Genomic DNA, 71,729 nt, shown 5'->3' with positions numbered 1-71,729 from the left:
GACTATTGGGTACACCTTCTATCACAGATCTGAGGGCAAGATTTTTGTTGCTAAATTCGGATCCTTTCTAGAGAAGGAGTTTCTCTCGAAAGAAGTGAGTGGGAGGAAAGTAGAACTTGATGAGGTAACTGTACCTGCTCCCTTATTGGAAAGTAGTTCATCACAAGAACCGGTTCTTGTGACAACTACACCAATCAGTGAGGAAGCTAATGATATTGATCATGAAACTTCAGATCAAGTTACTACCGAACCTCGTAGGTCTACCAGAGTAAGATCCGCACCAGAGTGGTACGGTAATCCTATTCTGGAAGTCATGTTACTTGACCATGGCGAACCTACGAACTATGAGGAAGCGATGATGAGCCCAGATTCCGCAAAATGGCTTGAGGCCATGAAATCTGAGATGGGATCCATGTATGAGAACAAAGTATGGACTTTGGTTGACTTGCCCGATGATCGGCAAGCCATCGAGAATAAATGGATCTTCAAAAAGAAGACTGACGTTGATGGTAATGTAATTGTCTATAAAGCTCGACTTGTTGCAAAAGGTTTTCGACAAGTTCAAGGGGTTGACTACGATGAGACTTTCTCACTCGTAGCGATGCTTAAGTCTGTCCGAATCATGTTAGCAATTGCAGCATTTTGTGATTATGAAATATGGCAAATGGATGTCAAAACTGCATTCCTGAATGGATTTCTGGAAGAAGAGTTGTATATGATGCAACCGGAAGGTTTTGTCGATCCAAAAGGTGCTAACAAAGTGTGCAAGCTCCAGCGATCTATTTATGGACTGGTGCAAGCCTCTCGGAGTTGGAATAAACGCTTTGATAGTGTGATCAAAGCATATGGTTTTATACATACTTTTGGAGAAGCCTGTATTTACAAGAAAGTGATGGGAGCTCTATAGCATTTCTGATATTATATGTAGATGACATATTGTTAATTGGAAATGATATAGAATTTCTGGATAGCATAAAGGCATACTTGAATAAAAAAATTCAATGAAAGACCTCGGTGAATCTGCTTACATATTGGGCATCAAGATCTATAGAGATAGATCAAGACGCTTGATTGGACTTTCACAAAGCACATACCTTGATAAAGTTTTGAAAAGGTTCAAAATGGATCAGGCAAAGAAAGGATTCTTGCCTATATTACAAGGTGTGAAGTTGAGTCAGACTCAATGCCCGACCACAACAGAAGATAGAGAGAAAATGAAAGATGTTCCCTATGCTTCAGCCATAGGCTCTATCATGTATGCAATGCTGTGTACCAGACCTGACATATGCTTAGCAATAAGTTTGGCAGGGAGGTACCAAAGTAATCCAGGAGTGGATCACTAGACAGCGGTCAAGAACATCCTGAAATACCTGAAAAGGACTAAGGATATGTTTCTCATTTATGGAGGTGACAAAGAGCAAGTCGTAAATGGTTATGTCGATGCAAGCTTTGACACTGATCTGGATGATTCTAAATCGCAAACCGGATACGTGTTTATATTGAACGGTGGAGCTGTCAGTTGGTGCAGTTCTAAACAAAGCGTCGAGGCGGGATCTACATGTGAAGCGGAGTACATAGCTGCTTCGGAAGCAGCAAATGAAGGAGTCCGGATGAAAGAGTTCATTTCCGATCTAGGTGTCATACCTAGTGCATCGGGACCAATGAAGATCTTTTGTGACAATACTGGTGCAATTACCTTGGCAAAGGAATCCGGATTTCACAAGAGGACCAAGCACATCAAGAGACGCTTCAATTCCATTCGGGACCAAGTCCAGGTGGGAGACATAGAGATTTGCAAGATACATACGGATCTGAATGTTACATACGGATCTGAATGTTGTAGCCCAAGTAAAGTTGCAGTGTGTGTTTGAAATCTGACCGTTGGAACACGTGTCAGTTCCTTAGTGACCCAGGGTCATTTCGGACATATCAGGTCAGGTTGCCGTGTGGCTATAAATAGCCCACCCCCTACACCATAAATTGGTGGCTGCTCAGAGTTAGTTTACGGCTTTTGTCGTCTGAGAGCAACCCACCTCGAAGCCTTTGAGAGAGAGAAATCCTTGCGAGGACAAAGCCCAAACACCCAGAGCCAAAGAGTGTTAGGCATCACTGAAGTCTTTCTGTCTGAGTGACCTAAAGACTTATTACACTTGAGGACTGTGTATCCTCCAGCAGGTTAGGCGTCGCGTTCTGAGCATCCAAGAGTCATTATGAATCGCCGGTGAACGAAGTCTGTGAAGGTTCGGAAGTCTACCTTGAAGACTTACTAGAGTGATTGGGCGAGGACTGTGTGTCCTTAGCTCAAGGGGAATAAGGTGAAGACGCGGTCTTCTGAGTTGAATCTCAGCCTCCCTAACCAGATGTACAGTTGTCACAGCAACTGGAACTGGTCCAACAAATCATGTGTCTTCAACAAGTGACTGGTTTTATCCTCTAACTCCCTTTACCTTGAGTTTGTCTTCGTGAAGTCATTGCCTGTTTGTCATACCTGTTTGACTTCATTGCTTGACTACTATCATTGGTTGGCTTCATACTATCTTCCATCCTGATCCTTACTACCAAGCTGCTATTAGTCTTTGTACTTTCACATTACCACATACTTGACTATGGTTTGCTTGTTGTAGTTTATCTTCCGCTGCATATCAATTAGGTCATTTCTATTGTTTGTCTTTGAAACTTCCACGTTTTGAAGACTTTGATAAAAATCACTTATTCACCCCCCTCTAGTCGATAACTAGCACTTTCAATTGGTATCAGAGCAAGGTACTCCCTTGTTCTGTGTGATTCGGTTTAACCACCTGGAGTTTAGCTATGTCGACTGCAGGATTGAGGAATGTATCTTGCCCCACCTTTGACGATCATGAGTATCCTCGGTGGAAGGCCATGATGAAGAAGCGACACATGGCTATGGATAGCAAACTGTGGACCGTCACTGAGATTGGTCTTACCGATCTATGCAAGATGGCAGAGGTTGATGACATTCGCAAGTACACTCTACTGAACCTCACAGTGAAGGATGTCATCTGCTCCTGTCTGTCCCGAAATCAGTTCAGGAACGTCATGCAGCTCAATCACGCGCAGCTGATCTGGGACCGGCTTTCTGAGGTCTATGAAGGTCACCTTAATCGTCATGATCCTTGGCTTGATGACCTTTCCACCTGAATCGTCTTCATCTTCACCATGCCTCATGGCAGGGGGTGCTAAGATAACTGAATGCTACCTCTCTGAAACTAGTGATGATGAATCAGGTGATGAATTTGGCCCCAGCTATGTCAAACTTGCTTCCCTTGCCACTAAACAACAAATAGCCTTGGAAAAGGTTCAAAACATGCTTAGTAATAGCAATGATATGTTGGGTGAAGAAATGGATCAGTCAAAAGCATTGGTTGAGAGTCTTTAGAGACTTCATTCCAAGTTTGACGCCCTTCAAGATCAACATAATGCTCTCTTGTCTGGTCACGAGAAGCTTTCTTCTGAATGTCTTCAAAGAAAGCAAGATCTTGAAACGATAAGAGTGGACTATGGAGATCTTCAGAAGGAGCGCGGTTCATTACTTGCTCAACATATCAGTGTTACACAGGATGGATTTGAACCACCATGTCTAAAATGCATTGAGCGTGATAACGCTACCTCTGTTGCTGAATGTTCCACTGCTGTTACTGTTGCTTTGTCTTCAACTACTGATGTGGTAACTAATCCCTCTGCTGAGGATACCACTGCTATTGCTGATGAAAATGCTAGGTTTCAAACATTGCTTGAAACAGGGATGTATCAAATTCTGAAAGGACATCAGACACTTTGCGATGTCCTCAAAAAGCAGACTCTGAACCGAAACCCCAGGAAAGAGGGTGTTGGGTTCGAGAGGAAAATGAATGTTGATGGTTCCTACTGGAAGCCTAAGCAGTATCCCAAAACCACATGGGTTGCTACAAAGGAACCTTCAGTGGATCCATCCACCTTATCTGGCTTTACCTGTGCTAATCCTATTATCATTGATGAATCCTTTGATGCAAACTATAAACTGTTCAAAAATCAGAATGGTGAAGTGTTTGCCAGGTATATTGGTACTAACTGCAGGAATGGACCACCTATGAAGAAGATCTGGGTTCCCAAAAGCTGTCTTGAGAATCTTCTAGTGAATGTCATCATGACACCACCATGGAAGAAGACGAACCCCAGACCTATGGCTTCATATGACCCAAAGGCTTCATACATATACATGACTCATTTGAGTCACCCTAACGCCAATGTTTTGCAGGGAAATCGTACTCAAACTTATGAATATGAACGTGTGTCTTCGAACCGCTATGTTCATAGAACTAAGAACTTTTCTGCTTATTCATATGAGTATCATTCATCTCCTGCAAGGCTTTTTGCTAGGGCTCCAAAGCCGAAGTTCTCAGATGCTGCACTTAGACTCATTGCTTCTAAGCCACCCCTGAAAATATGGGTGGTGAAGAAGAATTAACTCTCTTTTGCAGAATAAGGTCTCCAGCCTGCTATCAAAGGTGTCCGATACTATTGCTGGGGACCTAAAACACATTAAGGGACGCATGATAAAATGGTCTTACTATGTATTTCACATGTGAATTGCTTACCTGTCATACTATGAGTTCTAACCTTGATCTAAGCTGTGATAATCCTTGTGTGCGTCAAATGCTTATGCTTCACAACATACTTTGTGAATCCTATCCTCCTAACTGCACTGTAGGATATGACACCTCATGCTTCAGAATGGATTATGGACAGCGGATGCACTAATCATATGACTGGTGATCGAAGTCTTCTCATGGACTCAACCTTACGTCCATCAGACAAGAGTCACATCACATTTGCTGACACTGGTAAAAGCAAGGTATTGGGTCTAGGTAGAGTTGCAATCTCAAAGGATCAACACATGGATAAAGTGATGCTTGTTGAATCCCTTGGGTTCAACTTAATGTCTGTCTCAATGCTTTGTGACTTGAACATGTTTGTGCTATTCGGAAAATATCGTTGCCTTGTACTAATGGAATCTGACAAGTCTCTAGTCTTTGAAGGGATCGGAAAGATGATCTATACATGGTAGATTTCTCAACAGGTACACAACTTGCCGTATGTCTTCTTGCAAAAGCTTCAGAATGCTGGCTCTGGCATCGGAGGCTGGGGCATGCTGGCATGAAGAACTTACACACTCGTCAAGAAGAAGCATGTCATAGGCATCGAGGGTGTCAAGTTCAAGAAGAATCATTTGGGTGGTGCCTGTGAAGCTGGAAAGATGACTAGGCCAAAGCACCCCTCGAAGACAATCATGACGACATCTCAACCCTTCGAGCTGTTGCACATGGACTTATTTGGCCCTACTCACTACTCTACCCTCACAACAACAGCTTATCTCTATGGCTTCGTCATTGTTGATGACTACTCAAGATATACATGGGTGCACATAATTCTCTACAAGACTGAAGTGCAAGATGTCTTCAGACGCTTCGCCAATCGAGCCATGAACAATTATGGCGTCAAGATCAAGCATATCAGAAGTGACAATGGCACTGAGTTCAAGAACACCGGGCTTGATCTTTATCTGGATACAATGGGAATCACTCATGAGTTTTCTACTCCATACACACCTCAGCAAAATGGCATTGTAGAGCGCAAGAACAGAACCCTCATTGAGATGGCTCAAACAATGCTCGACGAGTACAAGACACCAAGAAAGTTCTGGCCTGAAGCTATTGGTACAGCATGTCACATCATCAACCGTGTTTACATCCATAAGCTTCTGAACAAAACATCCTATGAGCTCCTTACTGGCAAGAAGCCAAATGTCAGCTACTTCAGAGTATTCGTGCTAGGTGCTGGATCAAGGATCCCCATCACAAGTCAAAATTTGAACCTAAAGCTCATGAAGGCTTCATGATCGGTTATGGAAAGGACTCGCACTCTTACAGAGTCTTCCACCTCTATCACAACAAAATCGTTGAAACTGTGGACGTGCGATTTGATGAAACCAATGGTTCACAAAGAGATCTCCTGCCAAGTACACTAGATGAAGCTCCGTCCAGCGAATCAATCAAGCTGATGGGAACTGGTGAAATCATGCCCTCTGAAGCACAGCCTGAAGAGGAACTTATCATTTCTGCACCAAACCAACCTGAAGACAACGCTCAGACCGAAGACAATCCTCCTAATGATGACAATGATCAGCAAGAGCAAGGTCTTCGTCCAGCTCATCCTTGTGTTGCAAATGAAGTACAAATTGAGAAGATAATCGATAGCATCTATGCACCTGGTCCACTTACTCGCTCAAGAGCAACACAGTTAGCAAATTTCTGTGGGCACTTTTCGTTTGTGTCAATATCTGAACCCAAGAAAGTTGCTTAAGCCTTTATGGAACCTGAATGGATTCAAGCTATGCAAGAAGAACTTCAACAGTTCAAGCTGAACAATGTTTGGGAACTAGTCAAACGTCCTGACCCTCGCAAGCATAACATTATTGGCACAAAATGGATATATCGAAACAAGCAAGATGAGCATGGTCAAGTCGTCAGAAACAAATCACGTCTTGTGGCTCAAGGATATACTCAAGTTGAAGGAATTGACTTCGATGAAACATTTGCTCCTGTGGCTAGGCTTGAAGCTATTCGCATACTGCTAGCCTATGCTAACCACCACAACATCTTACTATATCAAATGGATGTGAAGAGTGCATTCCTCAATGGCAAGATTGAAGAAGAAGTGTACGTTGCTCAACCAGCTGGCTTTGAAGATCCAAAACATCCTGATATGGTGTACAAGCTAAACAAAGCATTGTATGGCCTCAAACAAGCTCCTCGCGCTTGGTATGATACGATCAAAGACTTCCTGAGGAGCAAAGGCTTCAAACCTGGATCCCTCGATCCCACATTCTTCACGAAGACATATGATAGTGAACTGTTTGTGTGCCAAATATATGTGGATGACATTATCTTCGGCTGCACCAACCAGAAGTATAGTGATGAGTTTGGATACATGATGCAAGAGCAATATCAGATGTCTATGGTTGGTGAGCTGAAGTTCTTCCTTGGTCTTCAAATTCGTCAGCAAAGGAATGGCATCTTCATATCTCAAGACAAATATCCCAAAGACTGTCTGAAGAAGTTTGGAATGCAAGATTGCAAAGGTTACACGACGCCAATGCCAGCCAAACACTATCTTGGTCCCAACGATAATGGTAAAGAGTTCGATCAAAAGGTATACCGCTCCATGCTTGGTTCTTTACTTTACCTATGTGCATCTAGGCCAGATATTATGCTTAGTGTTTGCATGTGTGCTCGATTCCAAGCGGCACCAAAGGAATCGCATCACTTAGTTGTGAAGCGAATTCTTCGATATTTGGCTTACACCCCAACACTCTGATTATGGTATCCAAAGGGCTCAAGATTTGATCTAGTTGGATTCTCGGATGCTGATTATGCTGGAGACAAGGTGGATTGCAAGTCTACATCAGGCACATGTCACTTTCTGGGACGATCACTTGTCTGTTGGTCTTCAAAGAAGCAAAAATGTGTATCACTCTCAACTGCTGAATCTGAATACATTGCTGCTGGATCTTTTTGCACTCAGCTTCTATGGATGAAGCAAACTCTCAAGGACTATGGCATCAATTTGAAACAAGTACCTCTCTTCTGCGACAACGAAAGCGCCATCAAGATTGCCAACAATCCAGTCCAGCACTCAAAGACAAAGCACATTGAAATTCGTCATCACTTTCTCAGAGATCATGTCATGAAGAAAGATATTGACATCATTCACGTCAACACTGAAGAGCAACTGGCAGATATCTTCACAAAGCCCTTGGATGAGAAAAGGTTTTGCAAGTTACGGTGTGAGCTAAATATCTTGGAATCCTCAAATGTCCTGTAATCAGGCACACATCCTAACACTTATGCATGTTGATGACTTAGATGTGCAACACACGAAGTAAAGTATATCTTCAATCAATGAAGACTTACATGCTGAGTGTGAATACATTAACGTGGAATTTGACTTCGGAGCGCCACGATAATTGTGCGCCGTGTCTGGGTCTAATACTTCCTATACGGTGGGTAACGCCACCACCAAATTTCTTGATTTGAAGTGTTTCACTCATGGTATTATTTTTGCTATGTCTTCGCATTTGGTTTGTCTTCAAATCTCAACTTATCTTCATGATTTACTTCACTATGTTGATTTGATTGATTTCTGATATATATACTAATGTTCTGTCCTCTACAGCATTCACTTGTAGCTATGTCTTTCTTGTTAAAACTTTTGAACTAAGTGAATGTGATCGGACCCTAATCTCTCTATGCTTTCTATCTCAAACTCTATCTGTCCAAATCATATGCATTCTATTGAAACTGTAGAATGTCTTCTCTGCATCCTTGTCAGCAGAAGACACAGAGACAAACATTAAGTTTGTTTTAAATGATTCATCCTTATTGTTTGATATCCGGAGAAGCCGGAACAACCATCCGACAAACCTGGCGGGCGTGGGAACATGGGACAACTCTGAGTATGTTGCATGCTTGCCACGTGCCTCTCAGATGTGAACGGCCAGGGGCACCTGCGTAATTGCGCTATGTCCTACACTTCCTTATAAATATATGTCCCCTATGGTAAAGAAAACCTTCTTCCACCTCTCCACCTCGTCAAAACCCTAGCGCCACCGCTAGCTCGCAACGACACCGGCGACGAAGCGCTTAGCTGCCGCGACTTCTCCGACGCCGTCCTCACGCTGGCCGCGGACATCCTCCTCTTCGCCGCCGCCGTAGGTGTCCTCCGTCGCCAAGTTAGGGCATGGTGGATTGAACTGCTCAGTCTCCTATTCATCCCATCTAGCAGTTCTTTGTGTGGTAAATATAACTCTATTTTTTCCATCCTTTTGATCCCCAATGATTCATCCTATTTACCAAAATTGGTTTCTGCCTATACACTGTTAGATCTATTATGTCTGCATCTCATACTGCCTAGTATATTCACTTAAGCTTCATATCTAGTTAGATTCCTCACTTGTACTTATTCACGGATTCATACAAATCTGGAACCAACTCTCAACATATAAGTGAATGTCTTCGCATCATGAGGTCAATGTCTTCAAACTGATTTATCTTCAAAATCTTCTAAGAATGCATATGACCTCTTCCCCTTCCCTCGCATCTCTAATGCTGTCACAGGTACATATCCGTGGGAGAATCCCTTGGTTCTCATAGTCTGCATTCGTTTGCAGAATTCTTACAGCAACACATTAACTCTCCTGAAGCTAGTTCCTGTTTGTCCAGCAAGCGAAAGCCTTTGAAGCTTTTGAACGTATTGAAGCCATTCAGTTTGAAGTTCATGGCTGCAGAGAAATTAGTAAGGAAGGGTGGCAGATAGCGTTGAGGGGGGACATCAAAAGATTTGCCTGATGACCTCGCAGACCTTTACAAGACAGATCCTGAAGAGGATTATAATCAGCGCAAGACACGAATCCAATGGATTCGGCGATATTGGGCTGAACAATGGTTCAAATACAAGTTCGTGACCCAGGAATACGCTGAGAAGAATGCTATCACAAGTCCTTGGGGTGATATTCTCTATCGAGGCCTTCCACCCAAGAACAGAGCTGAAGCTATTGCACATGATTTCTATCCTTGTATGGTCCATGGACCTCAGCCCGAAAATGCCGACCCATCATCATTGCTCTGGTGTCGTGACGATAATCTCTTCAAGCGCAACTTCCAGCAAGCAAAGGCATCGGCCAAGGAAAACAAGAAGTCATTGGGATTAGACTTCAACCCTGGTCCCTCTGCTCCCCATGCTGACGGCTCACGTGATGTAGAACCCAATGTCATCGACCCCTTTTCAAACCTTGATGGCCTCATCACTTACATCTTGGTCCAAGGTGCCAGAGTGGATCATTCTGATAATGATGCTGACACTGATGAAGCCCCAGCTCCTCCTCCAAAGCCGCAGAAGCTAAAGAAGGCTAAGGCTTCACAATCAGCTCCTCCTCCAAAAGCTTCACGTGCGAAGCCACTGATCACTGCACCTCCTGAAGATAGTGTGCAGTCTGAAGATCAATCACGCATCTCCAAGAAGACGGAGAAGAAAAAGAAAATCGTCAAGAATACTGATCAGACATTGACTCCTGCTGCCATTCTGCATGAAGAGCACATTGATCTGTCCAGCGATGACGATCCTGCAGATGATGCTCTTGAGCAACTGATCAAGAGCAAGGAAGAAGTAGAGATCTTCAATAATTTGCCTCTCTTTGATGTAGCAATCATCCGTAACTTCATTGATGAGTGGTTTGACACCCCAAATCTCAACTTTGATGATCTGCAACTTCCCATTGGCCTCAGTGTCTCCTTCAATGGCGCTATTGCTTCTGAGCTAGCTATTGCTCAGCGCATCATTGAACTGAAGCACAAGATCAACTATGAAAAAGCTCAGTTCAAGAAGCATGTGGCCAAGCTCAGCGTGCAAGATGTCAAAAACTTCAAGATCATGCTACACGAGCTCAAAGAAGCCTTTCACAAGAAGCGCGAGGAAGCTAGAGGCTCTCGTGAGCGCATGAAGAATCTGTCTGACAAGTGTGTGCTAGCCTACAATGAGGCTGAGAAGCGCAAGGCTCTTGGTCGTCCTGGCATTGACCCCAGAATGGCTGCAAAGAAGAAGAAGCTATCAACTGTCCAACCTGCACCTTCAAGGCAGGATGAGCCTTGCATAGTCTTCCCAAGCAGCATGACTGGCTCGAAGCCAAATGTCATGTCAGCCGCTTCAGAACTGAAGAAGACGAGGGCTGCCGAGGCTGAAGCCAGAAAAAGGAAAAACACAGAAGCCTCTGATGTTGCTCCCTCCGAGAAGAAGTGCAAAATCAAGAAGAATCGGGCTGCTCCAACAGAGCCCTTAGTTGTTGAACCTATCTCAATGGTTCATCCTGCATCTGAACACCAAGAACGACAGATGATTGTTCATGAGCCTGCTTCCACAGAGGCTCATGAAGCTGAAGACATTCCAGCAGTTGATCCCATCGCTGCTGAAGACATTGGTCACCATGACAATGTTGAAGATGATGAAGTTCTTCCTCAGATCGAACACAACTTGGTATCATCGCCTGTTCTCACGAACAGCGAAATCATCAGCATTGGTCGTCCTCTGACGCCAATTGCTCAGGATGCATCATGGGCTGATCACCCACAACAACAAGACTCCCCAAGTACTCCCACCTATGCAAGAAGAAGAGGATGAGGCCCAGCCAACTCCATCTCCAAAGGCGTCGCCTGTATTACAAAGGCTTCGCAAAGGACCAAGGCCTCAAGTCCCTCTTTCGAGTGTTCCAGAAGGAGAAGTGCACCACCAATCTATTGCATGTCAAGTGTTTCCAGAAGCCACTCCGACTGTGAATGTCTCCGTGTCTGAAGCCAAAGCTGCTGAAGACAATCCGGCTGCATCAGCCGATGACGAACAAGAAGAAGAACGTGTCCCTACTCCCCCCATTACTGAAGAAGTTGTTCCTGAAGTAACCGTGCCAGTGCCAGACCCTCCAGCTCATCAAGTGGAGGTTGAAAATCTTGAGGCTGCCACCACCAACACAAATGAAGCCCATGACGTAGTCATGGCTGAAGCAAGTGTGGAGCCTGCACCAACCAATATGCCAGAAGCCAATGCTGCAACTGCTCCTGAAGCATCTGTTGTGCAGCCTGAAGCCACTGTTGTTGCCACTGCTCCTGTTCCGCCACCAAGGCCCCATACAATTGAGCAAGCATACAACCATGGCCAGCTAATCACTGTCAGATGGCCCGTTCTGGTCCCTCCGCCTAATGTCTCTGGTCCTCAGTTTGATTATCATATTGAGCATAGGCCGCAGGTCTAGAAACCAAAGCCAAGACTACCAAGGTTCCCAGGTACTGCCACCTCTACAGGGTCCTTCAATGCAAATGGCTTCAAAAGCCACAACACCTTCTTTGACAGCGCAAAGAACCCCTACTCATGGCCAAGAATATCATCTGATCGTTTCTGGAGCCATCAGCAGCGAAGCTATTACTCCTACGTTCTGTATGATCAAGGGCGCATTTTCCCTCATATGCGCCTCGACAGTGAAGCCATTGCTAGACTGCCATGCTTAGAAGAAGCACTTGACTGCTTTTGTGATGCAAGTCTGCTCAGCTTTGTGAAAGACAAAGAACATTGGAATGAGGAACTTTTGCTTCAATTCTATGCTACCCTCCACATTCGCGGCTACAACAGGGATACAAAGACATGGGTTCTCGAGTGGATGACAGGAAATGTTCATCATGAAGCCAAAGCTCTTGACATCATTGAGCTTACAGGTTTATCCACTCCCGGAGAGTTGTACGAACCTGATTGTCAACTCCACCGCAATGCACTGGAGAGCATCTTCCATAAGCCAGAACCCAACATGAGCCAGATACTGAGCATGATGAAGCCTTTGCCACATGACGCTGAATACCCAAAGGAGTTCTTTGTTGATGACCTTGAGTATCTGCCTCGCACAATATATCACATCATCAGGCGGACTCTATGGCCTATCAAAGGGCATTCATCAGCTGCAAAACTTGAAGGAGCCATGAAGACATTGGTCTTTTACATCCTCAATGGAATCAGCTTCAACGCACAAGAATTCTTCCTCCGGCAACTAGCTGCGTCTGGATCTAACCTTTTTGGCCTGAAATTCTATGCTCCATGGGTCATGCGCCTCATCAAGCTACACTCTGCTATCAACTATCAACCCTCTGCTCGCAATCATCTAATCTTACTACCAGAGGTTTATATGTCAGTTGAAGCCATATACCCTGAGCCTGCTAAGAAGCCTCCTTGTCTTCAAAATGCTGAACACCGAAGCTTCACTCAGCCCATGGAAGGAGTCCAAGCAGTAACTCGTGTCTATCCAATGGCTGGGAACACTCGTCTGCCTCATCGTGCACCAACTGAAGCTACTGAGAGCACAATTGCCCAAAGGCCTAAGAAGCGCTCTCGGGTACTAAATGACCGAGAACTTCTTGTGGCACTGCATCAGAAACAAGACAAGCATCACTTTTGGATCAAGCGACAAAGGCAAAGCCTCTTGGTGGACGTCAATCGCATTCGAAATCTTGCCACCAAGAATGCCTTTGTCACTCACGAGACCTGTCGGCGATCATGGAAGAGTTTGACACTTCTCAGTGCTGAAGCAGATCTTCAAGACGATGGCTTCATTGAAAGATTCAAGTTTGACTCCACTCCTCCACGGAATGTTGTCCTACGTCGAACTCCATCCCTTGAAGACTCTGACTATTCTTCCTCCACGGCAACTGTGAATGCCAAAGTGATCGATGATGAAGACGATGCTACTTCACCGCCCCCTACTTCTGCATGCATCGACACTGCACCAAGTTCATCTGCGCCGCCAAACAACAACGACAACCCAGCTGCTTCACCTACTCCTCATGAGGACGAGTAGATGCTCTATGTCGTCAAACCTTTTTGGTCATTACTGACAAAAGGGGGAGAAGCATATGAGTTTGATAGTCTTCAAGCGGGTTCATATGGGCGGTTGCTTTATATTTTGCCTAGTGATTACAACTCTTGCTTTTGATACATTTCGTTCTTTGAGTTGTAACACTTAAACTCGATGGTCGTCTGCTACTTATTTGCTTTCTCGTGTGCGATGATAACTTCCGCACTTAGATCATTCTGCAGACGTCCATTTTTCATTATGCATGTCACTTTCTTAGTTACATCATTTCATGCATGAAGAATTATCTTCATAAGTTGAAGAGGATCTCCACAAGTACAACCTGCCATGTGCATTTGCATTCCAAAAGCAAATTACTTATATGCACATCTTCAGGGGAGCCTTTGCCACTTATGAAGACAATATCCTATCCTTTACAACTTCACACACTTTATCCCTGTTGAAAACTGTAAGTGCATCTAGTGCCACCCCTAGTTGGTTTTGGAGTATTGACGACAAAGTTGGTTGAGGGACTAATGCGTTTGTGAGAATTGCAGGATAACGCAGGTAGTGTCCCTCATTGATTCGGTTTACCTACCGGAGATAACCCCAAAAAATGTATGAAGACGTTGACGACAATGGTGGTATGTGAAGATATTCACATTGAAGACTATGACATGAGAAGACAATGAGTGAAGACTATGGAGCGCGAAGACTGTGTTGTTTCGTTGTTTCCTTTTTCTTCTTTGTTGAGTCATAGGAACCACCGTACTGTTAAGTGGGGTCCAAGTGAACAAAGTCAGAGTGACTGTAGTGATGCTCAACCCAAATCCTATGTCTTTGAACGAAGACAATGAGAGCAAATCTTATCCAGAGCTGGATGAGTCAGCTTTGCTTGTAGCCCAAGTAAAGTTGTCGTGTGTGTTTGAAATCTGACCGTTGGAACACGTGTCAGTTCCTTAGTGACCCAGGGTCATTTCGGACATATCAGGTCGGGTTGCCTTGTGGCTATAAATAGCCCACCCCCTACACCATAAATTGGTGGCTGCTCAGAGTTAGTTTACGGCTTTTTTCGTTTGAGAGCAACCCACCTCGAAGCCTTTGAGAGAGAGAGAGAAATCCTTGCGAGGACAAAGCCCAAACACCCAGAGCCAAAGAGTGTTAGGCATCACTGAAGTCTTTCTGTATGTGTGACCTGAAGACTTATTACACTTGAGGATTGTGTATCCTCCAACCGGTTAGGCGTCGCGTTCTGAGCATCCAAGAGTCATTGTGGATCGCTGGTGAACGAAGTTTGTGAAGGTTCGGAAGTCTACCTTGAAGACTTACCAGAGTGATTGGGCGAGGACTGTGTGTCCTTAGCTCAAGGGGAATAAGGTGAAGACGCGGTCTTCTAAGTTGAATCTCAGCCTCCCTAACCAGATGTACAGTTGTCACAGCAACTCGAACTGGTCCAACAAATCTTGTGTCTTCAACAAGTGACTGGTTCTATCCTCTAACTCCCCTTACCTTAAGTTTCTCTTCGTGAAGTCATTGCCTGTTTGTCATAGCTGTTTGACTTCATTGATTGACTGCTATCATTGATTGGCTTCATACCATCTTCCATCCTGATCCTTACTACCAAGCTGCTATTAGTCTTTGTACTTTCACATTATTGCATACTTGACTATGGCTTGCTTGTTGTAGTTTATCTTCCGCTGCATATCAATCAGGTCATTTCTATTGTTTGTCTTCGAAACTTCCACGTTTTGAAGACTTTGATAAAAATTGCCTATTCACCCCCCCTCTAGTCGATAACTAGCACTTTCAATTGGTATCAGAGCAAGGTACTCCCTTGTTTTGTGTGATTCGGTTTAACCACCTGGAGTTTAGCTATGTCGATTGCAGGATTGAGGAATGTATCTTGCCCCACCTTTGACGGTCATGAGTATCCTCGGTGGAAAGCCATGATGAAGAAGCGACCCATGGCTATGGATAGCGAACTGTGGACCGTCACTGAGATTGGCCTTACCGATCTATGCAAGATGGTAGAGGCCGATGATATTCGCAAGTACACTCTACTAAACCTCACAAAGAAGGATGTCATATGCTCCTGTCTGTCCCGAAATCAGTTCAGAAACGTCATGCACCTCAATCATGCGAAGCTAATCTGGGACCGGCTTTCTGAGGTCTATGAAGGTCATCTTAATCGTCATGATCCTTGGCTTGATGACTACACGGAGTCTCTTAAAGAGATGACCTTTCCACCTGAATCGTCTTCATCTTCACCATGCCTCATGGCAGGGGGTGCTAAGGTAACTGAATGCTACCTCTCTGAAACTAGTGATGATGAATCGGGTGATGAATTTGGCCCCAGCTATGTCAAACTTGCTTCCCTTGCCACTAAACAACAAAGAGCCTTGGAAAAGGTTCAAAACATGCTTAGTAAGAGCGATGATATGTTGGGTGAAGAAATGGATTAGTCAAAAGCATTGGCTGAGAGTCTTCAGAGACTTCATTCCAAGTTTGACACCCTTCAAGATCAACATAATGCTCTCTTGTCTGATCACGAGAAGCTTTCTTCTGAATGTCTTCAAAGAAAGCAAGATCTTGAAAAGATAAGAGTGGACTATGGAGATCTTCAGAAGGAGCACGATTCATTACTTGCTCAACAAATCAGCGTTACACAGGATGGATTTGAACCACCATGTCTAAAATGCATTGAGCGTGATAACGCTACCTCTGTTGCTGAATGTTCCACTGCTGCTGCTGTTGCTTTGTCTTCAACTACTGATGTGGAAACTAACCCCTCTACGGAGGATACCACTGCTATTGCTGATGAAAATGCTAGGTTGAAGACATTGCTTGAAACAGGGATGTATAAAAGTCTGAAAGGACATCAGACACTTTGCGATGTCCTCAAAAAGCAGATTCTGAATCGAAACCCCAGGAAAGAGGGTGTTGGGTTCGAGAGGAAATGAATGCTGATGATTCCTACTGGAAGCCTGAGCAGTATCCCAAAACCACATGGGTTGCTGCAAAGGAACCTTCAGTGGATCCATCCACTTTATCTGGCTTTACATGTGCTAATCCAATTATCATTGATGAATCCTTTGATGCAAACTATAAACTATTCAAAAATCAGAATGGTGAAGTGTTTGCCAGGTATATTGGTACTAACTACAGGAATGGACCACCTATGAAGAAGATCTGGGTTCCCAAAAACTGTCTTGAGAATCTTCCTGTGAACGTGATCATGACACCACCAGGGGAGAAGACAAACCCCAGACCTAAGGCATCATATGGTCCAACGACTTCATACAGATACATGACTCACCTGAGTCACCCTAATGCCAATATTTTGCAGGGAAATCATACTCAAACTTATGAATATGAGTGTGTGTCTTCAAACCACTATGTTCATAGGACTAAGAACTTTTCTGCTTATTCATATGAGTATCATTCATCTCCTGCAAGGCTATTTGCTAGGGCTTCAAAGCCGAAATTCTCAGATGCTGCACTTAGACTCATTGCTTCTAAGCCACCCCTGAAGATGTGGGTGGTAAAGAAGAATTAACTCTCTTTTGCAGAATATGGTCTCTAGCCAGCAATCAAAGGCGTCCGATACTATTGCTGGGGACCTAAAACACATTAAGGGAGCATGATAAAATGACTTACTATATATTTCACATATGAATCGCTTACCTGTCATACTGTGTGTTCTAACCTTGATCTAAGCTGTGATAATCCTTGTGTGCGTCAAATGCTTATGCTTCACAACATACCTTGTGAAGCCTATCCTCCTAACTGCACTATAGGGTATGACACCTCGTGCTTCAGAATGGATTATGGACAGCGGATGCACTAATCATATGACTGGTGATCAAAGTCTTCTCATGGACTCAACCTTACGTCCATCTGACAAGAGTCACATCACATTTGCTGACATTGGTAAAAGCAAGGTATTGGGTCTAGGTAGAGTTGCAATCTCAAAGGATCAACACATGGATAAAGTGATGCTTGTTGAATCCCTTGGGTTCAACTTAATGTCTGTCTCAATGCTTTGTGACTTGAACATGTTTGTGCTATTCGGAAAATATCGTTGCCTTGTACTAATGGAATCTGACAAATCTCTAGTCTTTGAAGGGTATGGGAAAGATGATCTATACTTGGTAGATTTCTCAGCAGGTCCACAGCTTGCCGTATGTCTTCTTGCAAAAGCTTCAGAATGTTGGCTCTGGCATCGGAGGCTGGGGCATGCTGGCATGAGGAACTTACACACACTCGTCAAGAAGAAGCATGTCATAGGCATCGAGGGTGTCAAGTTCAAGAAGGATCATTTGTGTGGTGCCTGTGAAGCTGGAAAGATGACTAGGGCAAAGCACCCCTCGAAGACAATCATGACGACATCTCAACCCTTCAAGCTGTTACACATGGACTTATTTGGCCCTACTCACTACTCTACCCTCACAACAACAGCTTGTCTCTATGGCTTCGTCATTGTTGATGACTACTCAAGATATACATGGGTGCACATAATTCTCTACAAGACTGAAGTACAAGATGTCTTCAGACGCTTCGCCAATCGAGCCATGAAAAATTATGGCATCAAGATCAAGCATATCAGAAGTGATAACGGCACTAAATTCAAGAACACCGGGCTTGATCTTTATCTGGATACAATGGGAATCACTCATGAGTTTTCTGCTCCATACACACCTCAGCAAAATGGCATTCTAGAGCGCAAGAACAGAACCCTCATTGAGATGGCTCGAACAATGCTCGACGAGTACAAGACACCAAGAAAGTTCTGGCCTGAAGTTATTGATACAGCATGTCACATCGTCAACCGTGTTTACATCCACAAGCTTCTGAGCAAAACATCCTATGAGCTCCTTACTGGCAAGAAGCCAAATGTCAGCTACTTCAGAGTCTTTGGTGTTAGGTGCTGGATCAAGGATCCTCATCACAAGTCAAAATTTGCACCTAAAGCTCACGAAGGCTTCATGCTCGGTTATGGAAAGGACTCGCACTCTTACAGAGTCTTAAACCTCTATCACTACAAAATCGTTGAAACTGTGGACGTACGATTTGATGAAACCAATGGTTCACAAAGAGAGCTCCTGCCAAGTAAACTTGATGAAGCTCCGTCCAGCGAATCAATCAAGCTGATGGGAACACGTGAAATCATGCCCTCTAAAGCACAGCCTGAAGAGGAACTTATCATTTCTGCACCAAACCAACCTGAAGACAATGCTCAGACCGAAGACAATCGTCCCAATGATGACAATGATCAGCAAGAGCAAAGTCTTCGTCCAGTTCATCCTCGTGTTGCAAATGAAGTACAAATTCAGAAGATAATTGATAGCATCAATGCGCCTAGTCCACTTACTCGCTCAAGAGCAACACAGTTAACAAATTTCTGTGAGCATTTTTCATTTGTGTCAATATCAGAACCCAAGAAAGTTGTTGAAGCCTTTATGGAACCTGAATGGATTCAAGCCATGTAAGAAGAACTTCAATAGTTCAAGCTAAATAATGTTTGGGAACTTGTCAAGCGCCCTGACCCTCACAAGCTTAACATTATTGGCACAAAATGGATATATCGAAACAAGCAAGATGAGCATGGTCAAGTGGTCAGAAACAAAGCACGTCTTGTGGCTCAAGGATACACTCAAGTTGAAGGAATTGACTTCGATGAAACATTTGCTCCTGTGGCTAGGCTTGAAGCTATTCGCATACTGCTAGCCTATGCAAACCACCATAACATCTTACTATATCAAATGGATGTGAAGAGTGCATTCCTCAACGGCAAAATTGAAGAAGAAGTATACGTTGCTCAACCACCTGGCTTTGAAGATCCAAAACATCCTGATATGGTGTACAAGTTAAACTAAGCACTGTATGGCCTCAAACAAGCTCCTCGCGCTTGGTATGATACGATCAAAGACTTCCTGAAGAGCAAAGGCTTCAAACCTGGATCCCTCGATCCCACACTCTTCACGAAGACATATGATGGTGAACTGTTTGTGTGCCAAATATATGTGGATGACATTATCTTCGGCTGCACCAACCAGAAGTATAGTGATGAGTTTGGATACATGATGCAAGAGCAATATCAGATGTCCATGATGGGTGAGCTGAAGTTCTCCTTGGTCTTCAAATTCGTCAACAAAGGAATGGCATCTTCATATCTCAAGAAAAATATCTCAAAGACTGTCTGAAGAAGTTTGGAATGCAAGATTGCAAAGGTAACACGACGCCAATGCCAGCCAAACACCATCTTGGTGCCGACGACAATGGTAAAGAGTTCGATCAAAAGGTATACCGCTCCATGATTGGTTCCTTACTTTACCTATGTGCATCTAGGCCAGATATTATGCTTAGTGTTTGCATGTGTGCTCGATTCCAAGCGGCACCAAAGGAATCGCATCACTTAGTTGTGAAGCGAATTCTTAGATATTTGGCTTACACCCCAACACTCGGATTATGGTATCCAAAGAGCTCAAGATTTGATCTGGTTGGATTCTCGGATGTTGATTATGCTGGTGACAAGGTTGATCGCAAGTCTACATTAGGCACATGTCACTTTCTCGGACGATCACTTGTCTGTTGGTCTTCAAAGAAGCAAAACTGTGTATCACTCTCAACTGCTGAATCTGAATACATTGCTGCTGGATCTTGCTGCGCTCAGCTTCTGTGGATGAAGCAAACTCTCAAGGACTATGGCATCAATCTGAAACAAGTACCTCTCTTCTGTGACAACGAAAGCGCTATCAAGATTGCCAACAATCCAGTCCAGCACTCGAAGACAAAGCACATTGAAATTCATCATCACTTTCTCAGAGATCATGTCATGAAGAAAGATATTGACATCATTCACGTCAACACTGAAGAGCAACTAGCAGATATCTTCACAAAGCCCTTGGATGAGAAAAGGTTTTGCAAGTTACGCTGTGAGCTAAATATCTTGGAATCCTCAAATGTCCTGTAATCAGGCACACATCCTAACACTTATGCATGTTGATGACTTAGATGTGCAACACACGAAGTAAAGGATATCTTCAAACAATGAAGACTTACATTCTGAGTGTGAATACATTAACGTGGAATTTGACTTCGGAGCGCCACGATAATTGTGCGCCGTGTCTGGGTCTAATACTTCCTATACGGTGGGTAACGCCACCACCAAATTTCTTGGTTTGAAGTGTTTCACTCATGGCGTTATTTTGCAATATCTTCGCATTTGATTTGTCTTCAACTTTCAACTTATCTTCATGTTTCACTTCACTATGTTGATTTGATTGCTTTCTCATATATATATATATATATATATATATATATATATATATATATATATATATATACTAGTATTCTATCCTATATAGCATTCACTTATAGCTATGTCTTCCTTGTTGAATCTTTTGAACTAAGTGAATGTGATCGGACCCTAATCTCTCTATGCTTACTATCTCAAAATCTATCTGTCCAAATCATATGCATTCTATTGAAACTGTCGAATGTCTTCTCTGCATCCTTGTCAGCAGAAGACACAGAGACAAACATCAAGTCTTTTTAAATGATTCATCATTATTGTTGAAATCCAGAGAAGCCGGAACAACCATCCGACAAACTTGGCGGGCGTGGGAACGTGGGACAACTCTGAGTATGTTGCATGCTTGCCACGTGTCCCTCAGATGTGAACAGGCAGGGGCATCTGCGTAATTGCGCTATGCCGCACACCTTCTTATAAATACGTGTGCCCTGCGTTCAAGAAAACCTTCTTCCACCTCTCCACCTCGTCAAAACCCTAGCGCCACCGCTAGCTCTCGACGACGCCGGCGACGAAGTGCTTAGCTGCCGCGACTTCTCCGACGCCGTCCTCACACCGGCCGCGGACATCGTCCTCTCCGCCGCCGCCGTAGGTGTCCTCCGTCGCCAAGTTAGGGCACGGTGGATTGAACTGCTCGTCTCCTATTCATCCCATCTAGCAGTTCTTTGTGTGGTAAATATAACTCTATTTTTACCATCTTTTTGATCCTCAATGATTCATCCTATTTACCAAAATTGGTTTCTGCCTATACAATGTTAGATCTATTCTGTCTGCATCTCATACTGCCTAGTATATTCACTTAAGCTTCATATCTAGTTAGATTCCTCACTTGTACTTATTCACGGATTCGTACAAATCTGGAACCAACTCTCAACATATAAGTGAATGTCTTCGCAACATGAGGTCAATGTCTTCAAACTGATTTATCTTCAAATCTTCTAAGAATGCATATGACCTATTCCCCTTCCCTTGCATCTCTAATGCTATCACAGGTACATGTCCGTGGGAGAATCCCTTGGTTCTCATAGTCTGCATTCGTTTGCAGAATTCCTACAGCAACACATTAACTCTCCTGAAGCTAGTTCCTGTTTGACCAGCAAGCGAAAGCCCTTGAAGCCTTTGAACGTATTGAAGCCATTCAGTTTGAAGTTCATGGCTGCATAGAAATTAGTAAGGAAGGGTGGCAGACAACATCGAGGGGGAACATCAAAAGATCTGCCTGTTGACCTCGCAGAAATTTACAAAACAGATCCTGAAGAGAACTACAATCAGCGCAAGACCCGTATCCAATGGATTCGACGATATTGGGCTGAACAATGGTTCAAGTACAAGTTCGTGACCCAGGAATATGCTGAGAAGAATGCTATCAAAAGTCCTTGGGGTGATATTCTCTATCGAGGCCTTCCACCCAAGAACAGAGCTGAAGCTGTTGCATAGGATTTCTATCCTTGTATGGTCCGTGGACCTCAGCCTGAAAATGCCGACCCATCATCACTGCTCTGGTGTCGTGACGATAATCTCTTCAAGCGCAACTTCCAACACGCAAAGGCATCGGCCAAGGAAAACAAGAAGTCATTGGGATTAGACTTCAACCCTGGTCCCTCTGCTCCCCATGCTGACGGCTCACGTGATGCGGAACCCAATGTTATCAGCCCCTTTTCAAACCTTGATGGCCTCATCACATACATCTTGGTCTAAGGTGCCAGAGTAGATCATTCTGATAATGATGCTGATACCGATGAAGCCCCAGCTCCTCCTCCAAGGCCGCAGAAGCCAAAGAAAATTAAGGCTTCACAATCAGCTGCACCTTCAAAAGCTTCACGTGCGAAGCCACTGGCCATTGCACCTCCTGAAGACAGTGTGCAGTCTGAAGATCTTTCACGCATCTCCAAGAAGACGGAGAAGAAAAAGAAAATCATCAAGAATACTGATCAGACATTGACTCATGCTGCCATTCTACGTGAAGAGCACATTGATCTGTCCAGCGATGACGATCTTGTAGATGATGCTCTTGAGCAACTGATCAAGAGCAAGGAAGAAGTAGAGATCTTCAATCATTTGCCTCTCTTTGACGTGGCAATCATCCATAACTTCATTGATGAGTGGTTTGACACACCAAATCTCAGCTTTGATGATTTGCAACTTCCCATTAGCCTCAGCGTCTCCTTTAATGGCGCTATTGCTTCTAAGCTAGCTATTGCTCAGCGCATCGTCGAACTGAAGCACAAGATCGACTATGAACAGGCTCAGTTCAAGAAGCATGTGGCCAAGCTCAGCGTGAAAGATGTCAAAACTTCAAGATCATGCTGCACGAGCTCAAAGAAGCCTTTCACAAGAAGCATGAAGAAGCTCGAGGATCTCGAGAGCGCATGAAGAATCTGGCTGACAAGTGTGTGCTAGCCTACAATGAGGCTGAGAAGCGCAAGGCTCTTGGTCGTCCTGGCATCGACCCCAGAATGGCTGCAAAGAAGAAGAAGCTATCAACTGTCCAACCTGCACCTTCGAGGCAGGATGAACCTCGCATTGTCTTCCCAAGCAGCATGACTGGCTCGAAGCCAAAGGCCATGTCAACCGCTTCAGAACAGAAGAAGACGAGAGCTGCAGAGGCTGAAGCCAGAAAAAGGAAAACCTCAGAATCCTCTGATGCTGCTCCCTCCAAGAAGAAGCGCAAGATCAAGAAGAATCGGGCTGCTCCCACAAAGCCCTTAGTTGTTGAACCTATCTCAGTGGTTCGCCCTGCATCTGAACACCAAGAACGATGGATGATTGTTCATGAGCCTGCTTCCACAGAGGCTTATGAAGCTGAAGACATTCCAGTAGTTGATCCCATCGCTGCTAAAGACATTGGTCACCATGACAATGTTGAAGATGATGACGTTCTTCCTCAGATCGAGCACAACTTGGTATCATCGCGTGTTCTCACGAACAACGAAATCATCAGCATTGGTCGTCCTCTGACGCCAATTGCTCAGGATGCATCATGGGTTGATCGCCCACAACAACAAGACTCCCCCAGTACTCCCCAACAACAACAAGTCACACCACCTGTACAAGTTGAAGAGGATGAGGCCCAGCCAACTCCATCTCCAAAGGCGTCGCCTGTACTACAAAGGCTTCGCAAAGGACCAAGGCCTCAAGCCCCTCTTCCGAGTGTTCCAGAAGGAGAAGAGCACCACCAATCTGTCGCACGTCAAGTGTTTCTAGATGCCACTCCAACTATGAATATCTCCGTGTCTGAAGCCAAAGCTGCTGAAGACAATCCGACTGCATCAGCCGATGACGAACAAGAAGTAGGACGTGTCCCTACTCCCCCCATTACTGAAGAAGTTGTTCCTGAAGTGAACGTGCCAGTGCCAGACCCCCAGCTCATCAAGTGGAGGTTGAAAATCTTGAGGCTGCCCCCACCAACACAAATGAAGCCCATGACGTTGTCATGACTGAAGCTAGTGTGGAGCCTGCACCAACCAATATGCCAGAAGCCAATGCTCCAACTGCTCTTGAAGCTTCTGATGTGCAGCCTGAAGCCACTGTTGTTGCCACTGCTCCTGTTCCACCACCAAGGCCCCATACAATTGAGCAAGCATACAACCATGGCCAGCTAATCACTATCAGATGGGCCGTTCTGGTTCCTCCGCCTCATGTCTCTGGTCCTCGGTTTGATTATCATATTGAGCATAGGCCTCAGGTCCAGAAACCAAAGCCAAGACTGCCAAGGTTCCCAGGTACTGCCACATCTACAGGGTCCTTCAATGCAAATGGCTTCAAAAGCCACAACACCTTCTTTGACAGCGCAAAGAACCCCTACTCAAGGCCAAGAATATCATCTGATCGTTTTTGGAGTCATCAGCAGCGAAGCTATTACTCCTGTGTTTTGTATGATCAAGGGCGCATTTTCCCTCATATGCGCCTCGACACTGAAGCCATTGCTAGACTTCCATGCTTAGAAGAAGCACTTGACTGCTTTCGTGATGCAGGTCTGCTCAGCTTTGTGACAGATAAAGAACATTGGAATGAGGAACTTCTGCTTCAATTCTATGCTACCCTCCACATTCGCGGCTACAACAGGGATACAAAAACATGGGTTCTCGAGTGGATGCCAGGAAATGTTCATCATGAAGCCAAAGCTCTTGACATCATTGCGCTTACAGGGTTATCCACTCCCGGAGAGCTGTATGAACCTGGTTGTCAACACCACCGCAATGCACTGGAGAGCATCTTCCATAAGCCAGAACCCAACATGAGCCAGATGTTGAGCATGATGAAGCCATTGCCACATGACGCTGAATACCCAAAGGAGTTCTTTGTTGATGACCTTGAGTATCTGCCGCGCACAATATATCACATCATAAGGCGGACTCTATGGCCTATCAAAGGGCATTCATCAGCTGCAAAACCTGAAGGAGCCATGAAGACATTGGTCTTTTACATCCTCAATGGCATCAGCTTCAATGCACAAGATTTCTTCCTTCGACAACTGGCTGCATCTGGATCTGACCTTTTTGGTCTGAAATTCTATGCTCCATGGGTCATGCGCCTCATCAAACTACACTCTGCTATCAACTATCAGCCCTCTGCTCGTAATCATGTGATCTTTCTACCAGAGGTTGATATGTCTGTTGAAGCCATATACCCTGAGCCTGCCAAGAAGCCTCTTTGTCTTCAAAATGCTGACCACCAAAGCTTCACTCAGCCTATGGAAGGCGTCCAAGCTGTAACTCGTGTCTATCCGATGGCTGGAAACACTCGTCTGCCTCATCGCGCACCAACTGAAGCTACTGAGAGCACAATTGCTCAAAGGCCTAAGAAGCGCTCTCGGGTCCTAAATGACCGAGAAATTCTTGTGGCACTGCATCAGAAACAAGACAAGCATCACTTTTGGCTCAAGCGACAGATGCAAAGCCTCTTGGTGGACGTAAATCGCATTCGAAATCTTGCCACCAAGAATGCATTTGTCACTCACGAAACCTGTCGGCGATCATGGAAGAGTTTGACATTGCTCAGTGCTGAAGCAGATCTTCAAGACGATGGCTTCACTGAAAGATTCAAGTTTGACTCCACTCCTCCATGGAATGTTGTCCTACGTCAAACTCCATCCCTTGAAGACTCTGACTATTCTTCCTCCACGGCCACTATGAATGCCAAAGTGATCGATGATGAAGACGATGCTACTTCACCGCCCCCTACTTCTGCACGCATCGACACTGCACCAAGTTCGTCTGCACCGCCAACCAACAACGACAACCCTGCTACTTCACCTACTCCTCATGAGGACGAGTAGATGCTCTATGTCTTCAAACCTTTTTGGTCATTACTGACAAAAGGGGGAGAAGCATATGAGTTTGATAGTCTTCAAGTGGGTTCATATGGGCGGTTGCTTTATATTTTGCCTAGTGGTTACAACTCTTGCTTTTGATACATTTCGTTCGTTGAGTTGTAACACTTAAACTCGATGGTCGTCTGCTACTTATTTGCTCTTTCATGTGCGATGATAACTTCCGCACTTAGATCATTCCGCACTTAGATCATTCTACGGACGTCCATTTTCCATTATGCATGTCATTCTCTTAGTTATATCATTTCATGCATGATGAATTATCTTCATAAGTTGAAGAGGATCTCCACAAGTACAACCTGCCATGTGCATTTGCATTCCAAAAGCAAATTACTTATATGCACATCTCGAGGGGGAGCCCTTGCCTCTTATGAAGACAATACCCTGTCCTTTACAATTTCACATACTTCATTCCCGTTGAAAACTTCAACCAGTTTGTCATCAATCACCAAAAAGGGGGAGATTAGTGCATCTAGTGCCACCCCTAGTTGGTTTTGGAGTATTGACGACAAAGTTGGTTGAGGGACTAATGCGTTTGTGAGAATTGCAGGATAACGCAGGTAGTGTCCCTCATTGATTTGGTTTACCTACCGGAGATGACCCCTAAAAATGTATGAAGACATTGACGACAATGGTGGTATGTGAAGATATTCACAATGACATGAGAAGACAATGAGTGAAGACTATGGAGCGTGAAGACTATGTTGTTTCGTTATTTCCTTTTTCTTCTTTGTTGAGTCATATGAACCACCGTACTGTTAAGTGGGGTCCAAGTGAACAAAGTCAGAGTGACTGAAGTGATGCTCAACCCAAATCCTATGTCTTCGAACGAAGACAATGAGAGCAAATCTTATCCAGAGCTGGATGAGTCAGCTTTGCTTGTAGCCCAAGTAAAGTTGTCGTGTTTGTTTGAAATCTGACCATTGGAACACGTGTCAGTTCCTTAGTGACCCAGGGTCATTTCGGACATATCAGGTCGGGTTGCCTTGTGGCTATAAATAGCCCACCCCCTACACCATAAATTGGTGGCTGCTCAGAGTTAGTTTACGGCTTTTGTCGTTTGAGAGCAACCCACCTCGAAGCCTTTGAGAGAGAGAAATCCTTGCGAGGACAAAGCCCAAACACCCAGAGCCAAAGAGTGTTAGGCATCACTGAAGTCTTTCTGTCTATGTGACCTGAAGACTTATTACACTTGAGGACTGTGTATCCTCCAGCCGGTTAGGCGCCGCGTTCTGAGCATCCAAGAGTCATTGTGGATCGCCGGTGAACGAAGTCTGTGAAGGTTCGGAAGTCTACCTTGAAGACTTACCAGAGTGATTGGGCGAGGACTGTGTGTCCTTAGCTCAAGGGGAATAAGGTGAACACGCGGTCTTCTGAGTTGAATCTCAGCCTCCCTAACCAGAAGTACATTTGTCACAGCAACTGGAACTGGTCCAACAAATCCTGTGTCTTCAACAAGTGACTGGTTCTATCCTCTAACTCCCCTTATCTTAAGTTTCTCTTCGTGAAGTCATTGCCTGTTTGTCATACCTGTTTGACTTCATTGATTGACTGCTATCGTTGATTGGCTTCATACCATCTTCCATCCTGATCCTTACTACCAAGCTGCTATTAGTCTTTGCACTTTCACATTATTGCATACTTGACTATGGCTTGCTTGTTGTAGTTTATCTTCCGCTGCATATCAATTAGGTCATTTCTATTGTTTGTCTTCGAAACTTCCACGTTTTGAAGACTTTGATAAAAATCGCCTATTCACCCCCCCTCTAGTTGATAACTAGCACTTTCAAAAACGGCAACCAGTTTGTCATCAATCACCAAAAAGGGGGAGATTGTAAGTGCATCTAGTGCCACCCCTAGTTGGTTTTGGAGTATTGACGACAAAGTTGGTTGAGGGACTAATGCGTTTGTAAGAATTGCAGGATAACACAGGTAGTGTCCCTCATTGATTCGGTTTACCTACCGGAGATGACCCCTAAAAATGTATGAAGACATTGACGATAATGGTGGTATGTGAAGATATTCATATTGAAGACTATGACATGAGAAGACAATGAGTGAGGACTATGGAGCGCGAAGACTGTGTTGTTTCATTGTTTCCCTTTCTTCTTTGTTGAGTCATAGGAACCACCGTACTGTTAAGTGGGGTCCAAGTGAACAAAGTCAGAATGACTGAAGTGATGCTCAACCCAAATCCTATGTCTTCGAGCGAAGACAATGAGAGCAAATCTTATCCAGAGCTGGACAAGTCAGCTTTGCTTGTAGCCCAAGTAAAGTTGTCGTGTGTGTTTGAAATCTGACCGTTGGAACACGTGTCAGTTCCTTAGTGACCCAGGGTCATTTCGGACATATCAGGTCGGGTTGTCGTGTGGCTATAAATAGCCCACCCCCTACACCATAAATTGGTGGCTGCTCAGAGTTAGTTTACGACTTTTGTCGTTTGAGAGCAACCCACCTTGAAGCCTTTGAGAGAGAGAAATCCTTGTGAGGACAAAGCCCAAACACCCAGAGCCAAAGAGTGTTAGGCATCACTAAAGTCTTTCTGTCTAAGTGACCTGAAGACTTATTACACTTGAGGACTGTGTATCCTCCAGCCGGTTAGGCGTCGCGTTCTGAGCATCCAAGAGTCATTATGGATCGCCGGTGAACGAAGTCTGTGAAGGTTCGGAAGTCTACCTTGAAGACTTACCAGAGTGATTGGGCGAGGACTGTGTGTCCTTAGCTCAAGGGGAATAAGGTGAACACGCGGTCTTCTGAGTTGAATCTCAGCCTCCCTAACCAGATGTACAGTTGTCACAGCAACTGGAACTTGTCCAACAAATCCCGTGTCTTCAACAAGTGACTGGTTCTATCCTCTAACTCCCTTTACCTTGAGTTTGTCTTCGTGAAGTCATTGCCTGTTTGTCATACCTGTTTGACTTCATTGCTTGACTACTATCATTGGTTGGCTTCATACTATCTTGCATCCTCATCATTACTACCAAGCTGCTATTAGTCTTTGTACTTTCACATTACCACATACTTGACTATGGTTTGCTTGTTGTAGTTTATCTTCCACTGCATATCAATTAGGTCATTTCTATTGTTTGTCTTCGAAACTTCCACATTTTGAAGACTTTGATAAAAATCGCCTATTCACCCCCCTCTAGTCGATAAGTAGCACTTTCACTATAACTATGAGATTATGCAACTCCCGTTTACCGGAGGAACACTTTGTGTGCTACCAAACGTCACAACGTAACTAGGTGATTATAAAGGAGCTCTACAGGTATCTCCAAAGGTACATGTTGAGTTGGCGTATTTCGAGATTAGGTTTTGTCACTCCGATTGTCGGATAGGTATCTTTGGGCCCTCTCGATAATGCACATCATTACAAGCCTTGCAAGCAATGTAGCTAATGAGTTAGTTACGGAATGATGCATTACGTAACGAGTAAAGAGACTTGCCAGTAACGAGATTGAACTAGGTATTGAGATACCGACGATCGAATCACGGGCAAGTAACATACCGATGACAAAGGGAACAACGTATGTTGTTATGCGGTTTGACCGATAAAGATCTTCGTAGAATATGTAGGAACCAATATGAGCATCCAGGTTCCGCTATTGGTTATTGACCAGAAACAGTTCTAGGTCATGTCTACATAGTTCTCGAACCCGTAGGGTCCGCACGCTTAAGGTTTCGATGACAGTTATATTATGAGTTTATGAGTTTTGATGTACCGAAGTTTGTTCGGAGTCCCGGATGTGATCACGGACATGACGAGGAGTCTCGAAATGGTCGAGACATGAAGATTGATATATTGGAAGCCTATATTTGGATATCGGAAGTGTTCCGGGTGAAATCGGGATTTTACCGGAGTACCGGGAGGTTACTGGAACCCCCCAGGGGCTTAATGGGCCTACATGGGCCCTAGTGGAGAGGAAGAAAGGAGGCAAGGGCTGAGCCGCGCGCCCCTCTCCCTAGTCCGAATAGGACAAGGAGAGGGGGGCGGCGCCCCCCTTTCCTTCCTCTCTCCCTCTTCCTTCCCCCCTTCTCCTATTCCAACTAGGAAAGAAGGGAGTCCTACTCCCGGTGGGAGTAGGACTCCCCTTGGCGTGCCCCTCCTTGGTCGACCGCCCCCTCCCCCTTGGCTCCTTTATATACGGGGGCAGGGGGCACCTCTAGACACAACAATTGATCTCTTGATCTCTTAGCCGTGTGCGGTGCCCCCCTCCACCATAGTCCTCGATAATATTGTAGTGGTGCTTAGGCGAAGCCCTGCGACGGTAGAACATCAAGATCGTCACCACGCCGTCGTGCTGACGGAACTCTTCCCCAACATTCTGCTGGATCGAAGTCCGGGGATCGTCATCGAGCTGAACGTGTGCTAGAACTCGGAGGTGCCGTAGTTTTGGTACTTGATCGGTCGGGCCGTGAAGACGTACGACTACATCAACCACGTTGTTCTAACGCTTCCGCTTTTGGTCTACGTGGGTACGTGGACAACACTCTCCCCTCTCGTTGCTATGCATCACCATGATCTTGCGTGTGCGTAGGAAACTTTTTGAAATTAGTACGTTCCCCAACAGACCACCCACACCACACAGATCCACACAATCCAAGTTGCCCGAGCGGCTCCAATTGGCACCACGCCGACGTGACTTCCTCATGAACCTTTAACCACAACGAGATTCAAATGTCTTCTTGTTTTTCAGATCTTTTTCCATGTCCAACAACAAACTACACTCACAAGCAATTTTCCAGATGTTGGTCGGGTTAAATACATGCACTCACATGCTACTCATTCTTTCATGACCAGCTTCATCTTCGAGCTCGAAAATATTCAAAGTTCAGAGAGAAGGGCTGCTCCCTTAGTACGACATGCAACCTCACGCGGCCGAGGGTCAATTTCTTGCCGGTGATGGACGGCACAGGGTGCTGGTCGGGTTAAAATACATGCTGACGGAGGCTTCTCCAGGAATGGAGAGCGAGGTGTTTTTTCTGGGATCTTCTGCTATGGTTGTCGAAGGTATAACTGATGCAACATTCTTAGAAGCCTTGGTATGTCGAGAAGCTCAAGCTCTTGCGCTTGATCTCATGGAAAATGAATCGTTGTTGCGAGTGATTCAAAGACGGTGGTTTCAGATATTGAAAAAGGTACAGAAGGGCGGCATTCTTCCATTGTGAAGGAGATTGCAATGCGGGCAATGGAGTTTGGTATATGTGATTTTATTTTCGAGGGTCGAGCATTCAATTGGGAAGCTCACAGTTTAGCTAAATTTGCTAGTTCTTTAGATATTGGTCGCCATGTTTGACTAGGGGCTCCTCATGACCCCTAATTATCCGTGTAAACCTTGTTACCATTCAATAAAGCTTGGTTTACTGCTAAAAAAAGCAATTTCCGGATAGCAAATCCTAACTTAAATCCATGAAAAAATCCCACAGAAAAAGTTACAGCGACCGACATGTGGGGCCGTCGTGTCAGCTCCGAGGAGGTCACAAGGATCTGGTTTCTCGCCGCACAACCATGCCCTGCCGTCCCCTGCCCCACCTGTCTGTCAGCTTGCATCGGATCGAGCAGCCGGATTCGAGAATCGAGATCGGGGAAGCAGCAGCCTCAGCGGAAGCGCAAAGGAAGGAGGGCGGCCGGAGAAGCAGCTCGCCTCGCCTAGCCTCGCCATGGGGATAGGCTACGTCATCGGCGTCCTCGGCGGCGCCCTCCTCGCCCACGCCGCCTACGCCACCATCCAATGTAACACCGCGCTCCTACTCCTTACGCGTGATTTTCGATTTTGTGACTGGCGGGTGGCGCAAAACTCCGGAGAGGGTTTCCGATTCCCGGCGCCGCGCGCTCAGATCCTCGGCCGACCGAGCCTGGTTCTCGAGCTGCCCCGTTGTTGGTTTTACCGCTAGGGTTTAGATCTAGGTCGCGACTTGAATTGACCTGTGTGCTGATCCCGTCTAGATTTGGGACAGCTGAGCTTTTCAGAATCATGACAGAGCTCGAATTGTACGATGGAGGTTGCTGCTGGGGTTGGTCGTTAGGTTCCAGGATCTGATTGTGTGTGGTTGTTGTTGCTGCAGATCGTGCGGTGCTGAAGATCACGGAAGAGGAGTTCTCGCGGCCGCCAATGGATGTACGTGCACTCCCTCCCTCTGGAAACCCTTTATCTTGCCATGTAACACATATGTTCTGCTGCGTAGTCTTGCTTTCTAAGTACTACATATCTGGGTAGCTTGGGGGGCGTAGTTTTGCGCAACGTGTTAAGCTCGTAAGTATGTAGGTTTAACCATGATTTGTACAGTAGTAACAAAGTACCCAATAGAAAATTTCTGTGGTGGCTGCTTGTGATTTAATGTAATTCTACGTAAAAAGGCCGTTTATTATAGCACTAATAATTCGGGCATGTTATTCTCAGAAAATTGTGGAAACTTATACCTCAGTTTCAGGCTGTTGTTTACGTTGCATAACCTGTGCTTTTTGTTGTGCAGGTGATGGTGCAGCTGCTCCTGGGGCTGGCCTTATGCATGTGGGCAGGTGTCTCTGTTCCAGCAAAATTCCTTTCGGTGCTCCCCCATTCCGAGGAGAATAGGTAAGCCTATTTCACTATTTGGAGCTCCTTGTTAACTAATCTTGAGTTTTTGTTTGGGATCATGACGTATAGTCGTAGATTGGATACAGAGGTTAAGTAAGCTTAGAAACTCAGCTGTAGTTTCCTTCTATACTTCGTGTTTGACAAATTATGAAACAGGAACTTACGAAATGGATTTACAGGAAATGTGGCCACATACCTTTACAGCTTTGCATGATGAGTTGTTTTCCTTGTAAAATGTCATGGAGTTAACTGTTATGTTCTTCCAGGGCAACCTGTTACAAGATCATGTGTATTTTAAACATCCCCAATAACATGCTTTTGTCAAACGAGCGTATAGTACGGCTGAAAGAGAGATGGAATACTTGAAAGGAGATACACAATTACATGCACACAACAGCACACCATGTTATGCATTAGTGCGCAGTAGAAATACTAACAAAGGCTGCATGATGCTTAATATCTGAAACCGCACATATTCAGGCAGACATAAATGTTAGTCATTCACAAGTCAGACATGGGATCATATGATGCATAGACTCTTGATTCTCGATTGTGTAAGCACCTATGAATTAGATGCAGTGACGTCACTTGTTAGCTTGAATTGAAGAGGGCACTCTCGTTTCTGAGCTATGTCGGACCTTTGAACGAGTACCTTACATTCGCTTGGATAGAGCATAAGAGTGTTATTTTTCATATTTGAGTTTGGTACTAGGTTGAAGATATAATCTAATAAGGAATAGAAAAACCATGGAACTGTTTTTAAACCTATTTTCTGTTGATATTTTTCTACGCCTGAAATGTTTATGGTGTTATTTGGGCATGTTTGCAGCGCCAAATAATCCCTGATAGTTCGTTTTATGGGCTTTTGTTGTCACATATTGCTGAATTTGCCATGGTATGCCTGAAGTCACCTTACCTCCCATATATGTGGATGGTTTGTCAAGAAATAAAAATATTTCTTTTGAATTTTCCTGATATGGCTTTCCTATTTAATGCTTTGTGAAGACTAAGGTCACCGTTGCAGTCATATTATGTTATCAATGAACTGTTGAGCCTACCACATGTTGCTGAATTTGCCATAGTATGCCTGAAAGTCACCTTACCTCCCAATTATGTGGATGGTTTGTCAGGAAATAAAAGTATTTCCTTTGAATTTTCCTGATATGGCTTTCCTATTTAATGCTTTGTGAAGACACTCCATGGTCACTGTTGCACTCATATTATGTTACCATCATGAACTGTTGAGCCTGCGTAGCAGCTTTCCTTATGTTTTGAATGCACACTGCCTAGGGAGGAACTCTGCTACCCATTTCCTCCTGTCTCTAATCGACCTATTGCCACAGGATCGTATCGCTCCCAGCAAACCTGGATTTCATGATCTTCAACCACCGTGGAAGGGCGCTGCCTTCAGACGCAGACTTGAAGTTGAAGATATGATCAAATTCTGTTCCTTTCTTGTTATGTAACCTTTTGCCCAAGAGGAGGATCCATCCAGTTATTCTTGTGTCACCCATGTCTTAAGAGGGGGAAAGTTTTTTCTTGGCCATAACTTGTTTATGCTGTAACTCTAGAATTTGTGACACGGACACCTGTCTATATATTTTGAGGTGGTTAGCTCGAGGGACCTGATCTAGTGCAAGTTTATATCTGAATCATCACTTCATCATTAAAGCATCCATCCATATTATATTCATTTCTTTCCACACTGGAGCGTTTGCAAAATTTATCATCCATGAGTGCCATGTGTAGCTTGTTGCCCTAAAATCCTTGCCAAAATATTTCATTGCTCATAGAATGCGTTCTGTCTGTGACTGAAAATTGTATTTTTTTTTGGTCACCGTTCTGTTTGTGACTGAAAATTGTATTCTTCATTGACAATTTTTTGAACTTTCAATACCAGTTTTTTCGCCATGTCGTGCTTTCTATTTTTGGTGGCATGGCATAATTGGCACTTCCCTCACTTGCGATTGAATGCATTTTCTTTACCAATCTGGAGTAAATCACGTGCAAGCAAAAACTTTGGCTAGACTTGTCATTTCGTTCTTTCTATTTGTGGTTCCAATGACATATGGATTACGTACCAGTTTTGTCATTACCATGTTTTGATCATTACTTGCCGTGATGATCAAACGCAACAAGCCCCAAATGTCGCTAAAGATGATTTATTTGATCGTGACGATCAAATCAGACCGCCCATCCAGAAATCCGACGGTCATGAATCCTTCCCGTCTCTCCAGAAGACGAGAGAGGCGGGGACGAAGGTTCCGTGTCAAATCAGACGGCCTTCACAGCCAAGCAAAGGGCCAAAAGCAAAATGCTCTCCACGTTGGCAGATTCCGCGTCGATCACGTCTCGCTGTCCCGCCCTCGCCAAAGGGGGCCCACAGCGCAGTCTCTCCGCCTCCACCCCAGCTCTCTCTATCTCTCTCGCGTTCGACTGGCTCCCTACAAAGACGAGGCGAGGACGGCGGAAACCGCCTCCCAAAACCCGCACCCGCTAAGCCCCTCCGCCCCCTCCCATGTCGGGCCCGCGCCCCGCCGCCGCGCCGAACCCTAGCTCCGCGTCGCCCTCCCCTCCCCCTCCCCCGGCGCCGGCCGCTGCCGTCGCGAGGGTCGCGGCCAGGGTGCGCGAGGAGGGCGAGGTCTCCTCCGGCCCCTCCGACGACGAGGTGAGACCCGCGTCCCCGTCGCTGCCCGTCTTACTCCCTCTCTTGGATCTAGCTGTTCGCGGTGCTCGGTGGAGTCGCGGCGAAGCAGTTGTAGCACTATCAGCAGCAGCTGCGCCCTAGTAGCTCGCCTTTGACTAACCTTCCGTAGGGTTTGACTTGTGGATTGAGTAGCCGAGACGTTCTCTTCTGTACGATCGGCCTGTATTGATGGATGTGCGGACTGCTGCGTGCGGTCGTAATCAAGGCCGCTGAGATCTAGCAGTAGGGCTTTGGGGGTGAGATAGATGCTGCTCACGACCTCATCACTTGGCTGTTGGAACAAGGGGGTAGGGTTTTGACACGAGCATGATTTGGTACGCCTCTGGGGGTTATGGTTGGAGCTGTCCTAAGTTCAACTGCTACTTAAGTGAAGCTGTACGTACAAATGATTAATGATTATTGACACGAGCATGATGTGATACCCCTTTGGGGTTATGGTTGTAGCCGTCCTAAGATCTACTGCTATTTAATTGAAGCTGTACGTACAAATGATTAGTACCAGTTATGCATCACATCGCTAGCGACATCGCCTCTGCTGTTACGGTTTAGGAAGTTCCGGTACATAATTGAAGCTGTATAAGAGCAATAACCGGTGTGAGTTGTGTGTTCTGTCACTATTGCCAACTCGGTGAGTTATATTTGGGCAGGATATTGCTATAATTGAAGCTGTATAAGAGCAATAATCTGTGTGAGTTGCATGCTCTGTCGCTATTGCCAATTGGTTGAGTTAGATTTGGGCAGGATGGTACTATAAATTGACGATGCTTTGGCTCTTATGAGTTTCTCGGGTCTACCTATGTACGTATTTGCGTATTAATTGCCTTTCCTATGTAGCATACTTTGTGCTGCTCGCGCATTTATCACCATCTCATGGAGCTTTGCGGCAGACATTTATAGCTTAGCTTATTTGTTCAAATGCTGTGAGCAGGCTCTGCAATCTCAGCTGTTAGCTCTATCCAATGCTGGGAAATATGTGCAGGCTGCTGCTCAAGTGACGTCGGCAACTTTCCCTGGTAAAGGTAAAATCTATTGCAGTTATTTGCTCTTCTTTGTATCGCTCATCTAGTTCCTTTGTTGCGTTCTTCAATTGTCCTGTGATTTCCTTTGCTGAAAGGATGCTTTCTTAAACTTATCCCACTGTTTGCCTTGATTTACCAGGAGGTAGTAGTTTGAGTCTCTCAAATGTTCTTCCACAGAAAACAGTTGCTCCAAGTTATAAGAAGACCTTGAGGGGGAATCAAGGGCAATTCAAACTTGGCACCAGTCGTAATCTTGCTTGGTTGAAACCTGTGCCAAGTGATAACTTGGTGATAAGTTTCTCTGATGATGATATTGAGACCGACTCTGGAATGTCAAAGCAAGCTGGAGGTAAAGGTAGCAAAGCCAGCACACAAGTTACACATAAACCTGGGATGAGTATGCAAACTAGACTTATGAGAGAGGAAGCACCCCAACAAAAGATCCGTGCTGCAAACATAGGATCCACGAAATGGTCTGCTAATCCACACACACTCAGAAACTCGGCGGCAGGTAGGGGCTCAGGTGCTACCTTTTCTAGAAGAGAGCCACCTATTTGTCAAGTTACACCTCTGAAGTCTTCCCGGAAGGATGGAACTGGTATGGGAGTAAAGTCAGCAGATGATAAGTTGGAAAGTTTGCGCCACAAAATTGCTGCTAGAGAAAATGAGTTGAAAGTTCAGAAAAGACCGATATCACCTGGTTTTGTGAAGGAAGCTGACTGCTCCACTGATCAGACAAGGCCACCTTTGGAGAAGATAGGCTTTGAAGCTTCCAACAGTGGTCGGCATGCTCACCTTGACGGTCCATTTGGACATGATGGCAGACCAGTTAAGAGGCTGAAGCCCAATCAGCAGTGCTTCGATAACCAAGTAGGAGGTGATTTGGTAACACTGGTAACACCTGGAAGTTCATTGGGAAATGATAATGTACAATCTTCTGAAAGAAGGGATCACATTGAAAATGGAATCACCATGAACTGTAAAGGTAATGAGACAGAACATGCCATCACAACAGAATCCTCAGATCAAATGCATATTGGTGGTACCGCTAAGAACCTTCTGTCATCAAAAAGTCACCACATGGTTCTACAAGATGGTGGCAACCATGCCATGGTTGAATGTCATAGCAAGCTTGCAGGGCCACCATTTACTAGCGAGCAACCTATGGCTGAAGATATCAGTGCTTTGGTTCCCGTTACTTCTGTACCAGCAGGGGCCAATGTAGACAGGTCATCTATTCATGTCAAGGACCATATTTTTTCTACCCAGGATTGGCAACAAGTAAAGCCTGTTGATACTTCAACTGTGTCAAATGAAAGGCTACACTTGCAGCCTGGAATGGAGGTTGGTTCAGCATTACCATCTTCTTACTAATTATTCTATTCCTATTTCGTTTATGTTGTACTTCCGAATATACTAAAAGAGTTTGGTTCCATTTACTACTAGTTCCAAAGTCAGTCATCAGGTATTTCACATGCCCTCCATTAGAAAGTGGGAAAGCTGGAGTTAATGATTCCTCTATTTTCAAAACACTACCATTGTATAATGTGATACATGAGAATAGATACATTGACACTGAGAGACTACACTTCCGAATAATCAAGGGAACCCTGATCCATCACCAGCTTAATTCTTTTGCTTACCATGAAGTTTGGAACCCGTTGTAGTTTGCTGGTTGACACCTTTTCCCTTAACCTAGTAACGATAGCTTAAGTTTTAGGTGATATTTATATCCTTTTTATTAAGGTTTCGTTCATAAGAAAATTTGACTAGATTTGTATCTCAGTGAGGAAAATGCTAATCTGTATGGTACATATCTTTTTGCTCACTTGTCGCTCCTTCATGAATACTGGTTGTTTTTCGTTGCTTTGTTGGGCATACATCTAGTCAATTGATGAACTTTGGTAAATGCTTTGTAAAAAGGGTTAGCTAATGTTTTTCTGTCGCCCTTGCTTAAACCTGATGTCTGCAAGGTGCAGATATAAATCAAAATACTTTCTCTGAATTTCTCTAGAAGCTTCGGTCACTGAAATTCGATGGTCGATGCATTGCAGTTTCAGCTGCTATAATTTGTTCTGCAATTGTCTGGAAATGCCTTTTAAGTTTATTTTTGTTTAATAATATTGCCTATGATGACAACTGTAATCTATATATGGCAACCAAACAGAAGAGTAACTTGTCAATGTGGGCTTCTTATTTTGTCAGAATGCTGATCTCTTAAACCGGAGTGGCCAGGTGGGTATAAGAGGCCAGAACACAACATTGCTCTCTCTGCTTGAGATGGAGGAACTCCAAGACAGGGAGTTGGAGGTTGCTCAGGAGCATAGGCAAAAATGTGAAGTTGAAGAAAGAGAAGCTCTCAGAGCATATCGCAAAGCACAGAAAGCTTTAATTGAGGCCAATGAAAGATGTGCCATTCTTCGTGGAAAAAGAGAAGTTTGCTCTGCACAAGTCCATGGTTTGATTGCAGAGAATTCTTCTTTGGCGCAGTGTTCAAATATTCAGAATGCTGGACGTGGCTTTGTAATGCCGTCACTACTCAACTCTCAGTTCCATGCAGATCTTCAGATGCCCAAGATCCGTGGTGGTAGGTCTAGCAGTCCATACCAAGATGAACCTCCTCAACAGCCGGTGGATAAGCACGAGGCACGCTCACGCCATTGTGATGAGCTTGCTGCTGGCATTGCTGATCCGAAATTTGCGAGTACTGTCCATGATAACAGTGAACCTTCACATTACAGGGAAGAGGATCTCCTGTTCTCTTCTAAGCGGGCTAGATCAGAATGCACTTCAAATCTGGAGAATGAGGAAACTATACATGCATATCTGGAGGAAAACAGAGAGCCTTCTGGTGATAACGGTCAGGACTATGAACTTTTAGAAGCTAATTTGAGGTCCAAATTGGTGCAAAAATTTGCAAGGAATCCACATCTGAATAACTCTGGAGAAGTCACTGAAGAACATGTAGAAGTAACGGAACAAGGCAAACAACCTGCAAATGTTGAACTTCAGTTACAGGATGCTGATGGGATTATGACAAATCCTGAAGGTTCACATTTCTTAACTTACCCAAGTCATTTGTATTCGTATAATCTATGGTTGCCATATGCTCTCCATTTAATGATGACCTGCATATGCGGTGAAACGTTGTCAATTTGCTAGATATACCTTGCGGACATTTGTTGTTAAGTTAATTGATCAACTAGATAATGGTCAGGCAATCAGGTTATTAAAGTACCCACATGGTATAAATATGCTTTAGTACTCTTAATAAGAATGAGCTCTAAAGGATTTTGCCATTTTCTTTGTTGTGTTGTTGAGTAAGACTTGTTCTTTTGGCGCAGCATTTATGCATGAGAATTGAAAGAACTAACCGCCGGACATGTTCTTGTACACCCACTAAAGATGTCATACCTTTCTCTGGACTGCATGTATTCATGAATGATTGTTGAATTCATGTTTGGTACTTCATTGTGTAGGCACAGCGGAACTTGCAAATGATGGCGCTGATTGTGTTGAAAAGATGTCTGGACTATCTAATTCTAGTAATGCTCTTTCCATGGGCAACTGTGATCCTGAGGACAATATTTCCTCTCTTGGAGAATTATGCGCGCCATCGAGTGTGAATTCTCTCATTTTTCCTTCTTCAGCGCCACTAAATGCTGCTAAACACATCAAGTGGGTAGTCCATGGCTTCTGTAAAAATGATTCTATAACCAGTAATGTAGCATCTGATGCAACGGTAAGTGGACAGTATATGATACAAGACCGTGTTGAAGAGAATTTGAAGATGGTCTCAACAGCTACAAAGGATAAGGACATGGTGCACAGTGGGATTGATCCCTTCTGGCCCTTCTGCATGTTTGAGCTCCGAGGAAAGTGCAATGACGAAGAGTGTCAATGGCAGCATATTGAGAATCATGCTTGGAGAAAGTCAAATCACACAAAACATGCCATGTCCTCTGTTTCAGGTTGTTTTATGTGCAACCAGTATATCCTGTTAATCACTTAATTTTAATGTATATCTGTTTGCCTTCCATATGCATTGTGCTTGGTGAAGGTTTGTCATTGATACCTGGAACTAATATATGTAGGTCGGAGTCCTTATGATCTGTTTCAGCATATTCTGCCAGTGCCAACATATCGTGTTGGTTCAAATCTTATTAGAGCCGATCTGAACTTAATGCAGTCGGTGCTGGCTAGCAGTATATGGCAATATTGGCAAAGGGGGTTTTGCGCTTCCTTTCCTTTACCTTTGTCAGTTCAGAGAGTTCTTCCATCAGATGCACCATTCTTACAAGCTGGTGATGGTTCGATTGCAGATTTTGATAGGAACAGACAGCTATCAAATTTGCGAATGCTGGATGGTAGGAAGGTGGGTGCCAGTAGAATCTGTTGTTCACCATTATCATCACATCAGCGGAAGTGGCATATATATCAGTATCTGGTTCTCCACACTGTTCTTATTCTTACGAGTGTGCTGCTTTGCCTGTTCTCATTTCCATACAGAATATCTGGAATTAGCTCAAAAAGTTTACAGTTGGAATGCTTTTATGCTCCTAGTGGACAAAAAAATAACAATTCAACTTGTTATTGACGATATTTAATCTATTCACATGCATTTCTTTTTCATATTTAATGTTTTAACATTTTTAGTTCCACACTTCCATTTACTAGTTCATTGCTTTCTGATCTGCTTATATTTTGATTAGTTTTATTTAACCTTTTGTTCTGTAGAATAAGATTGTACAGGGATCTGTTGATGTTGAGCTTTTCTTAGAGGCTGCACTTGGTTTATATTGTGGGAAAGTAAACAAACCTGACAGGCTCAAGGTGATCTTTGTATTGCTTACTGCTTAGGGACATGTTACACATTCTAAATGGTTCGATTTATTGACTTTCAGTTATTCAGCTTAGCTCTAATCTCGAACATGCATTCTACAGGCTCTTTTACTTCTAGCACGTTCCATTGAGGCTGATCCAAGCACAGTCATTCTGTGGGTGTTTTATCTTCATATTTACTATCAAAAGGATGAAGGTCTTGGGAAAGATGACATGTTTTCCCATGCGGTACACTGTTTCTCAACCTTTGCCATTTAAATTCGTTACACGAGACAAAATTATCATAGTAGGATCCATGAGCTACAGGTGCCTGTTAGTATTGGCTAGGTTGCATTTCTATTTTATCTACACGGGTGGTTCACCTTAGAGGTGCAAAACTAGTTTGTTGTTTCTTTTGAACCATTTTTTATTCTATCTGTAACTAAAGCCATTTATACTAGGTTCATTGGGCCCTCTCGTGTGACAAAAACACAAGTTCTTGTGTTGACCAAATCAAAATTTGTTATGGTATATTAGGCATTGAGTCCATATTTACATCCAATCTGTGCATGTTTGCTTCAGTTTCGTATCATCCGGTACCTAATATTATGTGTTTTTCCTTTTAGGTGCAACACAATGTTTACTCCTATGAATTATGGCTTATGTATATTAATAGTAGGTTGCGCTTTGATGACCGATTGGATGCTTATAACGATGCTCTGAGTATGCTCTGCCAAATGCCAGCTGATACTGACAATGAATTGAAAGATAGGAGTGCCTTCATCCTAGATATTTTCTTACAGATGATTTACTTCCTGTGCATGTCTGGAAATGTAGATAAGGCTATTTCTAGGATATATGGGATTCTACCTGCTGCAACCGCTGACTGCTCTGGCGAGAAGTTACTTTCGGATGCCATATCTTGCTTGACTGTGTCTGACAGATGCATATTTTGGATTTCATGCCTGTACATCTCAATTTATAGGAAGCTTCCAGAGGAAATATGCGATCAGATAGAATTTCCAAAAGATATACCTCACATGTTAGTATGGCATCCTATTGAACTTAGGGTAGATAACAGACGTCAGGTTACAGAACTATTGAAACATGTTGCTGATAAGATGTCTCTAGATATTAATGAGACTGTTAAAAATGGAGATCTGTCTTACCTGAAATTGTCACAATTCCTCGCTGTTAACCACATTAGTTGTTTAGCTGCTCTTGAAGGCTTGCAATCTTCTGTTGATATGCTGATGAAGTATATGAAGGAGTACCCAATGTGCCCCAATATTCTTCTTTTCGCAGCTCGGATATGTCAAAAGTATGGTACATGTCCTGGTCTGAAAGGGTTTGATGAGTTGCTCATGGATTGGCCTAAAGAGGTGCAAGGAGTTCAGTGTCTGTGGAATCAATATGCTGAGCATGCTTTGGCAGATAATATTGAGTTAGCTGAGAAGATTCTGGCTCGCTGGTTTGAAGCATGCAAGGAAGTTGGTAATGAAGTGTCCGAACAACCACAAGAAGTTTGTTCTGGTCCATCTGCATCTGAAGATCAGGTCTATTGGTTGTTAAACCTCTCACTGTACAGGATGCTAGAGAACAACCTACAGGAAGCACAAGTTGCTGTGAACAAAGCATTGAAGTTGGCCCGAGGGGAGAGCTATGAGCACTGTTTAAGGGAGCATGCTGCAATTAACATGCTAGAGAGACCATCTTGTACAGACACTCAAGCTCGAGCTACCTTAAATCTGATCAGTGGTTATCTTGCAGACCTTCGGAACTTACCTGTGAAGGAACTGCTGTCTCGGAGGTTTATCCAAAATGTTAAGAAGCATAAGCTTAGGCAGTTGATAGATGACACTATAGGTCCAGCTTCTGCAGATTCTTCAGTGATAAACTCAACCCTTGAGGTGTGCTATGGCCAGTCCCTCCTTCCAGAAAAAATAGGCGGAGTAAAATACCTTGTGGATTTTGTTGAATCAGTTATGGAGGTTCTTCCTGCAAACTACCGCCTAGCTCTGGCAGTTGGCGCATTTGTGGTTAAACATTACAAGGGTGCTGACCCTACCTCGATGGGCACCAGGTTCTGGGCAAGTTCTGTTCTGATCAATGCCATTTTCCGTGCTGTACCCGTCGCACCAGAATCAGTATGGATAGAAGGTGCCAATCTCCTGGAGGAACTGCAGGCTGCTGAGACGGTGAAGCGGTTTCACCAGCAGGCAACATCAGTGTACCCCTTCTCATTCAAGCTGTGGCATGCTTACTTGACTGCCTGCAAGGCCAGTGGAAGCAACACGGATAGCATCACAGAAGCCGCTAGGCAACGAGGCATCGAGCTGAATGTAATGCCACCCTAGTTTTGCCCCTTTGATCTGAAGCTGTGGAATTATCCAGGTGGAAGCTGTAGTTTAGTGTTGTGCTTACTGGAAGTGACGTAGATACATGGAATCGGTGGTGGGATTGACAACCAGGTGGAGGCTGTAGCTAGTGTTGTCTGTTTACTGCAAGGGACATGGCATATATGGAGATGATGTTGGTGGTGATGATGACGATGGAGTTGTTTTCTTTTTGTTTGGGCAGGCAGTTCATGGCGATGAGACCAGATCCGGTTGGCAGGTTGATGGTGAAGGATACCAGGCACACACACACACACTATACATATATGCCATGGCTTACTGGCTTGCTTACCACCCTACACAGAGGGGCGTTTCTTTTTGGCCGACTTGAGAACGATGTTGAAGGCAGATTTCTTTGTCTTTCAGTTTTAGTCTTGGTTTCCGCTGTTGACGTGTATGACCCGTAACTGTTGTTTTAAATCGCCATCGTCGATGGATATGAATGAGAATTTTTGTTTATCGCTACCGTGTGCTTTTTATTCGCAGACCTATTCTGTGATCTGTTTTACTCATCATGACCTGCGATTTGAAAAGAGATCATGCCTTATATTTAGCCTGTTTGGAGTCCCTCCGCTCCCGTAGAGTATGTTCCGCTACTTGTCATGTTTAACTACCTGCTCCCAAGTAGTGTTGATCTAAACGCTCTTATATTTCTTTACGAAGGGAGTAACAAATAAACAAATGAAAAAGATGAGAAAAGGTTGAGTGCGTCGAAGCGCTTTGTTGAACGGCCATTAAACCTGTATACGCTGGTGACTTCGTCTTGTGCAACCACTTGGTGCACGGTCAGAGCCGTGCACATCATGCACCAACTTAGCTCTCTAATTTCTTGAACGCTGCTACACAGCCGATGCATTCTGGACGATTTCTAGACGATGCAGCACATCAAGCCATCCATGCCTAGTCTAAAAGTGAACATCACCGTTGAATCCTCCCATCGTCCAAAGTTTGGCTGGAAAGTGTTGTCCATAAGTAATTCCGTAATTTCTTTCTTGTGCTATATCATGCACTAACTTTGTGCGTTCCCGTGGTGACCATTTCAAATTTGACCGTAACAACTGACTAGTCCACTAAGATTTTAGGGATCCAACATAGAGACTAGCTCAGCTACGCGCCGTCGATGATCTTGGGCCGGCCGTCGAAAATCTTAGGGCGGCGACCGGAGGTCAAGTTGCTGGCAGTCTAAACACATTTTAATGTTAAATACATCCATGTCTAGATAAATCTAGGCGGCTGCGTCCAAGGAAGAATGAGTCTAGCGATGGGCAGCCCGGGGGGCGGCTGCGTCAAGGAACAACGAGACCTAGCGAAGGGCAGCCGGGCTGCTGGGGCGGCTGCGTCCAAACAATGACGTACAGTTCTGATATGGGGCTTGAAATTGATGCTATGAATCATTACAATTATAACATCACAAGAAAGGACAAATCTACCCTAACAGCTAATTACCAACATATCCTAGAGAGGGAAAAATTAGGGATCGGTAATGACCATTGGATCAATTATATACTACCCATCATTTTCAGTAGTATGATGTATTGTAAAAAGCCTCAACATTTTTAGTACGGAGGTAATATAGTAGTCGTATTTTTTTCTGCGAGTGAGTAGTAGTGGAGTAGTAAACTAGTAGTAATAATAAGTCGAATCCCCGGCAGGCGTGAAATGTCCATGAGCTATATACATCTCCCCTTGTTTTCTAGTGCTCAAGCCTCCTCCTTGGCAAACACCAAGCGATGGGCTCCCGTCGTCGTCCCAGTCTCACTACCTTAGTCCTGGTGCTCCTCTGCCTCTACCATGCGCCGCGCATGGCCCTGTCTCTCTCCTTCAATCTCAACTTCTCGGACCCCGGCGTCCCCAACCGCGGCGCGTCCATCAACTTGGCCGGCCAAGCGTCCCTCAGCTCGTCCACCCTCGAGCTGACGACGAACACAAGCGATGCACACATCCAGTACAGCACCGGCCGGGCGTCGTACGTGGACAAAGTGCCGCTATGGAACAGCGCCACCGGCGAGACGGCTAGCTTCACCACCACCTTCTCCTTCCGGATCACCCCGGACAGGGACAGCCCGTCCAACGCCGGCGACGGGATGGCCTTCTTCCTCGGCCATTTCCCTTCGGTGATCCCGCCCAAGAGCGAGGGCGGCAGCCTCGCCCTCCTCCCCGGCCTCACCAACGGCACAGGCGACAGCCGGATCGTCGCCGTCGAGTTCGACACTTTCCTCAACCCGCAGAACGCCGACATGAACGGGAACCACATCGGCATCGACGTCAACTCCGTCAACTCCACGGCGTCCACGGACACGACGACCAGCCCGGGCAGGAACCTGACGTCCTCGCACGTTATGACCGCCACTGTCAAGTACCACAATGGCTCCAAGTTGCTGGCAGTTGATCTCCTAATCGACGACGCCCTGTACCAGGTCAATGCAACCATTGACCTGAGAAGGTATCTGCCGGAGGAGGTTGCTATCGGCTTCTCGGCGGCCACTGGCTGGGCCGCCGAGCTGCACGAGATACTATCATGGTCATTCAGCTCCACTCTGCAGCTGGGATCCCGATTGGAATCCAACAAGGAAGCACCTCCGCCGGCTCAACTTCCAACTCCAACCAGCAGCAAGCACAAAATGTTGGTGGTGACCCTACTGTCCGTAGTGGTTCCGCTGCTATTTCTGCTGGTATGTGTGGCCATGATAACGATATGGCGGCGACACCAGAAAAGAAGATCAAAAAGAGCAAATGGAGACAGCAGTAGTGATAGCGACGACGAAGAGCACTGTGTCGACAGAGCTGACCTCGAGAGAGGTGTGGCTGCCGGTGGCCCCAAACGGTACACGTACCACGAGCTCGTCGCTGCAACAAGCAACTTCGCGGAGGAGGAGAAGCTCGGGCGAGGCGGCTTCGGTAGCGTTTACCAAGGCCACCTCACGCTCGCCGTCGCCGGTGGTGACCAAGAGCGTCGCGCGGTGGCGGTAAAGATGTTGTCAGCAGAGTCGTCGGCGCAGGGGAGAAAGGAGTTCGAGGCAGAGGTAAGAATCATCAGCAGGCTGAAGCATCGCAACCTTGTGCAGCTGCTGGGTTGGTGCGACAGCCGCAAGGGGCTCCTGCTTGTCTACGAGCTCGTCGCGGAGGGCAGTCTCGACAAGCATCTCTACAGCAAAGATGGATTCCTGATATGGCCACAGAGGTACAAGATCATCCTCGGCCTGGGATCCGCGCTGCGCTACCTCCACGGAGAGTGGGAGCAGAGCGTCGTCCACGGCGACATCAAGCCGAGCAACATCATGCTCGACTCCTCGCACTGCACCAAGCTGGGGGACTTCGGCCTGGCCCGGCTCGTGGACCACGGCACGGGATTACTGCAGACCACCAAGGCCGTGCTCGGCACCGCCGGGTACATCGACCCGGAGTTCGTCAACACGCGCCGGCCCAGCACAGAGTCCGACGTGTATAGCTTCGGCGTCCTCCTCCTGGAGATCGTCTCCGGCCGGCGGCCCGTGGTTGAAACCGCGGAGATATCCTTCACGCTGCTCAGGTGGGTGTGGAGCCTGTACGGCAGGGACGCGGTCCTTGACGCGGCGGATGAGCGGCTGAGGGGCGACGAGGGCGACGAGTGGTGGATGGAGCGGGTGCTCGTCGTCGGGCTCTGGTGCGCGCACCCGGACAGGAGCGAGCGGCCGTCTGTCGCACAGGCCATGAATATCCTTCAGTCCGAGGAGGCGAGGCTGCCGGCGCTCCCCCTCCATATGTACAGGACCGTGCCGGAACTTGAGTCATCCGGCCGGAACAGGGCGTTCTCCACCGACGGCACCGATTGCGTCGTCTCTTCTTTGGTCAACACCGTCGACGCCACTCTTTCTTCCGACTCGTCCCCGATCGCGTTGCTACGACGTTCCAAGGATCTAGCTAATTGATTGATTTCCTGTTGCGTCGCGCGTGCATTGACCGCTACAGTTATTTTGAAGGATTGGGCGCTGCGTTGAGGGACCTCGACTGGAAACAAAAACTGGGTCAGTCGATTTTAGACCTGCCCTTTATTTCAGATCAAACGACAAAAGCAAAACCACAGTGTTAACAGAATTGACTGACCCAAATTCTGGGTCAGTCGATTATGATCTTATGGCCCAGCCCAACTTTGTTGAAAACACACAATGGGCTGGTCAAAAGCGGACCCGTTAACCCATGACAAGAAAAACCCCAGCTACACTCGAATACATCTGGTCACATTGCTGCACAGATCCCTATGGACCATTCCTTTCCTTCCCTTCACGTCTCCTTTCTCCTCTCCTCGGGTGATGCCGCCGCCATCATGAATGGCAACTAGAGGTCAGATCCAGAAGGACACAGAGGAGGAAATCCCAAAGGACGACTAAAAGAGAAGAAGAAGCAGGAAGAACAATCCACAAAGTTTCTCATCACGGTATATATTTCATCTCACCTCCAGATGCCTACATGATTCATCCAAATTTGTATTTGTATTCTCCAAATTTGAAATTTGAATGCCTGGATCCAAAAAAATGACTTAGGAAACACGCAGAGTTGGTAGTTAAACTCGAAATCCATAGCCGTATTCTAATGGCTGGAAGCTTAGGGACAGAACATTACCAAAAGAGAAATTATTGCCCTGCAGAACTGAAATTCCTCAACATCACATTTGGAAACCATTAACGGATTCAAATCCATTTACATGCATGACAAAAAAAAAACAGAAATGGTTCAAGTTGAACTTCAGAAATCTTGCATATCAAAAGGCACCTGCTAGAAAAACTTAATAAATGAGCTATACTTTCTATTTTACAACATGGAGTAAGCTATACTTAAGAAATCTTACATATCAACTTAAGAAGCCATGCATATCAGCTATACTTTCTATTTTACAACATTTCAACATTACCTGGAGATATGCAGAAACCTTTTTGTAAATGTTCTCATCCAGTTTTGAAAATCAATGCGTAAATCACATAAATTTGATTAAGGAAATCACGGAACTAGTAATAATACAAACATGAATTATAGGAGGCCTATTACCCTACCTGAAGAAAAAATCAAAAGCAAAAGAAAAAACAAAAATACACATCAATTTTAATGGAACTAACTGTCTTTAATTGCACATGCAGGGTTCAGAAATTGCGCAAAGTCAATGTCGGCAACAATATCTACAGGCTTGACTAAATCATTTTCCAAACAAGAATAACAAGAGAGTAGGAATCTGGAATATGAAAGCATCAATTTTGATTGACGTGGCAACCAACCATTGTTACTATGACTTATTGGACTGCCATGATGTTTATTATATAAACAATTTCTTATGCAGGCTTCATAATTTGCAAAAGTACAAGATCATCAAAGAACAACGACAGTGTGGATAAAAAAAGTATTATCAACATGGTAAGAACGAGTAAAATCAAAATGAATGCAGAGACACAACTACTTCACATGCAGTGAAGCCATTTTTCTGCGAGTACTACTGTCATTTACCTTCAAATAAACATGCTAGTCATGAGAAAATTCCATTTGTAGGTTACAAATGTTGCACAAGTTCGAGGTCGGCAACAACAACTGCACAGGGGAGTAAATGAAAATGTCAACAAGGTTAAATCAAAGTTCATTCACAAACACTGCTAGAAAGCTTGGCATTGAAGGCATTTTGCCCCTATTGCAACCATTAATACTCCGATTAACTATCCAACATATATGGCCATCATGTGAAAATTCCATATGAAGTGTACTAAAGTTGCACAAGATCGATGTCAGCTACAAAAGCTACATGAGTAGCAAATCCAAATGTCAACAAGGAGAGTATGCAATGTTTTACAGGAGCAAAGGGACCAAAACTTCAGATTATCTTAGCTAAAAAAATAGATTACTAATGCAATGAAATTCTTATGCAGGTGCCAAAAATTACACACATGGAATACTAGAAACTGGAAAGTCAATATAAAAATTGTTGTGATTGGAGAATAATAAGATTTTTGGAAAATTGCATTTGCAGGTCTCAGAAGTTGCACAAATGGATAGTGAGCAACTAGGACATTAAGGGATAGAAAATCATATTGTAATTAACAACAAGGTATGCAACACTATTACAACAACATTAGTAGACGTCAAAATAATAATAAAAAATTCAATTGCATTCCTCTTTTTTGGGCATCAAATGGCATTGAAACTATGACTCGTATATTCATTATGATAAAAAAATGCAGGAAACAGAAGGTGCAAAGTTTGGAGATCAAGATTTGCAACTACAAGTGGGGTAAGTACCACACAATCTCAAGTAAGGAGGTGCCACAAATGACTCTAATGAGCCATCTTAATACTGACAACATCTCAGTACCAATTGCAAGCTTCAGTTCTCTATTAAAATGCAGATACAGAAAGGAGGAAGTTGATGAATCAACAGATAACCAAATGAGACAAGATGGTTCTAGATAGACCATACAATGCAGATCCAGAACAATCGAGAAGTTCAAAAATTAGTTGAGGACTAAAGAATAGGAATGTTATTGAAGCAATCAGAAGCAAGTAGAATTTTACAAAGACAAAGAAGAAAAGGAGATAAGAAGTACAAACAAGATTCCAGGAGCAGAAATAATCATTTACATACTCTAAGTGTTATGCTAGTCAGAAAAACTTGTAATAGCTAAGTGAGAACTTGTAATTTAAGGAATAGTCGTCACGGAAGTTAAACTCTACATAAATAAAAAAAACTATGTTTAAATCTGTTGATACATTGTTTGCGACGTTACATGTGAACTATGAACGCAATCATAACTGTGCATTGCAGAAATGAATTTGAACGAACTGAGAATGACCAAAATACATACAGATACAGGTAGAGTGTACTCCCTCCGTCCTTTAAAGAGTGTACTTCCAACTTTGTTGGAGGGTCAAACTATTTCAAAGTTTGACCAAGTTTGTGCAAAAATATATCAATGTTTGTGAAATCAAATAGGTACTCCTTGCTCAGTGTACAGAGCAAGGTGTACGTACTACTTTAGCAAGGTGACCCTAACATTGGAGGGTACTACTTTAGTGATCTAAACGCTCTTATATTAGTTTACAGAGGGAGTAGCTAATTGATTGATTTCCTGTTGCCTTCCCATTGTTGATTGTTCTTGAGATAGCCACGCCGAGCGGTCGTCAGGTGTGCATTGACAGCTACAATTATTTTGAAGTACTGGCCGCTACACTGATGCCGAGCAGAGTGATTCATGGTCGGATTAATTTGGTTCATGATTTCGCTGGATTAACTTCTCTGGTCGATCTTGTATGTACCAACCGTGGATATTGTCGGATATTCGGGGTATTGCATGTATTCTCTCTTTCCTCTTGAACTAGATTCCCTTGGCCCATGGCCCCATGCTATCACCTCTTCGACACAAATTACACAATAAACAAATATGTCACCATAACCTTTAAATAAATTTGTGCAAATTTAAATTTGTTTATGTATTTGAATTTCTCACGGCCAGCCCTACGAAACTAGTACAATATATTCCAAATTAAATTGTGAGCCCCAGATAAAATTAAACTGTGCATGGCTCAAAACAAGTTACATAAACTTTCACCAATGTTCAGACAAGTTGTTTATAAAGTTCTTCTGTTCCAAATACATTTTCTAGCAAAGTTTTTTCTTTAATATTTCTAACAAAGTGCAGACCCACTAATAAGAAAATTCTTCAACTCCTGATACTGTTTATTTAGCCCTTTACAGCAAAAATGAGAAGTTCTTCACTCCTTCCAGCAAAGTACACTAATTTAATGAAATGGTTATAAAAAGTTCTTTAGAATCTGAAATTAAAATTCAAGTAGGGAGTTAAAAAAATTCTACCACGAGACATCACATTCAGTTGAGGTCTTACATTGGGTCACTCTGTTTTGGCTGAGTCAAAAAATTCTTAAGAAGCTCTCTAATTCAAATCTTTTAATTAACTATGCCCTAATTTTAAAGCTCTCTCATTCGAGTAAGATATTCGATTTTTGAATTGGCACACATTTTGACTGGGTCAACAATTTCTCAAATCAATCGACAACAACTAGCCTATAAAAACGTATCATTCCGCGTACCCTCTCATCACCTAAAAAAAGGCATCAACTTGTGATACTGTAGCACCAATATAGTTTATGGAACCAACGATGTAGAAATTTCTCCATATAGTTATGGGTTGATTAACATATAACATAGAATCACACCACAAAAGGCACGTGAAAACACCGCATTATCTATACCTACTAATAAAAGAAACTAGATGATACCCCGCGCGTTGCTGCGGTAACCTTGCTAAATAAATGTATAAATAGCTGCTACAAAATGAAATAAAATCAATGCAAAGCAAATGTAAAGTTTCCTCAGTTTATTCATTTAAAAAATTAAAAACATGAAGCATGTAACGAAATGGTGTATACAAAGTGCAAAGAAATAGTTAACGAAATTTCATTTTCTTTCAAGAAGGAAAACATTAACTACATACATATTCTCCGACCATTCAACACACACGTCGTCCATGATAACTTCAAAAAAATGCCACATATTATCTTAAATAAGGTATTCATCTGGATAACAAATTTGGAGCCAATAAAGCGAAACTGAACATGCAAGCAAGAGAACAATACACATATTGTTAGTACATAAGCTGATTTCTTAAGTGGGCTCACTATACGCCCAAACAAAATATTACCAAAGCAACATTCAAGAAATAGTTTTTCTCATACTGATCAAGTCCCTCTTAACTCAGTCCACACTATTATCATTCTTGCCAACCATCGCCCTCTTTTTCTATGATAGAAAAAAGATACTCGCATAAGTATCATTGTTTTCTTTTCTTTTTTGCAGGTGAGAAATATCATTATTGATGGGAGAAAATGTCTTCACATGCATTTGCGTGTGTAAGCAAAACATCAATCAACAACCATACCTTCGACTATGAAATTTAGTCAATTCTGGATGCGCACTCCATATCCCCAGCATAAAGCTAGTGTCATAGTACCTGAAAGACATGAAATATGCATGTTATGATTAGAGAATCGACTTGACTTGCTCCAGGCATAAAACTAATATGAAAATTGTTAGCTTCCAGAAAATGGTGGACTTAAAATGTGAGAAGTCAATAAATACAACATGATTTGAGGAGGGGCGGTTGGCTGTTGATATGGCTGCATGAATATTTCTTTTCATGATTTACAACACCATGGACGAAGGAGAAATTTGATGTTCATCAGCATATAATGTGAATATTTCCGTGCATATGTTATTGATTCCTGGATATAAAAAAAATAATAGGTGGCATTAGGACAAAGATGTCAGTGGATACAAAAGATATAAATGGTGTGTGTAATAAGTTGTTACGAAGGACATAGGACTTTTCAAATTTGGGTAGCAGATCGATAGGCAGCATACATACCAAATATTGCAGGATAGTTGTGGAGACCACAATTCAAGCGGAAGGAATCCTATATGACAATGAAGTAGAGAACCGTTGTCACACTAACATAGTAACATGTGAAAATAAAACAAACAAACAATAAACTGAAACGGTTGACAAAAATCTAGTCTATGTGTTGAACACGTTAATATGATTACCCATGAAAAAGAGGAACACATGTTGATATATATACATAAACATGCCAACTTATAATTCCAAGTTTAAATATATCTGGAAATTACTTGCCTATGTACAATTGGTTGAAACGTTTAAGTATTTATCCTTAACAAATAACCTGTGTAGAAACTTCACCCACCTTTTTTAGTATGACATTTTAGCAAATAATTGATGTGCTTGCCAGCAAGCAAGAACCTGAAAATAAAAAAGGCCACTTGGCATCTTTTACCAATCTGACGGATGCTTAGACAATCTGAAGTTAATAGGTGAATAAATAAATTGTATTACAGGGGGCCTTCAACATGGAGGATGTGAAGAATTAGCCAACCGCAAGTCTAAATGAGATATGATGAAATCTTAAGACCTGCATGTTTTCACTCAATCGAGCGGGGATTCAGATTTGCAGGAGCATGTGTTAAATCAATCAAATTTTGGTACTGTACGTCAGTTCGTGGCACCGGCAACCGGCGGAGGAGCGTCGATCGCGGCGACGGCGGCTGGCCGGCAGAGCCTCGGGCGTGGCGGCGGCTAACCGGGAGACTGGCCTGGAAGCGACCAGCGTGGCGGCGGCTGGCCGCGGAACGGAGCCGACGGCTGGTCTTGGGATTGGGCAGGGAGCACCGGTCGTGGCGGCGGCTGGACGGGGAAGCATAAGGAATGCAACGTGGAATAGGCTAAGAACGGGTCCTAATCCCCACCAACAATCAAAAAGCCCAGCCCACCGACGAAAGCTTGGCTCGGATAGCTCAGCGCACACAGGACACACGAAACGTTATTTTCCACTTAGCGGTGGCAGCCCCCCGTAAATTTCATCACCTCCTGATCGGACGGTTGTAGATTGCGGTGCTATACTACATCAACAGCTAGAATAATTCAGATGACGTGGCTCGCTATGGATGCAGAGAAATAAGGTAGTGGGGATCTCCTATTTAGATATAGTAGATAGGTATTCTTAGTCTGTCCTGCTATTTTATAGAAAACCCCCAGATTTTTCTTACATTAAACCCGCAGTAGATATAAAATATTTTTTTAAAATACTCATATCTTCTTAACCATAACTCCAAATTTAACATGTTATATATGAATTTTGATTAAAAAATATGTAGAATCTGAATATATATGTTGTTATTTTACCTGTTAACAATTTAAGAAAATACAATCTAAGTTAGTGATTATGGTGCAATCTTAATCAATAATGCATTATCCGTCTTTCTTTCATATCGGTAGTGATTCGGATAGGGGATGAACATGTTGAAATAGAATACATGCGGAATCTTGAATTGCATTTTTCTAGGCTAAGACCAGATTTGTTTGGGTCGTAGCTACAAATTCTCGGATTATAGACCACTTTTCGTGAATTAAGAGCGTGTGGTATTTTTTTCTCCTGTTGCAACGCACGGGCCTTTTTGCTAGTAAGTAAAAAAAAACACTCTCCATCATCTCCCACACTCACCAAACCTAATATTCCTCAGTTTCAAAATGTAAGTTGTATCAGTTTTTTAAGTCAATTTTCTTTAACTTAGACCAAGTTCAGAGCCAAAATATCGACATCCATAATATTAATTAAGTAAGTATGAAAATTTTATTTCATGATGAATCTAATTATACCGATTCAACATTATGGATATTGATACATTTCTCTATAAATTTGATCAAACTTAAAAAATTTGACTTAAAAATCACCACAAATTTTGAAACAAAGGGAGTAAAAAAAGATATATGAAAACCCAACAGCACCAACAGCGCAACAAAGAGCCACCAATCCTTTTACTTCTTACTTATTCGGCACCTCACTCAAGCCTATTCACCAGCACTCACATATACAAGATTGACCAAGGAGAAAACATGCGTGCATCAATTTTTCTCTTCAACACCAGCGACGGAAGCATGCACACACCAAAATACGAAGTGCATATCAGAAGAAAAAATATCTTAGGTGCTACGGCCCGTAGCACAAATCCATGATACAAACAACAAAATTTGCATGAGCGGGAGATACTTGTGGAGGTCGGCCTCAAAGGAAGCAGTGAAGGGGACAAAGGAGAAGGCGCAGAGGAGGAGGCGTGGTGGTAGTAGGTGATAGGGTATCGCGACAGAGGAGGCATGCGAGGAGTTAGGGGCGGATGGTGGCAGCACCAGATCTCAAGGCTCCCTAGCTGTGGCTGCATGGGAGAAATGAAGGAGTTTTACGCAAAAGCATGAAGCAGAGTGGCGGGTGTCTTTTTTGCAAGAGTGCGACAACTAGCCTCACACCCGTTATATGTAGATCGAACGGTCAAATTTTTTGGATGACAGGTGCACCAACATCACCAACAGAGAGTAGAGATATGGTAACTTCGATAGGTATTCTTTTTTCCTTGTATGGGAAATTATCATACCACAAGATGCCTAGATGGCATCTCTTTCATTCCCAAGACATTGTTGACAACACACGGCAAATCATTTTGAACTATCATGACATCTGGTATCATTAAGGTGACAATTAGGTTGCACAAAATAAATCACAATCCATCAATTAGCGGCAATAAGGTGGAAAGTTCAACCTACTTATACTTTTTACGCTCATTTGCCACAATCTCTTTATAAATTTGCCATTGAAAAGAACTAATGTACTTGCCATGCTAGAAATTATAATTTTTCTCAATAATCTACTTGCCATGACTTTGCATAGGCAAATTGTTTGCCATCAGTTGTGTATACAATTTTTAAAAAACATGGCAAGTTTGCGATATGCTTTGTGTTCACTTTCTTTTACATTGCTTCTTTTGCCATGGATCATGGCAATTTTCTTTTGTACTGCTCACATGGCAAATTCAGATTTTTTTCCCAACTGTATTTTCTTTCTTTGTATCACATCGCAAATCATTCACTAGCTTGCTATGTGCCCATTTTACAAAAAAAGTCCCAAAACTTGCCATGTCTTTTTTAGATAACAAATTTTCCTAACACGTTCCATGTGTGGACTGCAAATTTCCTAAATTTGCAATCACTTTTCAAAGAACACAAATTATATATTTGTCTTGAGTCCTTTTTCAAAGCCCCCCAAAAGTTGCCATGTGTTTTTTTAGATAAGATTTTCCTTAATTTTTGCCATGTGCCCCATTGCAAGTTCCTAAAATTTCCATCATGTTCAAAGTACAAAATCCCGAAGTTTGCCATCTTATCCACAAGAATAAAATCCATAATTTTGCCATGTGATCATAAAAAAATTCAAAAAAATTGCCACGTGTTTTTAGAGAACAAACTCGTAAATGTGCAGTTTTTTTTCAACCGTGGCAAACTATGTTGATATTGTATACCCTTTTCGCTATTTTATTATAATAAACATGGCAATTTTCATATGTTGTCATTACTTGTGCATGGCAAAATAAAGAGCGGACGTTTTGACACAAGACATGGCAATTTTTGTAAAGCAACATGGCAAATTTTTGGCAAAACTACATGGCAAGTTTTGTTGTACCACGACATTTTTTTTCTTTTTCTTATTCATGATGGCAATTTTTATTTGTTTTACCATGGAAAATAATATTTTTGGACCATGGCACATTTCTTTTTTTATTTACATTTTCATGATGGAAGATTTATTTGCTGTACCATGGAAATTATATTTTGTTCACCATGGAAAATTATAATTTTGGACCATGGTAAATTTCTATTTTTCTTAATTTTATTGATGAAAAATTTACCGCGGCAATTTCCATGGTACATGAAACAAACATTGTTTTTAAGTTTTATTTTTAATGTTATTTAGAGATGGCATTTTTTGTTTCTCACGCATGGCAATTTGGCAGTTTGATAAGGCCGACTTATGTTCAAACATACCCCCTCCCCCCCCCCCACACACACAATATCATGCAAATTTACGCTTTTTTTCATATTCACCATGACAATTTCTACTAATATTTTTTCTATCTAAACTTTTACATGGCAAATTTAATTATGCACGTTTTTATTTTTTAATGTACTAAACGTCGGCAATTTTTGTGTGTCTAAGTTGGCAATTAATTTTTTTGTACACTCCATGTCTTAATGCAGATGTCATTTTTGAATTTTATGTATTGCATATATATATATATATATATATATATAGTTTTTGGGCAGTTTTTTGTCTACTACTAGTTTTTTGTGTCTCTATTTTTAATTTTTATTTTTTGGGTGCAAAAGGGATTTGTGTTTGGGCCAGGAAGCTAGCATTAACTATGGTTCGGGTCCACTTCGACTCGGTGGCCCAGCCGTAGTTCTAGCTAAGCCAGGCGGCAGGCAACGGTCCGCAGCAATTGAACTTCAATTTTCGGCAAGATTCCCCCACACGGCCGCCGTTCCCCTCTCCTCCATCCTCCACTGGCGTCTCGTCTGCTCGTCGAGAAGCTCAAACCCTAGTCTCGCCAAACCCTAATCTTGCTGAGCCCCAGCAGATGGCGGAGCCCTTCCCCACCAGCGACCCGAGAGATCTCAGAATCATAGCCCATGTGCTCTATGGTCTTCCCCGACTGCCAGGCGGTGGAGGAGGCGCGGTGCGCGATCGAGAGGCTCGTCGCCCTGGCGGTGCTGTGGAGGGCAGGGGCGACGCGCCGCTGGGGAGCGACCACGGGGTCACAGGAGATGCCGTCACATCCAGTATCCCTTCCGTACCAGAGGCGGCCCGTGGCCCCGATCTGGAGGGCCTCGCCGGCCGAGGAGCAGGTAAAGGGCTTCCATCAGAGGCACGTCGTCGCGGTCGCGTGGAGGGCAGGGGCGCCGAGCCGCTGGGGAGCGACCACGGGGTCACAGGAGAGGCCGTCACATCCAGCGCCCCTTCCGTACCAGAGGCGGCCCGTGGCCCCGATCTGGAGGGTCTCGCCGGCCGAGGAGCAGCTAAAGGGCTTCCATCAGAGGCACGTCGCCGCGGTCGCGTGGAGGGCAGGGGCGCCGCGCCGCTGGTGAGCGACCACGGGGTCACAGGAGAGGCGGTCACATCCAGTGCCCCTCTCGTATCTGAGGCGGCCCGTGGCGACGATCTGGAGGGCATCGCCGGCCAAGGAGCAGGCGTAGGAGAAGACTTCTCCTGCAGCAGTATGAGAGGACCGGGTCCCCAAGAGGAGGCTGCTGCCCCAACAGCTAGAGTCAGTTTGGATCCTGGATCCTGCAGCCAGGAAGAGCTGGGGGGTGGAGAGGATCTTGTGTCTCAGAATCTGGTCCACGATCTCACTCTTGTCAGCACCAATAATGTTACCGCGGCTCTCAGTAAGACCAACTCTCCAGTTTCTCACTTCAGAATTGACTCCATTCTGTTTGTCACTGAGCAGTTAGACGATTGGTTTAAGTTGCTGGTGACCAAGAAGGTCAAAGAAGTTGTAGTGGTAAATCGCAGATGGCCCAAGACAGTGGTTGATTTCCCAATCAACGGCTTAGACAACACTGGAGTCCAGCAGTTGAGCATATGTTTCTGCAAGATTCCGGATGCATTAGTGTATGACATGGACACCCTGCTGGTGCTCGACTTATCCCATTGCTATATCAGCAAAGAAACTCTTCATGATATGGTTTACAGATGTAAAAAATTGAGAGAGATACATCTGGGTTATCACAAGGAATCTATTCTTGTTTCTTCAGGAACTCTGCAATTGATACAGCTGTGGTTCTCCCAGATGGATTTAATAGAGGTCCGGGCACCTCTACTCCAAAAAATCACAGTGTCAGCTGTGCCAAAGGGCAAGGATAAGCTCAGAGTACGCCTTCAGGGCTGTTCACAACTACATACTCTAGTTGGCAATATATCTGCTCAGGCGATTCTGATAGAAGGTCATGATATAAGAATGGTATGCAACTGTTTCTGTGCTGTTTCATTCTGTAAAAGACGGTGTTATTCAGTTTAGCCTTTTTCGACACTTATCCTTATATGTTCTGAAATTTGCACAATGCAATAGTATTTGAAATCTTGCAATTCAACCATACCTAATCTGATCCCTTTGAACAATAATGAGTTTCTTGGTTCTTTTTTTACTGTTTGTATAGGGGACCAAGTTGATGACCACATTGAAGAATCTCCATATTGTTGTATCCCTGTCCAAAGAAAAAGAGCGAAAGCACCTCTTAAATATCTTCAAATACTTCCCCTATCTTGAGAAGTTAACACTATGGGTAAGGGCCTTAACTTCTGAATTTCGGAGTTTCCCTATGGATTCTGAATCACCTGACAGTCTAGCCAAAACAGAATACAAAAAACATCCTTCGTGTGTTCATTTTAGTACCACTGCCTTTTTTCCTTCGTTTCTTGATTGCTGATCTTCACATGAAACCTGATGCATATCTGTGTTGTTAAGCTAATTCTTCTTTTCACTGTTTGGCAAGTCCATGGGGTAATCCTCAGAAATAGAGTAGAAATCATGTGCTTTATGTAATTATCATGCTTTGCGAGTTTTATTTAACTTTCCTGTTATTGCCACTAAGATCACCGTTATTTATTTCATTTTGAAGGCACTTCAAGGTTTACCACAACATACCCACATTTTCTTGCATGTTATATTATATACTCCGTATAACTGTGTGTGTGTTACTTATTAACGTATCATATCAACACTATCAAAATGCATACTCGAAATATATCATTGATACGCTGCCGTGTTAGATCAAATCTATCCAGTGAGCAATGCTATAGTAGCCATAAGACACTCCTTTTTCTTTTTGCTTGTGAGTTGGTTTGCCGCGTGTTAATTGTCAGGCGTCTATTTTCTTCTTCTTAAAAACAGCGCATGGACGATGTATCAAGCGATGAAGCCGTGGAGGCTGCAATTGACGACTGGGCAGATGAACTCAGGGCACTTGAGATCATGCGCCATCTCCGTTTGTTGCAGTTTCAAGGATTTAAAGGCGGAGACTTTGAAGTTTGTATCGCTGAAGCATTTCTCAAGCTTTCCACATCGCTTAGGGACCTTGTAATTGAATCTGACATGGAGGATACGTTCGAGAGGGCGAAAAGTGCTTTTAAGCCGCCAAGTCAAGTAAATATCTCGTACCAGAAGTCAAGCGTTGCTGCATTGGAATAAAGGTAAGCTTCTAAATATAACATGTTGCCTTCTATAAGATATCTGTATTGGCAACATTACTAGCAAGTACTGATGACGAAATAATAGGTACTCCCTCTGTCCCACAATATAAGACGTTTTTGCAAGCTGTTTTTGCTAGCTAGCAAAAACATTTTATATTGTGGGCCGGAGGGAGTAATACGTGATATACCCTCAGAATACAGAGTTTTCAATAGCAGTGAGTTGATTAGTAGGTATATAAATGTACATTGATGACATGTGAATTTTTTGTTGCATGTAACTGTAGGCTCAGACAAACCGGGCATGAGCCAAGGAATCACAGTTACTAAGTCACAATTGATCTGAAAAATGCAATGCAAAGTCTACAATGTGGCCGCCAATAGATAGAAAGCATCCAGGTGCTGAGTGTACAACACAGGTTTGTTGTAACACTAAATTTCACAAGGAATGAGTTCTTGTAAATGTTACTCGGTTGTTGCAGCCACTTGCTGCATCTGAATGGGTTGGAGCTTTTGCTGAAAACTTGGTAGTGTTGTTTACTTGCATTTTGAGCTTCTGAGATCAAACGATGGTATCCGCTGATTGAGTTCACATTCGGAAGTAGTAATGTATGTTTTTGTGTTTGCAATACTGTATTGTATCACAGGGATATTCTGTATTGATATTTGTATAACTGAGGTTATTACACTTTTTCTCACTTTCATGTCTACATAGAACTTCAGAGTTGGTAGTAGTGGCTTCCCTGGCTACAGGTGTTTTGTTGCTTGATTGGAAAATTGTTTCTTCCTGATGTCAGTGGTACATTTTTATACAATTGGGATGCGCTCCTGCAATCTTTCAGATGCGCTATTAGGGAGGTAGATATTCCTAGGTTTCAGGTTGTCAATACTTAAGATGTGGTATCGTTGAGGAATATTCATAACATTTTTTTTTGAAACAGAGAAATATTCCGGCATCGACAAACGGCGTTTGAGCTAGGAAAAGTTGATAAATAAAGCGAAATGCTACATCCACGTAAACATTTACGTACGTTTACGGGTCAGTCTGACTTCGATAACTGATTGGATTAAGGGGAGGGTGAGGCTCACCCCCCCTGAAAATCAGGGGGGGGGGGGGGGGGGGAGGGTAGGCATTCCCTTTCTAGCTCCACCCCCGATGCCCAATGCTATCATTCATTTTGCCATCATCACTGCATAAACCTCCATTTCTTGGGCATCTGTTGGTTCTTCTCTTGCATCGACGCCCTCCATTCTCCACCCTCTTTAGTCCTCCCCTAAATTCTAACATGTAATCCGAAGCTCCCCAACCCTAACATCACTGAATCTATTCCTCCCCGCAATGTTGTTGCCACTATCAAGTTCCTCCCGGCAACGCTAACCACTATGCGGCGTGATCTCCCGCAGCTGCACTATCATCGCCACTCACAATGTGATTGCCTTCCGGAGCTTCACCAAACTTCCAGTCGACGGACATAGAGAAAAAGGTTTCCATTCATCAGTTATTTAGTTTCGATTTGCTAACTATTTTATACTACAATGGCAGGGCCTCTCCCGACCATACTTTGAGGACACTGGAATAGAAGGGAAAAAAATGGTAGGCATGCATATTATTAAAAAGAATGAAAAAACGGCATAAAGTGTACCTATGTAAACTAATATAAAAGCGTTTAGATTACTATTTTAGTGATCTAAACACTCTTATATTAACTTTAGTGATCTAAACACTTATATATTAAGTACTAGCTAAATACCCGTGCGTTGCCGCGGACCAACAAATTTAAACGTGAGACATTGATCAAACATAATTTTTATTCATGGCAGGTACATTGCATCCGGTTTATGATTATGTTGCTACCACAACGTTTGCCCGGCTCCAGCGAGGGAGGGGCGATGACAGCGGCGCGCCTTCGGCTTGCTTCGGTGCTTTAGTCGTCGCTAGGTGGTCTACGGATCTGGATGTAATTTTTTATTATTTTCAGTGTTCGTTGTACTACCATGATTGAAGATGAATAGATTGGAAGTTTTTCCCGCAAAAAAAATAAAAATTATCGCTTATACACTTGCTGATAAAAAAATTCTACTCATACTCAAATTCCAGCTAACATATTTATTATTCCCTCCGTTTTTGTATACAAAGCCAAATTATTGTGTGTAAAATCTCTCATGTTCCACGCCAATTAGTCATCGTGCATCTCGTGCCTCTTTCTCTATGATTGCATACAACGTTTGCATTAATAAGCACCATTGTAGGAGGCAAAAATCTTATCAATTCTTCTTAAAAAGAGATACTGACCTTGTATAGATGCAAAATTGTTTTTTTATATTTTCCCTGTATTAGAAAAAGAGGAGGTATCATGATTCAGTCTGAGAAAGTATGTCTGACGCTCTAAACTAAATGTCGTATGATTTCGTAGTTTCCTTTTTAAAAATTGATTTCTACAAAACGCTAATTGTACCTCCATCACAAACAACCCTTTAATAATAAAGATATATAATCATAGTTTATATTCTTAAACTTGGTTATTTGTTTTGTGGTGATTTGGCTTTGTGAAAATAGAAATCAGAGGGATATAGTACATTCATGGTGGAATAAATCACCTGCAAATACCAAAAGCCTGTTTCTACTCGTTATTTTTCTTCTCCTTTTTATAGTGTGGCCATGTGGTGAGTACAAAACATGCATCAAGCGCTAGAAATATATTTATACGTCATATGCATACATACTATATGAAAAAGATGCGGTAAGTATAAACTAAATTGACTATACGAAGAATGAGCTGATGATTGTCCACAGACCAACATCACACTTCATCTATGGATTTTGCATTGTATGGATCTTCATTTAATTATTTACAAGTGAAATCTCAGTGATAAGACGGCTAAATACACCAGCAATCTGTGGACCCACAATAAGATCAAGAGATATCCAACGGTCAATCCGAAAACAATAGATCTCTTGATATAGAACATGATGTAGAATTTGTAAGGACATGAAGCAAAACAACAGGATATAGAGTAACATGGTCTCTTCTGTTAGGAAAAGGATCTCCTGCTAGTAATAGACTTCGTAAAAATTAACCCCCTCATTATGTAAATGTCAAATTATGTTTTAAAAAGCGGGACAAGATGATACATTGCATAAATCAAACTGAAACCGAAATGAAACATTGCCATTTACAGATCTACTGAAATATTAGTAATCATTTCTGGAAACAGAGAATGGCATTTGTAGTCCACAATTGTTATCTACACGTGCTTATCCTGTATATATGCTATCCACCCAGCACGATCTTTCATAAGAGAATGTCACCTTCAACTATCTTTTACCAAAAGAAAAGGTGCAAGCACAAAAAGAAAGCCCCAAATTTCTTGTCGAGGATCAAAAACAGAAAAATTTCAGTAGGATACACTCCTCCCCCTTTTCTTCGCATACCTACCCCATCAACAAGATCTATTTGCATTGAACTAAGTGCTTAGCCTTTTCTCTTGCACATCTTGTCTATCTATAAAATAAAAAGAAAATCCTATGTTATCGAATACCGATGAAACTTCTGCTTGATACATCATTGCCTAAAATTGAAACTATACTATAGAAGTGTGACTGCGTATAAAAGAAAATGCATGATAACTATGGGGGTGCATTTTGCAGCCTGAAAGAATACCAGCTTTGGATGTAAAAGGTGAATCAATTTTTACCAAACTTAGACATGGAGAAAAATAGAGCGGCATCTTGTAGTGAAAACAATCTTGGGATGTACGTAAAAATGCAAATGCTAGAAGCTTGTCACATGTGTGCAGTGCTTAAAGGCAATGAACCTCCTTCGATGCTGCCTACGTCTTTCTGCTAAGGAAGATTTAAATCTCGTGAAAATACGGATAAAACTTCACGGTATAGTAGACAACATCGAAAGAGGTTCATTGCCTTTAAGCACTGCACACATGTGACTGTTGGGGAACGTAGTAATTTTAAAAAAATTCCTACACACATGCAAGATCATGGTGATGCATAGCAACGAGAGGGGAGAGTGTGTCCACGTACCCTCGTAGACCGAAAGGGGAAGCGTTATGACAACGCGGTTGATGTAGTCGTACGTCTTCACAATCCGACCGATCTTAGCACCGAACGTACGGCACGTCCACGATCAGCACACGTTCAGCTCGGGGACGTCCCTCGTACTCTTGATCCAGTTGAGGTTGAGGGAGAGTTTCGTCAGCACGACGGCGTGGTGACGGTGATGATGAAGTTACCGGCGCAGGGCTTCGCCTAAGCACTACGACGATATGACCGAGGTGTGTAACTGTGGAGGGGGCACCGCACACGGCTAAACAATGCCAACTTGTGTGTTCTAGGGTGCCCCCTGCCCCCGTATATAAAGGAGCAAGGGGGAGGCCGGCCAGCCTTGGTGCGCGCCAAGGAGAGGGGGGGGAGTCCTCCTCCTAGTGGGAGTAGGACTCCCCTTTCCTAGTGGGAAGGGGGAAGGAAGGAGAGGAAGAGAGGGAGGAAAGAGGGGGCACCGCCCCCTCCTTGTCCAATTCGGACTCCCAAGGGGGGGGGGCAGCCCTAGGCCCTCTCCTCTCTCTCCCACAAGGCCCATATTGGCCCATTAGTTTCCCCGGGGGTTCCGATAACCCCCCGGCAGTCCGATAAATATCCGGTGACCCCCGGAACTCATCCGGTGTACGAATATAGTTGTCCAATATATCAATCTTTATGTCTCGACCATTTCAAGACTCCTCGTCATGTCCGTGATCACACACTATCTTCGGTACATCGAAACACATAAACTCATAATACCGATCGTCACCGAACTTTAAGCGTGGGGACCCTATGGGTTCAAGAACTATGTAGACATGACCGAGACACGTCTCCGGTTAATAACCAATAGCGGAACCTGGATGCTCATATTGGTTCCTACATATTCTATGAAGATCTTTATCGGTCAAACTGCATAACAACATACGTTGTTCCCTTTGTCATCGGTATGTTACTTGCCCGAGATTCGATCATCGGTATCTTAATACCTAGTTCAATCTCGTTCCCGGCAAGTCTCTTTACTCGTTCTGTAATACTTCATCCTGCAACTAACTCATTAGTCACAATCCTTGCAAGGCTTATAGTGATGAGTATTACCGAGAGGGCCCAGAGATACTTCTCCGAAACACAGAGTGACAAATCCTAATCTCGATCTATGCCAACCCAACAAACACCTCCGGAGACACCTGTAGAGCACCTTTATAATCACCCTTTTACGTTGTTACGTTTGGTAGCACACAAAGTGTTCCTCTGGTATTCGAGAGTTGCATAATCTCATAGTCCGAGGAACTTGTATAAGTCACGAAGAAAGCAGTAGCAATGAAAACTAACATGATCATAATGCTAAGCTAACGGATGGGTCATGTCCTGTAATGCCACGGATTCGATGCGCCAGGTGTCTTCCAGCTATTCGTCGTTGTTGCCATGTCATTTGCTTGCGTGTTGCATTTTGTCATGTCATCATCTTCATTTCATCTACATGTTTTTAAAAACTTGCATCCGTTCGGGTTCCGCCGGTTCTCTCCGTTGTCCGTTCTGAGCTCAGACACACTCGCACGCTCCCGTCGCACCTCTCAGACCTTGTTTCGTGAGCGGGAGAAAAGCGTTCTCGGAATGGACCGAGATTTGTCGAGTGGCCTTGGTATATCACCGGTAGTCTGCCCGTCAAATTTCGTTCCATTTGGAGGTCGTTTGATGCCCCAACGGTTAACCGCGTAGCCCGAAACCCCTCTCTCTTTGCAGCCCAGCACCTCTTCACCACAGCCCATGAGCCCATCGAAACCCACTCCATGCTCTCGGCCGTTCGATCACGATCGTGTGGGCGAAAACCGCTCCCGATTTGGACTCTCCTAGCTCCCTCTGTTGGAAATATGCCCTAGAGGCAATAATAAAAGTGTTATTATTATATTTCTTTGTTCATGATAATAGTCTTTTATTCATGCTATAACTGTATTATCCGGAAATTGTAATACACGTGTGAATACATAGACCACAATATGTCCCTAGTGAGCCTCTAGTTGACTAGCTCGTTGTGATCAACAGATAGTCATGGTTTCCTGGCTATGGACATTGGATGTCGTTGATAACGGGATCACATCATTAGGAGAATGATGTGATGGACAAGACCCAATCCTATGCATAGCACAAAGATCGTGTAGTTCGTTTGCTAGAGCTTTGCCAATGTCAAGTATCTCTTCCTTTGACCATGAGAGCGTGTAACTCCTGGATACCATAGGAGTGCTTTGGGTGTATCAAACGTCACAACGTAACTGGGTGACTATAAAGGTGCACTATAGGTATCTCCGAAAGTATCTATTGTTTTATGCGGATCGAGACTGGGATTTGTCACTCCGTGTAAACGGAGAGGTATCTCTGGGCCCACTCGGTAGGACATCATCATAATGTGCACAATGTGACCAAGGGGTTGATCACGGGATGATGTGTTACGGAACGAGTAAAGAGACTTGCCGGTAACGAGATTGAACAAGGTATCGGTATACCGACGATCGAATCTCGGGCAAGTAAAATACCGCTAGACAAAGGGAATTGTATACGGGATCGATTGAGTCCTTGACATCGTGGTTCATCCGATGAGATCATCGTGGAACATGTGGGAGCCAACATGGGTATCCAGATCCCGCTGTTGGTTATTGACCGGAGAACGTCTCGGTCATGTCTGCATGTCTCCCGAACCCGTAGGGTCTACACACTTAAGGTTCGATGACGCTAGGGTTATAAAGGAAGCTTGTATGTGGTTACCGAATGTTGTTCGGAGTCCCGGATGAGATCCCGGACGTCATGAGGAGTTCCGGAATGGTCCGGAGGTAAAGATTTATATATAGGAAGTCCTGTTTCGGCCATCGGGACAAGTTTCGGGGTCATCGGTATTGTACCGGGACCACCGGAAGGGTCCCGGGGGCCCACCGGGTGGGGCCACCTGCCCCGGGGGGCCACATGGGCTGTAGGGGGTGCGCCTTGGCCTACATGGGCCAAGGGCACCAGCCCCAAAAGGCCCATGCGCCTAGGGAACCCTAGAGGGAAGAGTCCTCAAGGGGGAAGGCACCTCCGAGGTGCCTTGGGGAGGATGGACTCCCCCCGCCTCTTAGCCGCACCCCTTTCTTGGAGGAAGGGGCAAGGCTGCGCCTCCCCCCTCTCTCCTGCCCCTATATATAGTGGAGGGGAGGGAGTGCATCCATACCTGAGCCCTTGGCGCCTCCCTCCCTCCCGTGACACCTCCTCCTCTCCCGTAGGTGCTTGGCGAAGCCCTGCAGGATTGCCACGCTCCTCCATCACCACCACGCCGTTGTGCTGCTGCTGGATGGAGTCTTCCTCAACCTCTCCCTCTCTCCTTGCTGGATCAAGGCGTGGGAGACATCGTCGAGCTGTACGTGTGTTGAACGCGGAGGTGCCGTCCGTTCGGCACTAGGATCATCGGTGATCTGAATCACGACGAGTACGACTCCATCAACCCCGTTCACTTGAACGCTTCCGCTTAGCGATCTACAAGGGTATGTAGATGCACTCCCCTTTCTACTCGTTGCTGGTCTCTCCATAGATAGATCTTGGTGTTACGTAGGAAAATTTTGAATTTCTGCTACGTTCCCCAAAAGTGGCATCATGAGCTAGGTCTATTGCGTAGATTCTTTGCACGAGTAGAACACAAAGTAGTTGTGGGCGTTGATGTTGTTCAATATGCTTACCGTTACTAGTCCAATCTTGTTTCGACGGTATTGTGGGATGAAGCGGCCCGGACCGACCTTACACGTACTCTTACGTGAGACAGGTTCCACCGATTGACATGCACTTGGTGCATAAGGTGGCTAGCGGGTGCCAGTCTCTCCCACTTTAGTCGGAACGGATTCGATGAAAAGGGTCCTTATGAAGGGTAAATAGCAATTGGCATATCACGTTGTGGTCTTGCGTAGGTAAGAAACGTTCTTGCTAGAAACCCATAGCAGCCACGTAAAACATGCAACAACAATTAGAGGACGTCTAACTTGTTTTTGCAGGGTATGCTATGTGATTTGATATGGCCAAGAAGAATGTGATGAATGATATGTGATGTATGAGATTGATCATGTTCTTGTAATAGGATTCACGACTTGCATGTCGATGAGTATGACAACCGGCAGGAGCCATAGGAGTTGTCTTTATTTATTGTATGACCTGCGTGTCATTGAAGAACGCCATGTAAACTACTTTACTTTATTGCTAAACGCGTTAGTCATAGAAGTAGAAGTAGTCGTTGGCGTGACAACTTCATGAAGACACGATGATGGAGATCATGATGATGGAGATCATGGTGTCGTGCCGGTGACGATGATGATCATGGAGCCCCGAAGATGAAGATCAAAAGGAGCAAAATGATATTGGCCATATCATGTCACTATTTGATTGCATGTGATGTTTATTATGTTTATGCATCTTGTTTACTTAGGACGACGGTAGTAAATAAGATGATCCCTTACAAAATTTCAAGAAGTGTTCTCCCCTAACTGTGCACCGTTGCTACAGTTCGTCGCTTCTAAGCACCACGTGATGATCGGGTGTGATGGATTCTTACGTTCACATACAATGGGTGTAAGACAGTTTTACACAGCGAAAACACTTAGGGTTAACTTGACGAGCCTAGCATGTGCAGACATGGCCTCGGAACACGGAGACCGAAAGGTCGAGCATGAGTCGTATAGTAGATACGATCAACATGAAGATGTTCACCGATGATGACTAGTCCGTCTCACGTGATGATCGGACACGGCCTAGTTGACTCGGATCATGTTATCACTTAGATGACCAGAGGGATGTCTATCTGAGTGGGAGTTCATAAGATGAACTTAATTATCTTGAACATAGTCAAAAGACCTTTTGCAAATTATGTCGTAGCTCGCGCTTTAGTTCCACTATTTTAGATATGTTCCTAGAGAAAATATAGTTGAAAGTTGAAAGTAGCAGTTATGCGGACAGTAGAAAGCTTATGTCCTTAATGCACTGCTCAGTGTGCCGAACCCCAAACGTCGTTTGTGGAAGTTGCGAACATCGGACATACACGTTTTGATAACTACGTGATAGTTCAGTTAAATGGTTTAAGTAGAGGCACCAAAGACATTTTCGAAACGTCGCGGAACATATGAGATGTTTCGAGGGCTGAAATTGGGATTTCAGGCTCGTGCCCACGTCAAGAGGTATGAGACCTCCGGCGATTTTCTTAGCCTGCAAACTAAGGGAGAAAAGCTCAATCGTTGAGCTTGTGCTCAGATTGTCTGAGTGCAACAATCACTTGAATCAAGTGGGAGTTAATCTTCCAGATGAGATAGTGATGTTTCCCCAAAGTCATTGCCACCAAGCTGCTAGAGCTTCGTGATGAACTATAACATATCAGGGATAGATATGATGATCCTTGAGGTATTCGCGATGTTTGACACCGCGAAAGTAGAAATCAAGAAGGAGCATCAATTGTTGATGGTTGGTGAAACCACTAGTTTCAAGAAGGGCAAGGGAACAAAGGGATACTTCATGAAACGGCAATTCAGCTGCTGCTCTAGTGAAGAAACCCAAGGTTGAACCCAAACCCGAGACTAAGTGCTACTGAAATAAAGGGAACAGCCACTGGAGCAGAATTACCCTAGATACTTGGTAGATGAGAAGGCTGGCAAGGTCGATAGAAGTATATTGGATATACATTGTGTTGATGTGTACTTTACTAGTACTCCTAGTAGCACCAGGGTATTAGATACCGGTTCAGTTGCTAAGTAAAAAGCTACGGAATAAACGGAGACTAGCTAATGGTGAGCTGACGATATGTGTTGGAAGTGTTTCCAAGTTTGATGTGATCAAACATCGCACGCTCCCTCTACCATCAAGATTAGTATTAAACCTGAATGGTTTATTGAATCTCGATCGTAGTCATACACATTTTCATGCCAAAAGATATAAGTACCACTTACTTGTGGCACTGCCATGTAAGTCATAATGGTATAAAACGCATGAAGAAGCTCCATGTTGATGGATCTTTGGACTCACTCGTTTTTGAAAAGTTTGAGACATGCGAACCATGTCTATTGGTATATATGCATGAAGAAACTCCATGCAAATGGACCGTTTGAACTCACTTGATTTTGAATCACTTGAGATATGCAAATCATACCACATAGGCAAGATGACTGAAAAGCCTCGGTTTCAGTAAAATGGAACAAGATAGCAACTTGTTGGAAGCAACACATTTTGATGTGTGCAGTCCAATGAGTGCTGAGGCATGCAGTGAATATCGTTATGTTCTTACTTCACAGATGATTCGAGTAGATGTTGAGAATATTTACTTGATGAAACACAAGTCTGAATTATTGAATGGTTCAAATAATTTCAGAGTGAAGTAGAAGATCATTGTGACAAGAGGATAAAATGTCTATGATATGATCATAGAGATGAATATCTGAGTTACGAGTTTTGGCACACAATTAAGACATTGTGGAAATTGTTTCACAATTAATACCGCCTGGAACACCATAGTGTGATGGTGTGTCCGAACATCATAGTTGCACCCTATTGGATATGATGCATACCATGATGTCTCTTATCGAACTGCCACGATAGTTTATGGGTTAGGCATTAAAGACAACCACATTCACTTTAAATAGGGCACCACGTAATTCCGTTGAGACGACACCGTTTGAATTATGGTTTAAAGAAACCTAAGTTGTCGTTTCTTAAAGGTTTGGGGCTGCGACGCTTATGTGAAAAAGTTTCATCTTGATAAGCTCGAACCCAAAGCGGACAAAATGCATCTTCATAGGACACCCAAAACAGTTGGGTATACCTCCTGTCTCAGATCCGAAAGCAATAAGGGATTGTTTCTAGAATCAGGTCCTTTCTCGAGGAAAAGTTTCTCTCGAAAGAATTGAGTGGGAGGATGGTGGAAACTTGATGAGGTTATTGAACCGTCTCTTCAACTAGTGTGTGGCAGGGCACAGGAAGTTGTTCCTGTCGCACCTACACCAATTGAAGTGGAAGCTTATGATATTGATCATGAAACTTCGAATCAAGTCACTACCAAACCTCGTGGGATGACAAGGATGCGTACTACTTCAGAGTGGTACGTAATCCTGTCTTGGAAGTCATGTTGCTGGACAACAATGAACCTACGAGCTATGGAGAAGCGATGGTGGGCCCGGATTCCGATAAATGGCTCGAGGCCATAAAATCCGAGAACGGATCCATGGACTTTGGTGGACTTGCCCGATGATCGGCAAGCCATTAAGATAAATGGATCTTTAAGAAGAAGACGGACGTGGATGGTAATGTCACCGTCCATGAAGCTCGACTTGTGGCGAAAAGTTTTTCACAAGTTCAAGGAGTTGACTACGATGAGATTTTCTCATCCGTAGCGATGCTTAAAGTCCGTCGGATTCATGTTAGCATTAGCTGTATTTATGAAATCTGGCAGATGGATATCAAAACGAGTTTCCTTACCAGTTTTCG

The 71,729-nt window shown here is 43.8% G+C and overlaps 4 protein-coding genes and 1 long non-coding RNA gene across 6 annotated transcripts; all 5 read left to right on the top strand.

Annotated features, from left to right (window-relative positions):
* Window positions 1-31,571: 31,571 nt before the first annotated feature.
* Window positions 31,572-34,353, top strand: LOC123110722 (membrane magnesium transporter). The gene is made up of 4 exons (XM_044531312.1): window positions 31,572-31,816; window positions 32,149-32,201; window positions 32,557-32,657; window positions 34,004-34,353. Exons 1-4 carry the CDS (start codon window positions 31,744-31,746, stop codon window positions 34,095-34,097), a joined length of 321 nt encoding a protein of 106 aa, XP_044387247.1. The 5' UTR covers window positions 31,572-31,743; the 3' UTR covers window positions 34,098-34,353.
* Window positions 34,354-35,091: 738 nt separating this feature from the next.
* LOC123110721 (uncharacterized) lies at window positions 35,092-44,068 on the top strand. The gene is made up of 9 exons (XM_044531311.1): window positions 35,092-35,328; window positions 36,296-36,386; window positions 36,526-37,730; window positions 38,592-39,435; window positions 39,866-40,357; window positions 40,481-40,761; window positions 41,124-41,219; window positions 41,331-41,456; window positions 41,834-44,068. Exons 1-9 carry the CDS (start codon window positions 35,179-35,181, stop codon window positions 43,562-43,564), a joined length of 5,016 nt encoding a protein of 1,671 aa, XP_044387246.1. The 5' UTR covers window positions 35,092-35,178; the 3' UTR covers window positions 43,565-44,068.
* Window positions 44,069-45,219: 1,151 nt separating this feature from the next.
* On the top strand, window positions 45,220-47,715 carry LOC123110719 (L-type lectin-domain containing receptor kinase IX.1-like). Its single transcript, XM_044531310.1, has one exon. It carries the CDS (start codon window positions 45,334-45,336, stop codon window positions 47,509-47,511), a length of 2,178 nt encoding a protein of 725 aa, XP_044387245.1. The 5' UTR covers window positions 45,220-45,333; the 3' UTR covers window positions 47,512-47,715.
* Window positions 47,716-47,849: 134 nt separating this feature from the next.
* Window positions 47,850-50,271, top strand: LOC123110720 (uncharacterized). Of its 2 annotated transcripts, XR_006453570.1 has the most exons (5): window positions 47,850-48,017; window positions 48,715-48,798; window positions 48,912-49,667; window positions 49,801-49,850; window positions 49,966-50,271. It is a non-coding gene; the product is annotated as an uncharacterized lncRNA (long non-coding RNA). The 2 variants fall into 2 exon arrangements; XR_006453569.1 differs by having other exon boundaries at window positions 48,715-49,667.
* A 7,207-nt stretch (window positions 50,272-57,478) lies between these two features.
* Window positions 57,479-60,918, top strand: LOC123110718 (uncharacterized). Its single transcript, XM_044531309.1, has 4 exons — window positions 57,479-58,994; window positions 59,191-59,316; window positions 59,925-60,223; window positions 60,508-60,918. Exons 1-3 carry the CDS (start codon window positions 57,612-57,614, stop codon window positions 60,219-60,221), a joined length of 1,806 nt encoding a protein of 601 aa, XP_044387244.1. The 5' UTR covers window positions 57,479-57,611; the 3' UTR covers window positions 60,222-60,223; window positions 60,508-60,918.
* The last annotated feature ends 10,811 nt before the right edge of the window (window positions 60,919-71,729 follow it).

The sequence above is a fragment of the Triticum aestivum genome, chromosome 5B (genome assembly GCF_018294505.1).
Source record: "Triticum aestivum cultivar Chinese Spring chromosome 5B, IWGSC CS RefSeq v2.1, whole genome shotgun sequence".
NCBI lineage: Eukaryota > Viridiplantae > Streptophyta > Magnoliopsida > Poales > Poaceae > Triticum > Triticum aestivum.
Note: the sequence above shows the minus strand (reverse complement) of the source record. Positions and strands in the feature narration are given on the sequence as shown.

What these genes read in the sequence shown, in the direction of transcription:
- LOC123110722 (XM_044531312.1), top strand. Translation starts at nt 31,744, where the DNA reads ATGGGGATAGGCTACGTCATCGGCGTCCTCGGCGGCGCCCTCCTCGCC. An exon ending in CGCCTACGCCACCATCCAAT is followed by an intron (nt 31,817 to 32,148) that starts GTAACACCGCGC and finishes TTGTTGCTGCAG; the next exon opens with ATCGTGCGGTGCTGAAGATC. An exon ending in TCTCGCGGCCGCCAATGGAT is followed by an intron (nt 32,202 to 32,556) that starts GTACGTGCACTC and finishes TTTGTTGTGCAG; the next exon opens with GTGATGGTGCAGCTGCTCCT.
- LOC123110721 (XM_044531311.1), top strand. Translation starts at nt 35,179, where the DNA reads ATGTCGGGCCCGCGCCCCGCCGCCGCGCCGAACCCTAGCTCCGCGTCG. An exon ending in GGCAACTTTCCCTGGTAAAG is followed by an intron (nt 36,387 to 36,525) that starts GTAAAATCTATT and finishes TTGATTTACCAG; the next exon opens with GAGGTAGTAGTTTGAGTCTC. An exon ending in GATTATGACAAATCCTGAAG is followed by an intron (nt 39,436 to 39,865) that starts GTTCACATTTCT and finishes TTCATTGTGTAG; the next exon opens with GCACAGCGGAACTTGCAAAT.
- LOC123110719 (XM_044531310.1), top strand. Translation starts at nt 45,334, where the DNA reads ATGGGCTCCCGTCGTCGTCCCAGTCTCACTACCTTAGTCCTGGTGCTC.
- LOC123110718 (XM_044531309.1), top strand. Translation starts at nt 57,612, where the DNA reads ATGGCGGAGCCCTTCCCCACCAGCGACCCGAGAGATCTCAGAATCATA. An exon ending in AAGGTCATGATATAAGAATG is followed by an intron (nt 58,995 to 59,190) that starts GTATGCAACTGT and finishes CTGTTTGTATAG; the next exon opens with GGGACCAAGTTGATGACCAC. An exon ending in TTGAGAAGTTAACACTATGG is followed by an intron (nt 59,317 to 59,924) that starts GTAAGGGCCTTA and finishes TCTTAAAAACAG; the next exon opens with CGCATGGACGATGTATCAAG.